General features: G+C 44.0%; 1 protein-coding gene across 1 annotated transcript; it reads right to left on the bottom strand.

The window, feature by feature from the left end:
* Nucleotides 1–14,077: 14,077 nt before the first annotated feature.
* On the bottom strand, nt 14,078–61,508 carry LOC124777138 (hexamerin-like). The gene is made up of 10 exons (XM_047252432.1): nt 61,403–61,508; nt 47,941–48,068; nt 40,299–40,457; nt 38,913–39,090; nt 34,511–34,815; nt 28,610–28,768; nt 28,358–28,522; nt 28,137–28,265; nt 20,270–20,585; nt 14,078–14,565 (listed from the first exon to the last, which is right to left on the bottom strand). Exons 1-10 carry the CDS (start codon nt 61,482–61,484, stop codon nt 14,135–14,137), a joined length of 2,052 nt encoding a protein of 683 aa, XP_047108388.1. The 5' UTR covers nt 61,485–61,508; the 3' UTR covers nt 14,078–14,134.
* Between the last annotated feature and the right edge of the window lie 10,581 nt (nt 61,509–72,089).

The raw sequence follows: 72,089 nt of genomic DNA, 5'->3' as shown, positions 1-72,089 counted from the left end.
GTTATCCTGTGGAAGAAGGGAAAACCTAGTAAGAGGCGATGTCGCTTTGTAAGCTGGACTGATGTTTGCATGAATTGTTTTATAACAGTCGTTCACTTTGTTCTTATGGCATGGCAGTCTCGTTGTGATGAGCTGAGGTGTTTCCATTTCTGTGACTCTCTTGACTTTCTTGATTACTGTTCACAAATTTTCACAAACGTACCAGTAACTTGGAAACACGATCACAAAAACAAACCTGTAGTGCAATGGACAAAATGGCGGTCAAAATACAGCTGGTTTCGATTTGCCTATCTATCTGTCGATCTATGTGGTGTCAAATGTTTACAATGTCTTCTGCGCTTCTTGTTATCGTATTACAGATGTAGGTTGACGAAATATATTGTAAATTGAGCACATGTTACAATATTATTGTACAAATGATGACATAAAAACTATTTATTTTACACGTTTCTAAGCTATTACTGGGGCTAGAGTCAAATGACTGTGATGTTATGTATCTTTTATTCTGAGAGCACTGTATTGAAAATGGAAAAGAAATATGAATTTTTGAAGTCTTTCACTTTATTCAGGATCTTGTTATTCCCCATGTGGCCATGGATGAATATTTCAATTTCTTCCAAGATGTCCATTTTCCAGCTCTTTTGTAAATTATGTAGTACTTTGAGATCGTTGTCTGTTGTAATATTGTGTCCTGTATAGCTGCTTTAATTGGTTTGCCTGAAGTAGTCAATGTGTTCTTTAAAGTGGGTTTTAAAATTTCCTCACGTTTGGCCAATAGAATATTTGTCGCAATGGGTGCATGTAATTTTATAAATTCCTGATTTGTTCAGTTTCTCTGTAGGATGTGAGATGTAATGTATCAGTTTCTTATTTAAGTCGTTGTTGGTGGCAAAAGTGATCCTGATGACTGCTTTTTTACACAGCTTGGCTATTTTGTCTGATATGACACCTAAATATGGTAACGTTATATACTTGGGTTTTTGGATGTTGTGTGAGGAATCTGTGTCACATTGTTTGTTGTCATTTTTAGTTGTGCATTGTGAAAGTGTACCTAATTCTTTGAATTGCTTGATAGCTTTGTTTCACGGAGAAAGAGGTTTGAAATTTGTATTGTTTTTTATATTTGAATACAGCTTATGCATAAATTTGTAGCCTGTTTGATTTATAGCGTTGATAATTGGTCTGAGAGGGATATTAGGTTTATGGATCTTTGGCTGGGTTCTTAACTTTGGAACTGTTGAGTTAATAATTGTTAGTCCTTGTGTTTCTTCCCCTGTTAATAAGAAATATGTTTTATTCAACTGTTTTTTTAGGTTACTGTTGAATTTCTGTGTGTAGGCATGAGAGATTCCTTGTATATGATTATTTTGAAGAACTCAAGTGTTTTATTTATATATTCAAGTTTGTCCATGATGACTACTGTATTACCTTTGTCAGATTTTACTGCTAGTGCATTACCCTCAATGAGATTCTTGTTGGTGTTTTTAAGTAACTGGTTCTCTTCTTTAGATTCTTTTACTGGATTATTGCTGCAGTGTTTCTCTATTAATTTGTTAGTTTTATGTCCATGGCCAAATGGGGAATAACGAGATCGTGAATGAAATGACAGACTTGAAAAATTCATATTTCTTTTCCAATTTCACTATGGTACTCTTAGAATGAAAGATACATAACACCAGTCATTTGACTCTAGCCCCCCGGCAATAACTTAGAAATGTGTAAAATAAATAGTTTTTATACCATCATTTGTACAATAACATTGTAACAGGTGCTCAGTTTGTAATGTATTTCGTGAACCTACATCTGTAGTACGTTAACAAGACGTGCGGAAGACGTTGTAAACATCTGACACCACATAGATCGACAGATCGATAGTCAAATCGAAAACAGCTGTATTTTGACCGCCAATTTGTTCATTGCACTACAGGTTTGTTTTTGTGATCGTGTTTCCAAGTTACTGGTACGTTTGTGAAAATTTGTGAACGGTAATCAAGAAAGCCAAGAGAGTCACAGAAATGGAAACACCTCAGCTCATCACAACGAGACTGCCATGCCATAAGAACAAACTGAGTGACTGTTATAAAACGTTTCATGCAAACATAAGTCCAGCTTACAAAGCGACATCGCCTCTTAGTAGGTTTCGTCTTCTTCCACAGGATAACCTCGGTATTTATGAAAAGACTGTTTAACATCTGCATGATCCTATTGTGAAATTGTTTTTGCTTATGCCGTATAGCCTGATTCATACACTCGAAACACGTTGCACAATAAATAAATAATACATTAGTTAGCAAATTTTGTGACTGGTAGCTGTAGCTAAAAACTTTTACATATTTTTGAGGCAGTCACGATCGAAAAACAGTCAAAATTGCTTCAAATTCTCATATGATATTAATAAACAACTAAGTTTCCGGATATGAGAACTTCTTTTTTAATCCTTTTCCATCATCTGTGTGTTTTAATTCATTCAAACCAAGGAAATAAGTTTATTATGGAAAGGATACGTTGGATATATATACAATCCTGAGCAATGAATAATGGCGTATCACACTGGAAGGTGTCATACAACCTATGAGGTAACGCATTAGCAAGGGAGGTTCAGGGTACTGGTATCATTTAATGTGATTTTGCTTCTACTGTGAAAGGCAGGCACACTAAGATAGTTAACGTGATATTTCTTTTTGTTCTTTTCATATTCTTATGTACTGTGAGAATTCGTTCCGTCTTGTTATGTAATGTGCTGACTCATTTTAGGTGCTACGGGCACTGTGATGAAGGAAGTGCAACAAATACTCGAGGATATAAAAGTGGTTTCGTATAATTATACAGGATATCTTTCCTAAGAGTCATCAAGAACAGTTTCTCTGGTGTTTTGGCAGATATTTCCAATTTTGTTTTTGAGATCTGTAGCTGGAGTCACCCCAAACAAATACTGTTGTTCATGCCTCTCGTTTGACACCTAGTGTCGACAGGAACCATCAGATTGTTTCCTGTTAAAAATAAAATGATTTTTAAAGCAGACTTATGTGTCCATTCGACAGAGCAGTTCCAAATTAGTATAGTCCAATAACTTTTATCGATATGTATCAAGATGGGGAGTAAAACATTGTAGTGGTTAATAAAAAAAATGAGAAGAGAAGAAAGGAAAAGGTTGAAAAAGTGGGAAGAAATGGTGAATAAAAAGGGGGTTTTAAAATCGTTAATGATCGTGAAAAAGGGAAAGAATGAAATGCAAATCGGGCTTCGTATTACAAAAAAGTTATCGGACTTCGCGATTCGGAAAAGCTATTGTTGGGGTGGTCCTTGTGGCGTTTCTGAGCAAAAGTCAAACCAATTTCCACTACAAAAATTATTTGAAAGAGAACAGAGAATAACAAAATGTGATTAACGGGGGGAAATGGCGTAGATAAGAGTTCATCCTTTACCATGTTAACATGTGTTCTCTCGTGCGGCGTCCAGGTCTTGTTCTCAAAAATCTCCTGCTTCATTTCTACGTGAAAACTCTTAGCTGCTCCGAAATTTTGCAATAAATTTCATTGTCCAGGAATTACTAATGTATACAAATCAAAATCGTCTTGACATTAAATGCAATGTATTTTATGTTGCTGCTTCCATCCTCTGAATTTCATACAAATATTTCCACAATACGTCTGCACATCAATAAGTTTTTTCGTCTTCATGCGACCAAGACTAGCTAAAAAGTAAGTTAAGCTTCCGCTCTCCAAGAGACAAAAAACGGATAGAAAACAAATAGAGTTTCAATTTTTGTACCTTCATTTTGTTATATATTTTCTCTGCCGTCGAGCGCTCATACCGCTGCGACGGTATAATTTATATCTGAGGGAACGAGTGTAGCGCGTCGAAATTCAAAGTCCCGCTACAACATGATGGGTAGCCAACTCTACAGCAGCAACAGCACCGCTCTTACTCACAATGACTGCGACTGCCATGCAGCAGTACTGCATAGTCACTGCTGAAGTATCGGCTATTCTGTTTTAATGTTAATAGTGTTTAGCTTTCAGAAGTATTCGTTGATAAGTTGTTTATTTGTTACGAATTGCGTCAGCTGTCTGTTCCAGTGAGTGAAGAAGCGAACATATATGGGTAATGTTTGGTCTTGACTGTGGTTACCAAAAGATGATCAGTAGATGTGAGTTGGGCCGAGTAGTGTTGAAATTAATGACGTAACCGTGTGTAGTTTGGAGTGCTGTGTATAAGTAAACTTTATTGTCATGAAATGTGAAAGTACTTTCTGGTACTAATCTGAGGTCTCTGCATGATGTGATTATTTCTATGTTGTCTTGTCATGTTGCGATGTAAATCCAGTCTTATTTGGGCAAGCCTATAGTGACTGTTATGAACCACCTTTTCTTCTCATTACATCACTGTAATATTTTACTGTCATCCATGAGTTTTGTATACTAATACTGTCTTAATTGTTGTCATTGGAAACGATTTTAGTAATTCCATAGCAATGATTTTGATTTCATTTGTCAATGTATGATATACAGGGTGGTCCATTGATCGTGACCGGGCCAAATATCTCACGAAATAAGAGTCAAACGAAAAAACTACAAAGAACGAAACTTGTCTAGCTTGAAAGGGGAAACCAGATGGCGCTATGGTTGGCCCGCTAGATGGCGATGCCATATGTCAAACGGATATCAACTGCGTTTTTTTTAAAATAGGAACCCCCACTTTTTATTACATATTCGTGTAGTACGTAAAGAAATAGAAAAGTTTTAGTTGGATCACTTTTTTCGTTTTGTGATAGATGGCGCGTTAGTAGTCACAAACATATGGCTCGCAATTTTAGACGAACAGTTGATAACAGATAGGTTTTTTAAATTAAAATACAGAACGTAGGTACGTTTGAACATTTTATTTCGGTGGTTCCAATGTGATACATGTACCTTTGTGAACTTATCATTTCTGAGAACGAATGCTGTTACAGCGTGATTACCTGTAAATACCACATTAAATTATGTCCGTCAACCTCAATGCATTTGGCAATAAGTGTAACGACATTCCTCTCAACAGCGAGTAGTTGCCTTCCGCAATGTTCGCACATCCATTGACAATGCGCTGACGCATGTTGTCAGGCGTTGTCGGTGGATCACGATAGCAAATATCCTTCAACTTTCCCCACAGAAAGCAATCCGGGGACGTCAGATCCGGTGAACGTGCGGGCCATGGTGTAGTGCTTCGACGACCAATCCACCTGTCATGAAATATACTATTCAATACCGCTTCAACCGCACGCGAGCTATGTGCCGGACATCCATCATGTTGGACGTACATCGGCATCCTGTCATGCAGTGAAACATTTTGTAGTAACATCGGTAGAACATTACGTAGGAAATCAGCATACATTGCACCATTCGACTGCCATCGATAAAATGGGGGCCAATTATACTTCCTTCCATAATGCCGCACCATACATTAACCAGCCAAGGTCGCTGATGTTCCAGTTGTCGCAGCCATCGTGGATTTTCCGTTGCCCAATAGTGCATACTATGCCGGTTTATGTTACCGCTGTTGGTGAATGACGCTTAGTCGCTAAATAGAACGCGTGCAAAAAATCTGTCATCGTCCCGTAATTTCTGTTGTGCCCAGTGGCAGAACTGTACACGACGTTAAAAGTCGTCGCCATGCACTTCCTGGTGCATAGAAATGTGGTACGGTGCAATCGATGTTGATGTAGCATTCTCAACACTGACGTTTTTGAGATTCCCGATTTTCGCGCAATTTGTCTGCTACTGATGTGCGGATTAGCCGCGACAGCAGCTAAAACACCTACTTGGGCATTATCATTTGTTGCAGGTCGTGGTTGACCTTTCACATGTGGCTGAATACTTCCTGTTTCCTTAAATAACGAACTTTCCGGCGAACGGTCCGGACACTTGGATGATGTCGTCCAGGATACCGAGCAGCATACATAGCACACGCCCATTGGGCATTTTGATCACAATAGCCATACATCAACACGATATCGACCTTTTCCGCAATTGGTAAACGGTCCATTTTAACACGGGTAATGTATCACGAAGCAAATACCGTCCACACTGGCGGAATGTTACGTGATACCACGTACTTATACGTTTGTGACTATTACAGCGCCATCTATCACAAAGCGAAAAAAGTGGTCCAACTAAAACATTCATATTTCTTTACGTAATTCAGGAATATGTCATAAAAATGGGGGTTCCTATTTTTAAAAAAACGCAGTTGATATCCGTTTGTCCTATGGTAGCGCCATCTAGCGGGCCAACCATAGCGCCATCTGGTTTCCCCCTTCAAGCTAGACAAGTTTCGTTCTTTCTAGTTTTTTCGTTTGACGCTCATTTCGTGAGATTTTTGGCCCAGTCACTATCACCACCATATATATATATATATAAAATGATGTCGTCCAGGATACCGAGCAGCATACATAGCATACGCCCGTTGGGCATTTTGATGACAATAGCCATACATCAACACGATATCGACCTTTCCCGCAATTGGTAAACGGTCCATTTTAACGCGGATAATGTATCACGAAGCAAATACCGTCCACACTGGCGGAATGCTGCTCGGTCTCCTGGACGACATCACCCAAGTGCCCGGACCGTTCGCCGGATATTTACGTTCTATATATAGAGTGAGTCACTACTGCCACCAAGAATAACTCCGAAAGTATGATAGGAGCTGAAAAGTTTGTGGGACAAATGTTGCGTGGGACAACGGGGGCAATAACATGACGTTGGTTTTTTGTTGCTAGGTGGGGTCGCTTCAGAGACATGCAGGTCAACTTTGTTTTTTAAAATGGGATGCTATAGTTTGGTACTTATTTTCTGATAGCGGCTATCGAGACGAATCCTACGATGTACAACAGTAAGGTCTTTGAAGGCCAACGAAGGTCACAAAGGTGGCGTGAACGTCCATTTACAGAAGGTGTTCGAAGTGGTGACTATTGGTATCAATACAGTGCTGCAATCTTCTTATCATGGATTGAGTAGTATTCCTTATCACATCGGCACTTAACGAGGCACGTGTTCTCTCCATTCTCTCTCTCATATCTTCAGGTGTAGTTGGTAGGTCTTTATAAACAATGTCTTTTACGAATCCCCACAGGAAAAAGTCCAGAGGCGTCAAGTCTGGCGAACGAGCCAGCCACGATACATCTCCTCTGCGTCCAATCCAACGACTTGGGAATTGTCTCTGCAACTCATTTCCAGCCATCAGCAAAAAAATGTACCCGACACCCATCTTGTTGATATCACATTCTGTTCCTTGTTCTTATAGGTATTTCTTCGAATAAAAGACCTAATGTTTCTTGCAGGAATGTGGTGTACTTCCTACCATTGAGATTTCCTTCGATGAAATACTGGCCTATAATTCTGTCCTCCAGAATCCCACACCATACATTGACCGACCACGCTTTTAGGTGTGCAACTTGCCGAAACCAAATGGATTTTCAGTTGCCCAATAATGCATGTTTTGCAAATTAATATTTCCATGGTTCGGGAATATAGCCTCGTTAGTAAATAAAATCAAATTAATAAATGCGTCATTCCTCAGAATTCAATGTGACGCATACAATCCGTACCAGCCAATTCTTGGTGGAGAGTGATATGGTAAGGATGATATTTATGGCGATGCAGAACACGAACAACACTACTCTGGCTTATGCCAGATTCCCTTGCGATTTGAAGCGAACTAACACAAGGATCTCTAACCACAGTGGCAAGAGTACCATTTTCCGTTTCCTTATTAGTAACTTCCCTCTGCCGGATATGTTTCCGATGCGTTAAAGATCCAGTTGTTCTCAATTTATCATACACGTATTTAAACGTACAACTTGTAAGGCGAGTAAGTTGAGGGTATCTTTCAGCGTATAAGTCTCTAGCTCTCACTGAATTTCCTTGGCATTCCCCGTAAATGAGAAGCATACCGACTTGTTCTTCGAAGGACTACATCATTCACATTGGCTTGATTCGACGATAATAGCCTTACCGTTCCTATTAGTGTTGTATTACGAAATGGCGTTTACATGTCAATGGTACGTTAGATGCATTCGCCGTATTCGGCGAATATTTACTATTTGTACGATATACGCGAGAGAATTGTCACAGCATGTGCTTCGTTAAGTGCCAAAGTGATGAGGAATACCACTCAATCCATGATTAGAAGATTACAGTACTGCATTGATACCAATGGTCATCACTTCGAACAGCTTCTGTAAATGGACGTTCATGCCACCTTTTTGACCGTTGACCTTCAGAGGCCTTACTGTTACACATCATTGGATTCGTCTCGAAAGCCGCTATCAGAAAATAAGTACCAAACTACAGCATCCCATTAAAAAAAAACCAACAAAGTTGAGCTTCATATCACTGACGCGACCCCACCTACCAACAAACGACCAATGTCATATTATGGTCCCATTGTTCCATGCAACATTTGTCCCACAAAATTTTCAACTACTATCATACTTTCGGAGCTATTCTTGGTGGCGATAGTTAGTGACTCACCCTGTATATATGTTTCATGGTTGACTATAATGTTTATATGTAAAGAAACCTATGTAAAATCATGATTATGATGTAAATTTTCTGCAGTTAGGATCAGAAAGATTAGAGGATAGAGAGGATTAGGTGCTGGAGTGGTAGATCTCATGGAGGTTCCCTCTGGAAGTGCAGTGCCATAACTGAATCAGGAGCCTGGCGTCATTAGCTGCTGTGTATTCACAGAGGTATCAGAAACTTCCTGATCTGCAGATCAGTGGATAAATGTGCGTATGGGAATTAGATTCCCCTAAGGAATCGGAAGTGTGGGTGGTTGTTGGTTAACACTAATTTAATGTATCTCTGGGACAATGTGGTATGTGTGCGTGTGTGTCAAGGCCACATTGCACTTTGTATCATGCTTTCATGATCAGAGAGATTTGGTATGCAAACCAGGTACTTGCGCTTAATCGCAGTGAAGAAGATAATGAAGTACTATTACTGCTGTGGCGGTCCAATTCTAGACATCGTAGCGCCTACTGCATCGGCATCCCCCTTCACGTCCAGCCAACACGGGATGCCTGCATTACAGGGCGTATATTCACCAGGAAAACCTAAGTCGTCTGTGTTGTCAACCCAAATACACTCCTGGAAATGGAAAAAAGAACACATTGACACCGGTGTGTCAGACCCACCATACTTGCTCCGGAAACTGCGAGAGGGCTGTACAAGCAATGATCACACGCACGGCACAGCGGACACACCAGGAACCACGGTGTTGGCCGTCGAATGGCGCTAGCTGCGCAGCCTTTGTGCACCGCCGCCGTCAGTGTCAGCCAGTTTGCCGTGGCATACGGAGCTCCATCGCAGTCTTTAACACTGGTAGCATGCCGCGACAGCGTGGACGTGAACCGTATGTGCAGCTGACGGACTTTGAGCGAGGGCGTATAGTGGGCATGCGGGAGGCCGGGTGGACGTACCGCCGAATTGCTCAACACGTGGGGCGTGAGGTCTCCACAGAACATCGATGTTGTCGCCAGTGGTTGGCGGAAGGTGCACGTGCCCGTCGACCTGGGACCGGACCGCAGCGAGGCACGGATGCACGCCAAGACCGTAGGATCCTACGCAGTGCCGTAGGGGACCGCACCGCCACTTCCCAGCAAATTAGGGACACTGTTGCTCCTGGGGTATCGGCGAGGACCATTCGCAACCGTCTCCATGAAGCTGGGCTACGGTCCCGCACACCGTTAGGCCGTCTTCCGCTCACGCCCCAACATCGTGCAGCCCGCCTCCAATGGTGTCGCGACAGGCGTGAATGGAGGGACGAATGGAGACGTGTCGTCTTCAGCGATGAGAGTCGCTTCTGCCTTGGTGCCAATGATGGTCGTATGCGTGTTTGGCACCGTGCAGGTGAGCGCCACAATCAGGACTGCATACGACCGAGGCACACAGGACCAACACCCGGCATCATGGTGTGGGGAGCGATCTCCTACACTGGCCGTACACCACTGGTGATCGTCGAGGGGACACTGAATAGTGCACGGTACATCCAAACCGTCATCGAACCCATCGTTCTACCATTCCTAGACCGGCAAGGGAACTTGCTGTTCCAACAGGACAATGCACGTCCGCATGTATGCCGTGCCACCCAACGTGCTCTAGAAGGTGTAAGTCAACTACCCTGGCCAGCACGATCTCCGAATCTGTCCCCCATTGAGCATGTTTGGGACTGGATGAAGCGTCGTCTCACGCGGTCTGCACGTCCAGCACGAACGCTGGTCCAACTGAGGCGCCAGGTGGAAATGGCATGGCAAGCCGTTCCACAGGACTACATCCAGCACCTCTACGATCGTCTCCATGGGCGAATGGCAGCCTGCATTGCTGCGAAAGGTGGATATACACTGTACTAGTGCCGACATTGTGCATGCTCTGTTGCCTGTGTCTATGTGCCTGTGGTTCTGTCAGTGTGATCATGTGATGTATCTGACCCCAGGAATGTGTCAATAAAGTTTCCCCTTCCTGGGACAATGAATTCACGGTGTTCTTATTTCAATTTCCAGGAGTGTATTTGCCGGCGGCCACAGCACAACACAACACCAGGTCTCCACCAACGGCCACCAGGGACCACTACCCATTTGCGGAGACTGCAGAATAGCTCAACCAGAGGTCTCAGCTAACCCAGGAACTACTTCGATACGCCAGGCACGTGATCGCAAATAGTTCCGGAAGATACATCCGCCAAATGGGCTTTATAGTGCGGCGTACTGCCGGGAAAGTGCCGTTCGACGCACTGCTTGGAAGTGTACCCAGCTGCCACCTCGGCAGCTACGGCCAGACGCCTCTTCTAGTTGGTCGATCTCTTATGGATGAACTTGGTATATTCGACGAACCTCCGGACATTGTAGAATTGTTTGATTGTGATCTCTCCCGGTGACGAGTCGGGGTCTTTTCTATTATTATTTGTTATTTTCTACACTCCTGGAAATTGAAATAAGAACACCGTGAATTCATTGTCCCAGGAAGGGGAAACTTTATTGACACGTTCCTGGGGTCAGATACATCACATGATCACACTGACAGAACCACAGGCACATAGACACAGGCAACAGAGCATGCACAATGTCGGCACTAGTACAGTGTACATCCACCTTTCGCAGCAATGCAGGCTGCTATTCTCCCATGGAGACGATCGTAGAGATGCTGGATGTAGTCCTGTGGAACGGCTTGCCATGCCATTTCCACCTGGCGCCTCAGTTGGACCAGCGTTCGTGCTGGACGTGCAGACCGCGTGAGACGACGCTTCATCCAGTCCCAAACATGCTCAATGGGGGACAGATCCGGAGATCTTGCTGGCCAGGGTAGTTGACTTACACCTTCTAGAGCACGTTGGGTGGCACGGGATACATGCGGACGTGCATTGTCCTGTTGGAACAGCAAGTTCCCTTGCCGGTCTAGGAATGGTAGAACGATGGGTTCGATGACGGTTTGGATGTACCGTGCACTATTCAGTGTCCCCTCGACGATCACCAGTGGTGTACGGCCAGTGTAGGAGATCGCTCCCCACACCATGATGCCGGGTGTTGGCCCTGTGTGCCTCGGTCGTATGCAGTCCTGATTGTGGCGCTCACCTGCATGGCGCCAAACACGCATACGACCATCATTGGCACCAAGGCAGAAGCGACTCTCATCGCTGAAGACGACACGTCTCCATTCGTCCCTCCATTCACGCCTGTCGCGACACCACTGGAGGCGGGCTGCACGATGTTGGGGCGTGAGCGGAAGACGGCCTAACGGTGTGCGGGACCGTAGCCCAGCTTCATGGAGACGGTTGCGAATGGTCCTCGCCGATACCCCAGGAGCAACAGTGTCCCTAATTTTCTGGGAAGTGGCGGTGCGGTCCCCTACGGCACTGCGTAGGATCCTACGGTCTTGGCGTGCATCCGTGCGTCGCTGCGGTCCGGTCCCAGGTCGACGGGCACGTGCACCTTCCGCCGACCACTGGCGACAACATCGATGTACTGTGGAGACCTCACGTCCCACGTGTTGAGCAATTCGGCGGTACGTCCGCCCGGCCTCCCGCATGCCCACTATACGCCCTCGCTCAAAGTCCGTCAACTGCACATACGGTTCACGTCCACGCTGTCGCGGCATGCTACCAGTGTTAAAGACTGCGATTGAGCTCCGTATGCCACGGCAAACTGGCTGACACTGACGGCGGCGGTGCACAAATGCTGCGCAGCTAGCGCCATTCGACGGCCAACACCGCGGTTCCTGGTGTGTCCGCTGTGCCGTGCGTGTGATCATTGCTTGTACAGCCCTCTCGCAGTGTCCGGAGCAAGTATGGTGGGTCTGACACACCGGTGTCAATGTGTTCTTTTTTCCATTTCCAGGAGTGTATTTGTGACGATCCGCAGTTGAGATCGAGTTTGTTGTTATTTTGGAGTTGTATTATTGTTTCGTTTTGGTGAGTCCAATAAATTGTTTCGGACTTGTTTTCCGCTTTTATATTCTGCTAGTGCAGATACGAGGGTGAGTCAAATGAAAACCTTAAATATTTTTTAAAATATTATTTATTGTGCAGAAGTGGTATAAAGCTGTATAACTTTTCAACAGCATGTCCCCCAAGCTCAATGCAAGTCCTCCAGCGTTTACAAAGTGCATAAATTCCTTTAGAAAAAAATTCTTTTGGTAGTCCACGCAACCACTCATGCACCGCGTGGCGTACCTCTTCATTAGAACGGAACTTCTTACCTCCCATTGCGTCTTTGAGTGCTCCAAACATATGGAAATCACTTGGGGCAAGGTCTGGTAAGTATGGTGGATGAGGAAGACACTCAAAATGCAGGTCTGTGATTGTTGCAACTGCTGTATGGGCAGTGTGGGGCCTTGCATTGTCATGTTGCAAAAGGACACCTGCTGGCAATCCACGTCGCTTTGATTTGATTGCAGGCCGCAGATGATTTTTTATGAGTTACGTGTATGATGCACTGGTGACAGTGCTCCAAAATGACGCCATTTACGTCCCAAAAGAGCCAGCATAACCTTCCCTGCTGTTGGTTTTGGTGATGAGGAATGGCGCCATTCCTTACTCGCTCTCTTCGTTTTCGGTTGGTGGAAGTGAACCCAGGTTTCGTCCCCAGTAACGATTCTTTCAAGGAAGCCGTCACCTTCTCGTTCAACGCGTCGAAGACGTTCTTCAGAAGTATCTTCACAAGCATCAGTACGTCGTTCTCTCATTTCAGCAGTCAGCTGCCGTGGCACCCATCTTGCAGACATTTTGTGAAACTGGAGCACATCATGCACAATGTGTGTGCTGACCCATGACTAATCTGTAAACATGCTGCAATGTCATTCCGTGTCACTCGGCGGTTTTCCTTCACTACGGCTTCAAATGCTGCAATGTTCTGGGGAGTCACAGCTCGTTGTGCCTGACCTGGACGAGGAGCATCTTCCACTGAAGTCACACCGTTTGCGAACTTCCTACTCCATTCGTAGACTTTCTGCTGTGACAAACATGCATCACCGTACTGAACCTTCATTCGTCGATGAATTTCAATAGGTTTCTCATCTTCACTACGCAAAAACCGAATGACAGAACGCTGTTCTTCCCTGATGCAAGTCGCAAGTGGGGCTGCCATCTTTATACTGATACTGCGACGGTATGTGTGCATCTGAATTATGCTGCACGCTGTCTGCAGCAGGCTTACCAACTTGCAGGATAACGGCGTGAAATTTCGATTTGTTATTACAAATTTAAGGTTTTCATTTGTCCCACCCTCGTATTTCAATTACAGGAAGTTTCTTCTGTTCAGAAGAGTTGAAATGATTATTCCTCTGTCAAGTGTGTGTAAGAATCTCAGCTGCACAGGGGAGTCTGTAACGAAAAGCATGAGTTCTGAGGTTTTTGAAGCTACTGCGCACAGTGTAACCGGTGTCGGCTCAGTCTGGTCCGCCAGTGCTGTGGATGCATTTGAATGCCGTGAACGGTGGTGTCAAAATTCTTGTTAGGGAGGAGCAATCCCCACATGAGGTCTTAGCTCACGTAATGCTTTATAAATGAACATGTCATCATGAAATAAAACACTGTGACGTAAAACAACGAATATTTATTTGGCACTAGGAATTGGCAGCGGCTGGTGAATACATGACTAGACAGCTGGTCGATTAATCTCGTCGATGGTCTTGTGGTAGACGACGACATCCCCGATGTGGGTGTTGGGCAAGTCGTAGTAGTGCGGGATGCGGCGGTCGAAGGGGAAAGCGACCGGACGGCCGTCTGCGAGCTCTGCGGTCCAGTAGCCGGCGACGAGCGACTGCGCGTCAGCAGAGGCGGCGGTGGCGTTCGAGGGCAGGTAGCTGGCGATGACGTAGAAGCGCAGCGGCAGGCCTTGGCGGGAACCGCGCGGCAGCACCAGCCGCTCGGGGAATCCCCGGCGGGCCGCGGCGGCCGGGCTGAAGGGCTGTTTGCCCTGCAGGGCCTCGTTCACGGCCGACTCCAGCTCGCTCGTCGACAGCGGCGAGGGCCGCACGCTCGGGAAGTCGCGAGAGCTGCGCGCGATCTCGTTCTCCCCGGCTTGCACTGCACAGCGGAACAAGCGAAACGTAATTACTGTTTGTCTTGAAACTAGGGCTTTTGATTGTGAAATTTTTCTAGATAAGCTTAAGTATTGTGATATGAGTGGGACGGTGCATAAATGGTGTAATTCATACTTAACTGGAAGAATGCAGAAGATTGAAATTAACAGTACAGATAGTCTACAAAAACCAGCAGAGTCCTCTAACTGGGGTGGTATCAAGAATGGTGTCCCACAGGGTTCAGTCTTGGGTCCCTTATTGTTCTTAATATATATTAACGACTTGCCACTATATTCATGGAGACGCAAAGTTAGTTCTTTTTGGTGATGATACAAGTAGTCACCACACCCAAGAAGCAAGAATCAGCTGAGGAAATTGCAAATGTCTTTCAGAAAATTATTAAGTGGTTCTCTGCAAATGGACTCTCACTAAATTTTGAGAAAACACGGTTTATACAATTCTGTACGGTAAATGGCATAATACCATTCATAAATATAGACTATGAACGGATGTCTGTTGCTAAGGTAGAATACTCAAGACTTCTGGGTGTGTGCATTGATGAAAAATTGAATTGGAAGAAACACATCGATGTTCTGCTGAAACAGTTAGGTTCAGCTATTTATGCTATTAGGGTTATTGCAAATTTTGGTGATAAACATATCAGTAAATTAGCCTACTATGCCTATTTTCATTCACTGCTTTCATATGGCATCATATTTTGGGGCAATTCGTCATTAAGAGAGAAAGTATTCATTGCACAAAAGCGTGTAACCAGAATAATAGCTGGAGCCCACCCAAGATCACATTGCAGACATTTATTTAAGGAACTCGGGATATGCACAGTACCTTGGCAATACATATATTCACTTAAGAAATTTGTCATTAGTAACCCATTCCAATTCAAAAATAACAGCGAAGTGCATAGCTACAACACTAGAAGAAAGGATGATATTCACTATTCTGGGTTAAATCTCACTTTGGCACAGAAAGGGGTGGATTATGCTGCCACACAAATCTTTGGTCATTTGCCAAATAGTATTAAAAGTCTCCCAGATAGCCAACCAACATTTAAAAGGAAATTAAAAGAATTTCCGAATGACAACTTCCACTCAACAGATGAATTCTTAGATATGACGTAGTAACTAAAAAAAATTAATTAATTAATTAATTATTTTGTGCAAAGAAAACTTATATTAACGTGACACGTTCTACATCATTACGGAATGTCGTATTCATGATCTACGGAACAAGTACTAATGTAGGTATGTATGTATGTATCCATAATTTCTGTCTGATAAACCGGGACGTTTGTCTTAAACTGACTGAAAATTGACTTAATTTGGGAAGCAGAAACCGGGACAAACCGGGACACTTCTCTAAACAGAGCGAATTGGTTAATGGAAGAAGAAACTGGCGTAGGCATACGTATTCAAATACAGAATACGTAAACAGGTAGAATACGGCGCTGCGGCCGACAACGCCTATATAAAACAACAGTTGTTGGATCGATTACTGCTGCTACCATAGCAGGTTATCAAAGATTTAAGAGAGTTTGAACGTGGTGTTATAGTCGGCGCACGAGGAATGGGGCACAGTACCTCCGACGTAGCGATGAAGTGGGGATTTTCCCTACGACCATTTCACGAATGTACCTTGAATATCAGGAATCCGGTAAAACGTCAGATCACCGACATCGCAGTGACCGGAAAAGGATTCTGCAAGAACGGGACCAACGACGACTGAAGAGAATCGTTCAACGCAACACAAGTCCAACCATTCCGCAAATTGGTGCAGATTTCAATGCTGAGCCATCAGCAAGTGTCAGCGTGCGCACCTTGAAGGAAACATCATCGATATGGGCTTTCGGAGCCGAAGGCCCACTCGGGTACCCTTGAAGACTGCAGCACACGCCTCGCGTGGGCCCGTCAGAACTGACATTGGACTGTTGATGACTGGAACATGTTGTCTGGTCGGACGAGTTTCCTTTTATATTGTACTGAGCGCAAGGATGTGTACGGGTATGGAGACAACCTCATGAATCCGTGGATCCTGCATGTCAGCAGGGGACTGTTCAGTATGGTGGAAGCATTTTAATGGTGTGGGGCGTGTGCAGGTGGAGTGATGTGGGACCCCCTGCTGTGTCTAGATACAAATGTAACAGGTGACACGTACGTAAGCATCCTGTCTGATTACCTGCGTCCATTCATGTCCATTGTGCATTCCGACGGACTTGCACAATTCCAGCAGGACAATGCGACACCCCACACGCCTAGAATTGCTACAGAATGCCTCCAGGATCACTGTCGTGAGTTTAAAGACTTTCACTGGCCACCAAACTCCCCAGACATGCAGCATATCTTGGATGCCTTGCAAAGCGCTATTCAGAAGGGATCTCCATCCCGTTTACTCCTACGGATTTATGGACAGTCCTGCAGGATTCATGGTGTCAGTTCCCTCCAGCACAGGTTCAGACATTGTTTTACTGCATGCCACGTCGTGTTGCTGCACGTCTGTGTGCCTGCGGGCCACTGCACAATATTAGGCAGGTGTTCCAGTTTCTTTGGCTCTTCAGCGCATTTTCTAGTCTTTGTGCTTATTACCATATGTAGTTATAACAAAATAATCGACCTTTGAAGGATAATTGCAAATCTGTTTGACAGCGTCGCACGCTGTCATTGATTTCACGGTTGCTGTTGCTTTTGTTCTGCCCAACACCACTTTTTTTTTTTTTTTTTGCGAGACCTTTCAGAAATATAGATTTAGTAATGGTGAAAATGTGTTTTTCCTCTTTTAAAATAAGTACCACATCAGGGATTCCCAAACAGTGGTACACGTTCCATTGGTGGTACGCAAGTACATTTCAGGTGGTCGCATACAAGCAGACAAAACACGCATTAATATAAGTAAAATTATTCTCTTCCATTACTTTATTTTTAAAGCAAAATGGTAGTGACAAAAACTAATTAATAATAGTAGCACCTCTATAATCATAAAGAAAATACATTCACGCAGAATGTTTTGGACTGTGTGCACGACACAGGAAGATCGGATTGTAACTTGCCTACCCCTCCCACTTCCTTAATTAGTCGTCGCTGTCTTGGCAGGGAATGATTCTTTTTGTTTTGATGTCAGCGAATTTCTTTCTAAGAGGGACTTGACGGTGGTTATTCGAAAGTTTTCATGCCGCTTTGCAACTGCTGCCAACTTATGCGGTGTGCCAGTGTGTGTTATCACTACGCAGTGCATCCTTTATTGCTGATATTATCGCTCTCTTGAGCGTTAGGGTAAATGGCATCGTGATACGAAGGAAGCTTTCTTCTGGAACCGAAATGAGCATACTACAACGAGTTGAATCTTGACTGTCATATGAAGCTTAAATTGACTGTGTGACTTATACGTGATTCTATTTTCAGTTAGCAACAGAGCAATTCTTAACCCAGGAAGCCACTTCTAAATTCAAGGGTGCAGTTAGAAAACATAAACCGACACTTAACCGCAAGTATGATGAAAACTCTTTTTAAGTTACAAGTACTGAAGAATAACTTTTTCGCATTCCCTACTCTTACATCATTGTTGGAAGGTACCCAACTATTACATCATTGTTGGAAGATGATGAACTAACTCCGATGGAAGATTTAGTTCGAGATATACGTTTAGAGGTACTTCAAGAAAGTTTTGAAAAGTGCTTTCCCATATATGCAAGTGCATAGGCTTCCTTGGCTAGTCAGTCGACATAAAAGTTTTCTAAGTATCATACGGCGGAATAATGTGGAAAAAGAACTATACTGGAGGCGCTGAAGAAGGCCACTGTAATCGTGACTGAAACGTTGGTTCCTCCAACATGGTTGTTTACACTATGACGTGATACGACACGAGAAAACTTTAATGTCTACTATCCCAAAGATTATGCAAAAGGCCTGTCTAAGTCGGTTGTCTCGTATGTCTAGAGACGCCCCGGACACCGGTAGTATACCAAACTGACTGTCGCTTGCCATACTGCCCGACAACCGGGTGTGATAGCCTGCGATGCCATTTCTTTTCTTTGGTTGTCATGTGCAGCACCCGTACAACATAGCGGTACGTAGATGATTTTCAACGCCTCATTTTGTTGCCCTTAATTACAAGCTATCCTGGACTTACATTTCAGCAAGATAATGGCCACCCACACACGGCGATGAGGAGGAGGAGGATATTGGTGTTTAACGTCCCGTCGACAACGAGGTCATTAGAGACGGAGCACAAGCTCGGATTAAGGAAGGATGGGAAAGGAAGTCGGCCGTCCCCTTTTCAAAGGAACCATCCCGGCATTTGCCTGGAATGATCTAGGGAAATCACGGAAAACCTAAATCAGGATGGCCGGACGCGGGATTGAACCGTCGTCCTCCCGAATGCGAGTCCAGTGTGCTAACCACTGCGCCACCTCGCTACACACGGCGAGAGTTTCTACTGCTTGTCTTCTTACGTGCCAAACACTACCGTTGCCAGAATGGTCGCCGGATCTTTCTCCATCTGAGAATGTTTGAAGCATTATGGGCAGGGCCCTTCAGACATCTGGACAGAATTTGGTACAGTATCCATCAGGAAGACACTCAACAACTCTAGCAGCCAATGCCAAGCCGAATAGCTGGATCAGAGGTGGACCAATGCGTTATTGGCTTGCTCAGTTTGTGTAGCTCTTTCTCTTGAATAAATCTTTACAATTTTTTTTGAAATTGTAATCGTTTGTTTGTTCGTACATGTACATCACATCAACCTATTTCCGTCCCGTTCCATTATTCCTTCGTTCTGTGTAGTTTTTTTCGTCTGTGGGGAAAATTAATATTTGGGTCAACACTTGTGAAACTCTAATTCCTCTCTCTCAGACCCCACCCTATGGGGAGAGAGGGAGAGTTTTAGTAAATCAAAATTTACGACGTAAATAAGTATATTTTATTCATCAGTAACCATTTTCCACGCAAAAATGAGAACATGGATTTTGTTGAATTACAGCGCCAACTACCAAGAATCCAAACAAATGTTTAAGGCAAAATATACGTAGTTTTTTAATGTAGAATCTGATTCGGGAATAAAAATGGGGGTTACCATTTGAAATTTTAAAGTTGCCTCCCGCCCCACCCCCTAGGGGCTTGGGAGCGGGCTAATTTTAGCACCACCAAATGTCCCCCTCGAAAATAAACAACTTTGGATTCTACACATTTTTTCGTGTGAAGCTTATTTTTCGAGTTATTCTGGTTTGTCAACTTAAAATTTACACCATGTATATGAAGAAACCTTAACCTGCAATTCTGATCCCGAAAGATAATACATATGCTGCCTTAGTTCTTGAATTTATATTTGTTTTCGGAAGGGCACAAGGTGTGAAAACCGGATGTGGAGATATGTAATGTATCCAATTTAAGACATCATGGGACTGGGCGAATGGTTAGTAAAATTATGACAAAAACTCTGGGGAAATGATGTCCACATTATTTAGAAAGAGTGTACGTACCGCCGAAGGTTTTACTGCAGTAAATTTAACATCTAATGCACGTGGGATAATGTATGTAAGATAAGCTGTTAGCTTAAAGCCAAATGAAAATTCTAATGCGTCCATAAGGTGTATATGACGCTTGATAAATGAGTTGTGCGGATAAACAATGTGTTCACTACCCTCTGTTCAGTTTTGCTGTATTTGTAATCCTATGCGGCAAAGTGTAATGTGCACTTACCTTCGTATACGAAGCGATCAAATTCAACGAAGTACTGCCTAGCCTCGTCCACCGTCATCTCGTTGCCGTACGAGTCGTAGCGTGGTCCATAGAAGGTACGGAAGATGGCGTTGGTCGGCTTCTCGCTGGACACCTTGATGCGGTACGTGAAGGGTTTGTGGTTGAGGCGTGGCTGGCGGGCGAAGATCTTCACCTTCTCGGCTTCTTCGGCGCTGGATACTTTGAGCGTGTTGTCCACCTCGATATCGAAGTTCTCGAAAAACGTCACCAGTCGGTCGACGTCCACAGACTCGATTTTGACTCCAGGGAATTCCAGCTGTAAAGAAGCAGAGTTGGTTTGTGACTCATAAACATACAGTGGAGAAACAGCACCTAATACATGTATGGAACAAGAGCAGTCGATTCTGTGTTATCTGTGCTTGAGATGAAAGCAGTGTAGTATGTCTTTCCGTTACTCTAGAAAGAAAACTGACGCTGTTCACCAGCTGCAATGGAGAAACTGGAAAAGACAAAGCTCTCTGAAGTTATTGAAATCGTAAATTACTTTAAACATACGAGGCACGTCCGGAAAGCAAGTTCCGTTTGTATTTCTTTCCGCAGCAGCGATACAGTCGCATGATAGATGCGCTGAGTAAAGGAGGAATGATGGCCGTTGAGCTCTGGGTGCTTTTTAATACTACATGGTGCTTGTTTAGAAAGGCAAAGTTGATTGAAAATACCGCTGCCTGTGAAATTAGATATGTAATTTGTTTACTGGATGTGAAGATTTCTAAACCAGTCGATAGTCACCGACATACTTGTATTTCCGAGGTTTACAGAGAAACTTGGACGTCTGATTCAGTGGTAAGGAGATGGGTCCGCCAGTTCAAAGAAGGACGTGTTGTACATGGTGACGCAGGAAGTGGTCGTCCGTATTTAGTTAACCCTTTGTAAAACCGCCACTTTGTAGTTCAGCAACATATCATTCAAGTCTCCATAAATAATTATTCTCGAATATTAGAGCACGAAATTTTCAGCGTTGCAGTGCTCCGACATTTCCTCTTCCTTTCTAAAGGTCCGTCCACACGCAACGATCTGTCTGCGCAAATGTCTGCGCACATCACATCTGCGCAGACAGATCGTTGCGTGTGGACAGAAGATTTGCACCAACCTGAGGTGTGTGCAAACCTGGAAGTTGGAGTTGGAGGTTTGAGCGAAACCTCTCAAATCTGTGGGTTCAAACCACATCTGCGCAGACAAGTTGGAGCGTGTGGACAGGAGATCGCCGCAAATCTGGCGCGAAACAGCTGTTTGCTCAGTCTAGTGTTTGTATTTGTGAGCACAGGGCTTTAAAATGGCTGATACTCGTCAGTGTTCTCGAGAGTTTGTAAGTGAATTCATTGAAATATACAGAAACCACCCATGTTTGTGGAAGATTAAAAGTAAAGAATATAGTGACCGAGGCAAAAAGACAGCAGCATACAATGCTATACTTGAAAAATTGCGGGCAGTTGACGCCTCGCAAACAGAGAAACTGTAATAAAAAAAATTGGTTGCGAACTGTTTACCGAAAAGAGTTATCCAAAGTTCAGAAATCTAGAAGATCTGGTGTAGGAGTAGATCAAGTATACCAGCCAACGTTATGGTATTTTGAACTGCTTGGCTTTCTTAGTGATCAAGAAACGCCAAGACCAAGCAGGAGTACAATTGAAGATGAAATTGGAGTGCCAATGTGCGAGGAAACGGAACACGAGGTAATGTAAAACAATATATTTCACATACGTTTATCAAAAGTTTATTCAAAAGAATATATTTGTATGAAAACATAATAGAAAATTAACTACTGTTATAAAAAGAACTCATCCTTCAAGACAGCGTAAATAGCTTCACATGTGTTGGGTATTATTTCACTCAACGCTTGTTTCGATATTGCAGTTGAAAATTCCAAATCCTTGTAGCTCCTTCCTGTTGCTAGGAATCTTAATGTTACCGCCAGCCGTTCATGAGGAGAAATTGCACTTCTCATACAAGTATTTTCTCTCATATGAGGGGTTACAAGCTTTAAGAGATAATTATAAGTTTCGACATCCATCCGCAAATAATTTCGCCAGTCGATAGGTTCGCTCTGCAACTCTCGCAGTAAATTTACGTGAGAAAACTACTTTCGCTTTAGCAGCCACTGTCTACACCAATTTGACCGCTTTCTCTGTTTCCTACGGTTGGTCTGAATGCATTTTTGCAACACAATTTGCGAACACAGACCACAACAGAACTTCGTCCATTTCTATATTTCAAAATAACTGAATTAAATTTTTGACGTTTACGGGGAGCGTAGTCGCTGATGTTTCTTTTCTACACCGACAGATGGCGGGCGAGTAGTAGATTGGGGTTTGTGTCGTGTGAACACATCACATTTGCAGCGATCTTTTGCATGTACAGACATCTGCGCCGATGTCTGCGCAGACAGATCGTTGCGTGTGGACCGGGCTTAAGTTCTCAACCTCCACCAAATATCTCTGCTGCGAGTATTCGTCAGTTGTTTTCCAAGGATACATGTACCTGAAGTCAGCTGTTTTTGATGAGGGAAAAATCGGAAAGAAGTGTTAAGTGAGACTGAACTGCCGGTGTATTTAATAGGTAATTTTACGTGTATAAGTAAAGTTATTTCTTTATTGCAGTAATGCAACACTACGTGAATACGGTCCTCAAAAACCCACTATTTCATGCAAGACGCTCAAGATGAGTGACAGATAATAGTAATTTGCTTCCTGTTACAGACCCTATCTGGAACAGATTGTTAAAAATATCTCTGACAAAGAAACTCAGTGAAAAATTTGGTAAAGGACCTCTTGAGCAATACTTGGCTGTTAGTGAATACATGTGCTCAGCAAACCCTCGTAACAGCATGAGCCGGCGCATGCCAGACAAACCATACTATTAGGGTTATAAAAAGGGGTTTGTACATAATGCTGTATCAGGTTTTGATTACAGGCTGAAAGAGGCAAACAGAGTTTGGTAAGAGATAGAGATTCCACATATGGGAGCTTCCTCAAATATAGATATATGCCTAGCAAGGGACATTCCAAGATATCAGAATTATCATCTTTTTTTGATAATTATTTCAATTCCTTTGTTAAGTTATGTGAACCAAGGGAGGTTCCTACCCTTTGTACTCTTAGAAGAAACTCTATTCCGAACTGTAATATACCAGTTGTGAATGAAATACGGAAAAAGGACGTCAGTGGAGGAGAAGTTTCTGTGATTATTTGGACGGATAGTAAGACAGAAAATCTGGCATTAACATTTGCGTGAGAAACGCCTAAATGACAAGTGCCGCGTTATGACAAATCTCAGGAAAAGTATATTTCCATTTACAGGCCACTGATTGTTGGTGAATGTAATCGACATACTGGTGGGGTGATCTGACCGACAGTATTATGGGGAGATAAAGAGGAGCAAGAAATGACCTGTATGCATTTTTTACCATTTTCTTGTTTGTTATATAAATGTGTGTAAAAAGAGAAAGCGCTTTCAAGGAAAACAATGACTTTAGCGGAATTTCGACATTATTTCGCAGAATTATTGCGCAGTCTAAACACAAGTGTTCAGTGGAAGAGGATATTCAAGAAAAGAAACACAAAGGCCCCACACAATATGTGCCACCAAAACCTCTACATCAGGTCCAAGTTGGTCATTAGACAATAGGGACAATAGGGACAAGAGGATTATATGAAAATTCCTGAAACGTTCAAGTTATGCACAGACCGCTTGTGAGAAGTGTTGCGTTGAATTCTGTTGCAACAACAATTGTTTCAAGAGATCTCATAGCGACTAACACCCCAGAAGTGCTATGTTTTTCACATGTAAAAATTATGGCTTGATATCGCAATGTTGCAGAATAACTGCAACACTCACATTTGTCAATAAAAATAGTGTTACTCGAAAGCAACGACCTTTTTAATTATTTTTCCCTCGTACCATGCCTGCTGAAGAACATAATTTTAGCTATGTTTCTTGAAATTGTTGAGATATAAAGGTTAATGAAGAACTCGTAAAGGGGAACCGATATTTCTACAGTACCCGACTTTTCTAAAAATTTTACACAAGTTTCAAGGTCGCTTCTTCATAACATTGTTTCTGAAAAAGTGAGTTATCGAAAACTGTGCGATCGCTGGGTGACTAAAGCCTTACAGAGCAACATTCATAAACACACACACACACACACACACACACACACACACACACACACACACACACACATGAAAAAAGTCTGGACAGTGCAGTTGGTTTTATTTGGCGCTTTACAATAAAGATGGGGATGAATTCTTAAGCAAGATAGTGACAGTGACCAGGGATGAGTCTCGGATCGGTTATGAAACCCCTCAGTCGTAACAACAACCAATGAAATGGAGGCTCACTGCATCACCAGTGAAGATTAAACCTAATCAATTCTTGACACCTCGGAAAGTCAAGTTTACAGTCTTTTGGCACAGACGCGGCGTCCTAATGATGCATTTTTTTTACTGTGAGCCGAACAATCATTGCAAATGCTTACTTTGAGACGAGAATGAGCGCCGCGGAAAGCTCACATACAGTACTGTTTTGATCAACGTCAGTATCCGACGTCACTCACCCTGCGAACAGCTCTCACTGTACTTCGTCTGGACCGAGCGAGGTGGCGCAGTGGTCAGCACACTGGATTCACATTCTGGAGGACGACGGTTCAAACCTGCGTTCGGCCATCCTGATTTGGGTTTTCCCTGATTTCACTAAAATCGCTTCAGGCAAATGCCGGGATGGTTCCTTTGAAAGGGCACGGCAGACTTCTCTCCCCAGTCCTTCCCTAATGCGATGGGGCCGATGACCTCGCTGTTTTGCCGCGCGGGATTAGCCGAGCGGTCTCAGGCGCTGCAGTCATAGACTGTGCGGCTGGTCCCGGCGGAGGTTCGAGTCCTCCCTCGGGCATCGGTGTGTGTGTGTTTGTCCTTAGGCTAACTTAGGTTAAGTAGTGTGTAAGCTTAGGGACTCGTGACCTTAGCAGTTAAGTCCCATAAGATTTCACACACCTCGCTGTTTGGTCCCGTTCCCAAAATCAACCAACCAACCAACCGACTTCGTCTGGAGCTGATTTGACCGCTATTCGTACAGCTCTGACGTCGCCCCTATAGACTTCCACTTTTCTGCACCTGAAAACGTTCTTTGGTGGTTAAAAATTCAACAACAACGTCGATCTCGAAGACCACATTACCACCTGGTTGTGAGACAACGAAGGCGGCAGCGTTCTATGAGGAAAGCATACAAATCCCCGTGCCAGGCTACGGCAAGTCGAAAGACGCCAAGCTCTCCTGGGTTGTCCCCTTCCATTTTTTGCCCTGATTCAGTTTTTTCTCACACTGATGACCACACAGTTGAGCGCCGCACAATCCAAACATCAATTTTTTCTCGCGAAGTTCCCGAGTGGCGACGGCGAATTAAGGCCACTGGAGTAGGGAAATCTGGAATGAGAGCTATGATTTTCTGAAGACAGAAAATGGATGACAAGGCTGGCGTACTTTGTTAGGCATGGGACGATGTGAGGTGGCAAGCTATCTGAGCGACAGGAGGAGTGTAACTTCTCACTCGCCGCAACACAGTGGATGCCTAGCTTTCTTTGTAGCGGTACGAGCAAGTTATCTGGGACATGGGTTCCACCTGCGATGTGGCCCTAGTGCACTGGGGTCCGCTGCACGCCTACCAGATGACGTCAAGATGGCTGCATTGCCTGCATCAGCTCGGTGAATTGTAATGTCTGCGTCCAAAGGGGTCGACAATACGGCGCCCACGGGAACAGTGCCGTCCATCGGCCAGATATAGTTTCGGGCCTATACTTCCCCACGTATAGACCGAAAAACGCCATCTGATTGACGCGTGCTGACGCAAAAGAGCGCACTCCGAATATGGAGAGACAATCCACAATAGGAGGAACATTGGTTGTAATGGCTTGGATGGGAAAGGAGCGGCAGAATCTGAGTGTGATTAGTAGCTGTGTCCTCCCACGATTGAAGGTCTTCCTGCGCAGTGGGGGACAAGGCACTAATATTATGGTGTGAGGGTGAAGTGAGGAGTTTTCTGGCATTTGCTAATGGACAGCTGGAGAGATCGGTCGTGTCTCGCTTCTGGACCGCCAAAGCGAACCGCAAAGTTCTTCACATCTGGTCAGCCAGAGTGAAGGTGATCATAGTCAGAAGAGCTACTGTTACGGTAATCCGGGAAGCGCCTATCTGTTACCATTTGGTGACAACAGTCGGGATTGTTTGTCCTTTCGCGCTTGCGCTGTTTCGGTCGGGTCATTAACCATGGGCGCGGACCCCACTGAGAGCAACTGCACGCAACATAATACCCGTGCTCCGAGCTGTCGGTAAGTGGTCAGTCTTGCAGATTGGTAACGTATTTGCAGCACTGGCGCAGCAGGTTGTCTAGTTAATTGGACCCCTCCCAGCTTACGCTTTCGTCTTGTCGCCAAACACAGACACTGCTTGCGTGTATGATCTGTTCCAAGGACTCTCATTCCCGATCAACATTGTTCATAATAGTCAGGGGTAACGTGTTAAGGCATACTCTTACTCACAAAGTTTGTAGGGCTCTATAACGTGATAGTTGATCTCACTCCTGTATGCAAATGCCGCTGTGGACGAGCGGTTCTACGCGCTTCAGTCCGGAAGCGCGCTGCTGCTATGGTCGCAGGTTCGAATCCTGCCTGACTAATGACCTCAGATGTTAAGTCCCATAGTGCTAAGAGCCATTTGAACCATTTTTTTTTTTGTAAATGCAGCCAACATCTCAATATCTAAGTTACATTGTTCTTGGAACTTCCTAGCAGATTAAAACTGAGTGCCAGACCGAGACTCGAACTCGGGACCTTTGCCTTTCGCGGGCGAGTGCTCTACCGACTGAGCTGCCCAAGCTCGACTCACGACCCGTCCTCACAGCTTTACATCCGCCAGTACCTCGTCTCTTCGTCGGTAGAGCACTTGCTCGCGAAAGGCAAAGGTCCCGAGTTCGAGTCTCGGTATGGCACACAGTTTTAATCTGCCAGGAAGCTTCATAACAGCGCACTCGTCGCTGCAGAGTAAATATTTAATTCTAGTTGCATTGTTCTTATTTACATTCTATTCAATATTTGTGTGTTGTAGTACTTTAGGAATTCTCGCAATAAATCACTTTGTGATACAAACATCTCTGTGTTACTTAAAAGTTGAATTTCACCTTTATCATCAGCTCCCGTTGCCCGATTCGAGTGATCAGCTATTAAATGATCACAAATAGATTCATGTCGAAGGCGCAACTCTTCAACTGACCACAAACAGGGCCATATCATGATTTTCCCCATAAATTGTCTGTTGTGTGATAGGAACTGTGGTAATTAAAGTGGGGTTGAGAGTATTAGCAGAAATAATACCGATTTATTTAATGAATTTGGGTTACATGTCCACCTCTCAACCCCGGCATTTTGCAAAGTGCCTACAAAATGTAGGCAGCAGCCTGTAGTCGCATTTTTTTTTATTATTTTGCCTATTGGCTACCAGTTTCGGCACATAGTACGATCCTCAGGCAATCCCGTAGTCACGCACAGTCGCCAGGCTCGCTTTCCAAGTAGGTCTGTCAAATATTTGACACATCTGCTTGGGAAGCGACAATGACGATTGCATGCCAGAGAACGGCCTGAGGATGATACTATGTGCCGAAGCTGGTGGCCACTAGGGAAAATAATAAAAAAATTGCTGCCATAGACTGAAACTTGTATTATTTTCAAAAAAATTGGTAAGGCTAACAATAGTTCTCCCGGTAGGGAATTTTCTGTCGGATGTGAACATGCGGTAAGACTGTTCTAGAACTACCTCTAACTTACCTCTCGTCTCGTGTACGGTTTAAGATAGTTCTGGTACTCCTGAAAAACTCTCAACACTCTCTTGACAATCTGGTAGTACAATGGGTCACGGAGCATGGTTTCATATTTCCCAAATACTGTGCCGGCGACCTGTGAACAGAAATGAACGACATTTTCTCCATGTCTAGTTTGAAGCTGGTAATTTCTGTGCGGTTCTGTTAGGACATGCCTCAGACACTTACTCCATATCGCTGTGCGGGTTCGAGGTATTTGCCAAAGAACGACAGGAGGTCGTTGTAGACGGAACCGTAGTACCTGGGGTGGATGGAGTCGGCGTTGTTCTGGATCATGTTCGCCAGCATGTTGACTGCTTCGCTTGGCTTGTACCTAAACCTGCCGTCTATTGCCTGCGGCAGAAAACGAATTTCGTCAGGAAGTCTGACTTGCGAATCTGTTACACAGAGACAAAAGAGGAAGGGAGTTCAGGTACTCACGTGTATGGCGAGGCCCATGTCGATAGCCTCCAGCACTCTGTACTCGCTAAACCAGATCCTTTGCAGGGCGGTGAGGTCACCCTCCGGAATGTTTAGTTTTGCAGGACGCGCGGGAATTTCGACGCCGTTCTGCAGCCTGAGCTCAGGGTAGTAGGCAGTCTGGAAAGGAAACGAAGTCGATCTTAATAGCACGCGCAAACTCCAACTCATAACAGCTCTCCACAGAAAGTGGCACCATCTTTCAACTCTTACATTTAAACTACATAATGGAATTTACAAAAATCAAACAATGGAAAATCCAGGATGGATTATAACAATACCAGAGAAGGAAAGTTGCTACTCACCATATAGCGGAGATGCTAAGTCGCGATAGGCACAACAAAAAGATTCAAACAATTATAGCTTTCGGCCATTAAGGCCTTTGTCAGTAGTAGACACACATACACACACGCACACACGCACACACACACACACACACACACACACACACACACACACGCTCACGCAAACGTAACTTGCACACACGTCTGCAGTCTCAGAGGTGTGGTTTCAGCTCTCTGAGACTGCAGACGTGTGTGCAAGTTGCGTTTGCGTGAGTGTGTGTGTGTACGTGTGTGTGTGTGTGTGTGTGTGTGTGTGTGTGTGTGTCTACTACTGACAAAGGCCTTAATGGCCGAAAGCTATAACTGTGTGAATCTTTTTGTTGTGCCTATCGCGACTCAATGGAAATTACAAATACATCTAGCAGTAACTGATGAACTACCAATTAGATTATTAATATCACTCAGCCGTATGTTGCCACAGGTTTACCTTTTAACGTTTCCATAGTTTCATAATTACCTTGTTCCCCTTCTTTACCTTGATATATCTCCACAATCTGACAGTAATACGTTAAGTACGACCGTATATGTAGAGTGTGTGAAGTACAGATTTCGATGCTTTATTTAGAGTGTGATAATACACTGAAGCGGCAACGAAACTGGTATAGGCATCCGTATTCAAATACAGAGATATCTAAACATGCAAAATACGGCACTGCGCTCGGCACCGCCAATACGAGTATAAGATAAAAAGTGTCTGGAGTGGTTGTTAGATCCGTTACTGCTGCTACAAAGGCACGCTGTCAAGATTTAAGTGAGTCTGAACGTGGTGTTATAGTCGGCGCTCGAGCGACGGGACACAGCATCTCGGAGGTAGCGATGAAGTGGGGATTATCCCGTACGACCATTTCACGAGTGTATCATGAATATCAGGAATCCGGTAAAACGTCAAATGACCAACATCGCTGCGGCCGGAAAATAATCCTTGTAGAACGGGACCAGCGACGACTGAAGAGAATTTTTTTAACGTGACGGAAGTGCAACCCTTCCGCAGACTATTGCAGATTTCAATGCTGGGCCATCAACAAGTGTCAGCGTGCGAACCATTCAACGAAACATCATCTATATGGGCTTTCGGAGCCGAAGGCCCACTCGTGTACCCTCGATGACTGCTTGACATAAACTTTTACCCCTCGCCTGGGCCAGTTAACACCGCCATTCGATTGTTCATGACTGGAAACATGCTGCCTGGTCGAACGAGTCGCGTTTCAAATTGTGTCGAGCGAATGGACGTGTACGGGTATGGAGACAACCTCATGAATCCATGGACCCTGCTCTTGGCTCTATAATGGTGTGGAACGTGTACATCGGGAGTAATGTAGGACACCTGATACGTCTAGATACGACTCTGACAGGTGACACGTACGTAAGCATCCTGTCTGACCACCTGCATCCATTCATGTCGATTGTGCATTCCGATGGACTTGGGCAGTTTCAGCAGGACAATGTGACACCCCACACGTTCAGAATTGCTACACAGTGACTCCAGAAACACTCTTCTGAGTTTAAACACTTCCGCTGGCCAGCAACCTCCCCAGGCATGAGTATTATTGAGCGTATCTGGGATGCCTTGCTACGTGCTGGCGGTACTTCTGCGTGCTCACGTGGGCGCTACACGATATGAGGCAGATGTTTCTTTGGCTCTTCAGTGTATTTAACTCGTTCAAGCTGGCGTGTACCACCGGTGGCTTACTGTCGATTCTACCAATTATGCTACTAGCAATACACTAACGCATGGTGTATTGCCTTTCACGTAGGCGCAACGAACAACTGTGAGTAAAATTTTGTGTGACCTTCAACGAGAGACCTTCCCCTGCAAATCATATATCTCATAATCTGTGATTCATTTAATGTACCATTATTTTATGTGATAGCTGTTGTTTGAAAAAATGAACTTACGCCACTTTCAAAATAAAAAGTCAGTATGTTAAAACAGTAGTAGCTTGTGGCGTTTGAATACGGCCACCGCATCACTGAGAAAACGTGAAAATCAGCGCTGCCAAAAGAAGGATAGCATGAATATGCGAGTCACCCCATTGCGAAAAACATAATTCTTGGCGCCAGCGTGAACGTGTTATGAAGAAAAGATAAAGCAGCATTCTTGAATGGGGCGAAGAAACTACCCTTAAATCAAGAATTTGCTAGTATCCAAGTTTAGAGTGTGGAACGCATTTGACTAACTATATGAAAAAAATAGTTGTAGCAACCTGTTAACTGCGAAGGCGGGACTGAGAAGAATATGACATGGAAAAGTTATCGAAAAACAAATGATATTAGTATAGAATCTTTAGCTTCATTGGTGGCACTCGCAAGAGCATTTAAGTACAAATGCATTACAAATGCAGTACAAGAGCATTTAAGTACAAAGGGCATGAAGGTAGTAAAACCTTCTAGAAGGAATTGAAGTGCAAGAAACCAGTTTTCTGATAAACCATTCAGCCCCATACACACATACATAAGGTAGGATGAGTAAAAGAGAATCTACATCTACATCTACATCCATACTCCGCAAGCCACCTGACGGTGTGTGGCGGAGGGTACCTTGAGTACCTCTATCGGTTCTCCCTTCTATTCCAGTCTCGTATTGTTCGTGGAAAGAAGGATTGTCGGTATGCCCCTGTGTGGGCTCTAATCTCTCTGATTTTATCCTCATGGTCTCTTCGCGAGATACACGTAGGAGGGAGCAATATACTGCTTGACTCTTCGGTGAAGGTATGTTCTCGAAACTTTGACAAATGCCCGTACCGAGCTACTGAGCGTCTCTCCTGCAGAATAGTGGGTTTATAATCAAATTTTGTATTCAGTTACTTGTATTACGAGTTATTGAATGGTTTTACTTTACAATTCGTGCGCTGTACTTATTCTCTTTGAAACATGAAAATAAAATGGCTCTGATGTAATTTTTGTACATAGGCCCTTTGCCCATATAAGAAAATTGGGATAAATAAAGGACTGGACTACACCGCGCAATTAGATGGCCAGTGTATGAGAAACCATTACCAAAGTTAAAGACAGGTTAATGATACATTTGCAAAGATTTCGTGGAACTGAAGACCCAACAGTGGACAAAAGCACAGGGTGTTTATAAATGAATATCGGGGTTTTAACGCTTTATAATATTTATTATATTAAACTTACAGTTATAAATGATATGTTAAATGAAAGAGCAACTCAAACAGTTTTACCAAGAACCTTATAAATGTTCAATGTGAGCACCATTTGTCACGCGGCACACATCAAGTCTATAGCCGAGTTGTTGCCAAATGTTGATAAGTATGTCTTCAGTGATGGTAGCAACAGCTACTTCAATCCGGTTTCTTAATTCAGGGAGATCTGCTGGTAGCGAAGGCTCGTACACACGATCCTTGATGAAGCCCCAAAGGAAAAAATCGCATGGCATTAGGTCAGGTGAACGTGGAGGCCATGCAAAGAAAGCCCTGTCATTGGGGCCCTTGCGGCCTATCCAGCGCTTGGGTACAGTGAAGTTCAACCAATCGTGTACTTCGCTATACCATTGAGGTGGTGCACCATCTTGCTGGAAAATGAAGTTCTCTGACTCATCTTCTTCCAACTGAGAGAAGAGCCATTGCTCTAGTGTGTCAAGGTAGGAAGTGCCAGTTACAGTAGGTTCACCAAAAAAGAAAGGCCCATAAACTTTCCGCTGGGATACGGCACAAAAAACAGTCACTTTAGGGGAATCTCGTTACATTTGTACCACCTCGTGAGGATTTTCTGAGCCCCAGATGCGCACATTGTGGGTGTTAACATGTCCACTACGGTAAAAGGACGATTCATCACTGAAGACAACATGATCCAGAAAATCTTCATCGTCATGAAACAACATTTCGTTTGTGAAGTTGGTACATAATCCATTGTCTGCCGGCTTTAGAGCCTGTAATAACTGTAAACAGTAAAGACGTAGTTGTACGCATTTTCTTAAAACTTTCCAAACAGTCGACACGGGGACTTGTAATTCATGACTAGCCTTCCGGACTGAGTTCTTTGGGTTATGAGTGAACGAGTCTCTCACGTGCTCAAACAGTCTCTTCACTATTTCTTGGTCGTCATGTGTTCTTCCCTTTACAAAGACAGCCGGTATTTTCAAATTGATGATACCATCTACGAATGCTATTATCACTTGGAGGATCACGACCGAACTTCAGCCGGAACGCGCGTTGCATAGTAACTACAGATTCTGTCTTTGCAAACTGCAAAACACAAAACGCTTTCTGTTCACTAGTCGCCATCTTCGCTACTACCGCTGTCTAGCGGATTGCGGCGGAAACATTGCACGCTGCGCATGCGCACTGGTGCCAAACACAACTGTTTGCGTTGCTCTTTCATTTGACATATCATTTATAACTGTAAGTTTAATGTAATAAATATTATAAAGCATTAAAACCCCAATATTCATTTATAAACACCCTGTAAATGTGAAGCTTGTAAGGGCAGAAAAATGATGTATTTAATTATCTAGATTTTATTCCTTTACAGGCTAGCTCTTACAGTTTAAATATATGTCCAGTGCGACCCAGTGATGGGAGACTTGTGAATATAAGAAATGAATTATGAAGCGAAAATATTGTGTGAAGTGTGTAGAGAACGAAGAATGTATTCCAAGAGAATGTTACATAAGACACAAAGAGCTATTTCAAGTAAATGAAAATTATAAAAGGGTGAAGAAATACAGAAGGTGGTGCAAAGTGTGTGCTTTTTTTGAATAATGTCTAGAGAGATAATGCCAAGATCTCATCAGGTAGGAGACCAGGGCAGAATCACAGCAGCGCCGGCCGAAGTGGCCGTGCGGTTAAAGGCGCTGCAGTCTGGAACCGCAAGACCGCTACGGTCGCAGGTTCGAATCCTGCCTCGGGCATGGATGTTTGTGATGTCCTTAGGTTAGTTAGGTTTAACTAGTTCTAAGTTCTAGGGGACTAATGACCTCAGCAGTTGAGTCCCATAGTGCTCAGAGCCATTTGAACCAATCACAGCAGCTGTACAGAGGAGGTGTGCAGGTGTCAGTAGGTAGGATTGCTATACACACAAACAGAAGAATTCATAGGCAATTGTTGTTGTCGGGGACTTCAGTACGAAGACTGGTTCAGTGCAGCTTTCCACTGGAGAGCTCCATGTCCTCGGGAAATATAATGGCTTGCTTCCAGCCATTCGCAGTACCAACATAGACAAGACCATGTCGGTCAACGTCAAAGACCAAATCAGTCAATCATCCAGACTGCCCCTGCAACTACAGAAAAAGCTGTTACCCCTCTTCAGGAACATCTCTGTAAGTATCCCCTCCCCATGTGGCTGCACGTGCATCGCTGAGGGATGCATGCCACCCCACCACGCTAAGATCCATGGTTTGTAGGGGTCTTACAAATAGATCGTAAGGACGATGGAAATAGTTGTGTTGGGGGAAGATGGGGAAAAGGGAGGAATGTTGCATGGAACACGAGACGAGAGGAGACAGTCGTAGCCATCTTGTGAATGCCCGTCAGAGGTGAGTTTGTAAAGAAATGCCTACCAGTGAGACTTTGTCGTCGTTGATAGGGGAGACATCTGGCAGGCCGAGCGACAACCTCTCGTGGAAGTAGCGGGCGAACAGTTGCCGCAGGACGTGGTAGAAGACCTCACCGCGGACTTTTCCGTAGCCCATGGTGCAGTTGGCAGCGCTGAGGAAGTACGGGAAGCGGTAGTTGAAGTCTGCGAAGAACTCGCTGAGTCCGACATCTTCCAGGTAGTACGAGAGCCTCTGGTCGGGTGTGTGGGCAGTCGGATAGCCAGTGTAGTTGGCCAGGATGTAGTAGGGCTTCCCGCCGGAGGCGTATCCTGTGAACAGACACCACACCTTTCAGTGACGCAGTCCAGGTACATAGAGTGAAATAGTGCTATCTGGTTCTGACAGATATTTCTTGTATTACGTACATTATCATGTTTTGTCACATTACTTGCTCTGTCAGTAAAGTCATAGCAGAACATTATAATGTTGTCAAGGATATAACAAAGAGTCATCTTTGGTGTTCAGAATGAGATTTCCACTCTGCAGCTTAGTGTGCGCTGTTAAGAAACTTCCTGGCAGATTAAAACTGTGTGTTTGACCGAGACTCGAACTCGGGGCCTTTGCCTTTCGCAGGCAAGTGCTCTACCCAAGCACGACTCACGACCCGTTCTCACAACTTTACTTCCGCCAGTACCTCGTCTCCTACTTTCCAAACTTCACAGAAGCTCTCCTGCAAACCTTACAGAACTAGCACTCCTGGAAGAAAGGATATTGCGGAGACATGGCTTAGCCACAGCCTGGGGGATGATTCCAGAATGAGATTTCCACTCTGCAGCTTAGTGTGCGCTGATACGAAACTTCCTGGCAGATTAATAATGTGTGCCGGACCAAGACTCGAACACGGGACCTCTGCCTTTCCCGGACAAGTGCTCTACTGTCTGAGCTACCCAACCACCACTCACGCCGTGACCTCACAGCTTTACTTCCGCCAGTACCTCGTCTCCTACCTTCCAAACTTCACAGAAGCTCCTTTCTTCCAGGAGTGCTAGTTCTGCAAGGTTCGCAGGAGAGCTTCTGTGAAGTTTGGAAGGTATGAGACGAGGTACTAGCAGAATTGAAACTGCGAGGACGGGTCGTGAGTCGTGCTTGGGTAGCTCAGATGGTAAATCACTTGCCCGCGAAAGGCAAAGGTCCCGAGTTCGAGTCTCGGTCGAGCACGTAGTTATAATCTGCCAGGAAGTTTAATCTTCGGTGTTGTTGTGACATCTATCGTTGCAAACACCTTGAATGCACTGAATGCTAGATGCAGGCAAGGCTTTTGCCCAACAGGGTTACACCACTTGCCGAAAACGGTTATAGTGTTTCGCCACTACGCCAACTCGTTGCGCTAAGCGACAACACTAGAACGAATCATCCTTGTGGTTGGACGGATTGTTTATGTAGGCAAAACTGGGAGTATTTCCTCTATGATTGTTTCCTGCTTCGGTTTTTGGAACACACCTAAGACGCTCTGACAAGAACCCCCAACAAGTGCTTCATCACAGGAAAGTTTTTGGTGTTCGCCGGCCGGAGTGGCCGTGCGGTTCTAGGCGCTGCAGTCTGGAACCCAACGACCGCTACGGTCGCAGGTTCGAATCCTGCCTCGGGCATGGGTGTGTGTGACGTCCTTACGTTAGTTAGGTTTAATTAGTTCTAAGTTCTAGGGGACTGATGACCTCAGAAGTTAAGTCGCATAGTGCTCAGAGCCATTTGAACCAACCTTTTTGGTGTTTTAATAACTCCAAGATCACTTCTCATGGATATCATGTTGTCGAACGACAGCTGTTTCTTCCTCTACCAACGGCTTAAGTGAAATGTGCTTAGTACACTGCTCTCCCAACTGAACACACTCCATATGAAAAGGGGTCACTCATATGTTGCATTAGTGAAGGGCGCCGAGCGGTTCTAGGCGCTTCAATCTGGAACCACGCTACCGATACCGTCGCATGTTCGAATCCTGCCTCAGGCATAGATGTGTGTGATGTCCTTAGGTTAGTTAGGTTTAAGTAGTTCTAAGTTCTAGGGGACTAATGACCTCAGATGTTAAAGTCCCATAGTGCTCAGAGCCGTGGCGTGGCAGTAGTGAAGGGCATGCTGTTTCTGGATGTGTAACGCTACACTCTAGAGTAATATGTATGACATCTATATGAATTTTGACTTTTGATTGGAGTGTGGATTGAAATTATAATCAGATTTGAGTATCGAAGTTCAAATGTTGTAGGAATGCGAAGCTTACTACAGCGTGAGAACATCGGAGCCCATTATTACAGAACTACACTCCTGGAAATGGAAAAAAGAACACATTGACACCGGTGTGTCAGACCTACCATACTTGCTCCGGACACTGCGAGAGGGCTGCACAAGCAATGATCACACGCACGGCACAGCGGACACACCAGGAACCGCGGTGTTGGCCGTCGAATGGCGCTAGCTGCGCAGCATTTGTGCACCGCCGCCGTCAGTGTCAGCCAGTTTGCCGTGGCATACGGAGCTCCATCGCAGTCTTTTTTAACACTGGTAGCATGCCGCGACAGCGTGGACGTGAACCGTATGTGCAGTTGACGGACTTTGAGTGAGGGCGTATAGTGGGCATGCGGGAGGCCGGGTGGACGTACCGCCGAATTGCTCAACACGTGGGGCGTGAGGTCTCCACAGTACGTCGATGTTGTCGCCAGTGGTCGGCGGAAGGTGCACGTGCCCGTCGACCTGGGACCGGACCGCAGCGACGCACGGATGCACGCCAAGACCGTAGGATCCTACGCAGTGCCGTAGGGGACCGCACCGCCATTTCCCAGGAAATTAGGGACACTGTTGCTCCTGGGGTATCGGCGAGGACCATTCGCAACCGTCTCCATGAAGCTGGGCTACGGTCCCGCACACCGTTAGGCCGTCTTCCGCTCACGCCCCAACATCGTGCAGCATGCCTCCAGTGGTGTCGCGACAGGCGTGAATGGAGGGACGAATGGAGACGTGTCGTCTTCAGCGATGAGAGTCGCTTCTGCCTTGGTGCCAATGATGGTCGTATGCGTGTTTGGCGCCATGCAGGTGAGCGCCACAATCAGGACTGCATACGACCGAGGCACACAGGGCCAACACCCGGCATCATGGTGTGGGGAGCGATCTCCTACACTGGCCGTACACCACTGGTGATCGTCGAGGGGACACTGAATAGTGCACGGTACATCCAAACCGTCATCGAACCCATCGTTCTACCATTCCTAGACCGGCAAAGGAACTTGCTGTTGCAACAGGACAATGCACGTCCGCATGTATCCCGTGCCACCCAGCGTGCTCTAGAAGGTGTAAGTCAACTACCCTGGCCAGCAAGATCTCCGGATCTGTCCCCCATTGAGCATGTTTGGGACTGGATGAAGCGTCGTCTCACGCGGTCTGCACGTCCAGCACGAACGCTGGTCCAACTGAGGCGCCAGGTGGAAATGGCATGGCAAGCCGTTCCACAGGACTACATCCAGCATCTCTACGATCGTCTCCATGGGAGAATAGCAGCCTGCATTGCTGCGAAAGGTGGATATACACTGTACTAGTGCCGACATTGTGCATGCTGTGTTGTCTGTGTCTATGTGCCTGTGGTTCTGTCAGTGTGACCATGTGATGTATCTGACCCCAGGAATGTGTCAATAAAGTTTCCCCTTCCTGGGACAATGAATTCACGGTGTTCTTATTTCAATTTCCAGGAGTGTAATTGATTTAGATTTCCAAATAGTTATTGCTACTATTGGGGGACAACATATTCTGTAAATAAATTATTTTAACAATTGAAATTACTATCACTAGTCTCTTCGTCCGTCACCGAAATGTTTGTCTGTGATGGACATCAATCAGGGCACAGTGTTCTGCCATCATTCAGGTGTTGAGTGACAGCCTTTCTGATGTATGGGAAGGTAGTGTGCCCATTGGTCCATTTAAGAGTTCATTGTAATTGAGCAGTTGGTTAAATGAATATCACTCTTTTTTCCTCAAAATAATGCCTGTTCAAAATGTTCAAATGTGTGTGAAGTCTTATGGGACTTAACTGCTAAGGTCATCAGTCCCTAAGCTTACACACTACTTAACCTAAATTATCCTAAGGTCAAACACACACACCCATGCCCGAGGGAGGACTCGAACCTCCGCCGGGACCAGCCGCACAGTCCACGACTGCAGTGCTTTAGACCGCTCGGCTAATCCCGCGCGGCAAAATAATGCCTGTCCGCGAACAACAGTAAAGCATGTGAATATCTGATTTCATGGATCAGGTTTAATTCCTTACTTACGCCACTTCAGTACTTATAGGAAGGAAAACATATACATGTACGAGTGCATGCAGTACATTTCGTCTTAAAGCCGCTTTTCGATCCGCCACTGGCCTTAAGCAGTGCCTCCTTACCTCCCAGTCTGGCGTCGTAGACCTGCTGGATGACGTCAGAGGTAATGAAGAGCTCCGGATATATTTCGTAGAGGGGAGGCAAGACGAAGTCCTTCGTGTCCTGGCGCATCCTTATGGACGTGAGGAATGCTACCATAAACTGATCTCTGTTCACTCGCTCGCGGAGGTACAGGGCCGTCTGCAAAACGTAAAGTAATGTTGGAGTAGTCGCTACTTCATGATCTTAGGCGCAGCTTCGGCTGTAATAATACGATATAAAGCAAAGAACATAGAACACTTGGAGGCAAGTGAAAGGTCATGAAAAGTATCAGAAAAGACAATGACGACAAGTGCAGTATATATTATTGTCACAAGGAAATTATCTGTTTCTGGAGCTATTGGAGGTAACGTACGTATTAGACAGTCACTTAAAAACCAGTAAATGATCGAAGACAAAGTGAGCGTACATGACACACGTGCGTAGAGAGACAAATATGCACACATCAGTATCAACAGCATCAATACAGCAAATGCACCACATAGTCGAAACACAGGCACACACAAACACAACACAACACACACACACACACACACACACACACACACACACACACACACACAAAGAAGGAGAGAGAGAGAGAGAGAGAGAGAGAGAGAGAGAGAGAGAGAGAGAGGGTATATTTATGTGATTCTAAAAATTGCCTGAAAATATTTATAACCGAAACGAAGACTAGGTGGTACAAAATGTGGATGCAGATGTGTATTTATTACTTTATGAGTAATTTTTCCCTAATATCGCTATTCTGAAACAAAAGCAACAGTTTTATACTATAGGAGCACCTAAATGATAGACAATATAATCATAATCTGTCGAGTTTTATACAGGAAACTGAACGAATATAACCGTGACGTTAATGCAGTTGCTGTCGGACTGAATTCCTGATAACGAACTCAGCACACTATAGTGGTCGAGGAATTCTTTGAGAGAAGACAGCACTGTCTTTCAAATTGATAACGGTGGAGCTGGTTGTCTGAATCTTAGACCACGGCGAATAGCAAAATATCAGTTATATTAAAAACGAATGTGGCACGTAGAAGGCAGCTTCAGAGGGAAGTATTTCACACGGTTGCGTTGCTCAACTGTTGCCGAAGGTTACGTCCTTGATGAAGAATGCCAGTAACATAAGGAACGGGGAAGGAAAGAAAATTTATAAATTATCGTTTTGTTATTTTCTTCAAACCTTGAATCTGTAAGGCCAATAAATCAGACGTTTCTAGCAGAAGTATTAATCTAGCTCTCTAATTAAGCAGTGCAAGTACATGAAATTGTTACTAGCCTCATGTACAAATAATCACTACATTAATTATTAATGCGGCACAACACACATGTTATGGTGCTCTACGTACCTTGTAGAAGGTGTCGTAGTCCTTGGCGTGGTACAGCAAGTCGAAGAAGAGCTTGATCTGATCCAAATGGTGGTCATCAAACACGGAACTGGGCTGCTGCATGGGCAGAAACTCACCGCTCTGCTCCATCCGCGTGAACTCTTCCACTAATTCTGGCACCTGTAAGCAGTGCGTAGATTGTATCAAATATACGATACCAATCGGCTGTGTTACTCGTTTACAAAACACAGGCTCTACTGGGGTAGATCTATTTCTTTGAGAGCGAGCAAAAGGACAAAGGGTTTCAACCGAAACAGAAACTTTGTAAATAAACGTCAGATATCCCTTGTCCTCAGCATCAGTGAATTTGAGATTGTACGAGATTGTTAACTCTTCAGAACGACCGTACCGAGATGAAATGGCACTATAGGCCAAGTATCATCTCCGAACAATGATTACACTATAGTTCAGGCAATTAGTGGATGTATGACGTGTTTTCTGGTGTACAGCTGGGTTGTTGATTAACTGCATGCATAATACTTCGGCGACCGACCATGTCGACTTCCCAGTCGTCTTCTTCAGGTGCTGTAAGCTGTGTTATGCATATTCGCTGACTGAAGCTTAATACACAGTGAATACACATAACACACCTTATAAGTAAATGTTTCCCTGAGACATTTAAGTCTCTTTTTGTTATCTACTATAATGATCGAAGCAAACGAAATGAATTAAAGTTTGTGCTTTGCCGGGACTCGAAGCAGAGTCTTCTTGCTTAGCAGGGAGAAATGCTAACCACTACACCATCACAGGACGATGGCCAGCATTCCTGAACAAAATACCTAAGCTGAGTACCCTCCCCAGCTTCAACTCATTTTCCCTTACATATTGTCATTACTGCCAGGGCTCTCCGACACTTGCAAGCACTCCAGCATTGGACGTAATTGGACGTCCTTGTACCATTTGGTTATCTAATAGATCTTATAATTAAATGCTTCCCTGAGGCATTTAAGTCTCTTTTATTATCTACGATAATGATCTCAGGGAAACATTTAATTATAAGATCTATTAGATCACCAACTGGTACAAGGACGTCCCATTACGTCCAATGCTGGGGTGCTTGCCAATATCGGAGAGCCCTGGCTGTAGTGACAATATGTAAGGGAAAAATGAATTGAAGTTTGTGTTAGGGAGGGTACTTAGCTTAGGTAGTTCGTGTAGTAATATTGACCACCGTCTTAAGCTGGTGTAATGGTTAGCGTTTTTGCCTCGCAAGCACAAAGACCCGGGTTCGAGTCCCAGCCGCAGCACAAATTTTAATTCATTTGGTTTGCTTCGACCATTATCGTACGCATAACACTGCTTACAGCACACTAAGAAGACGACTGATCAGTCGTCCAATTTCTTTTGCATAAAACGGAAACAACAATATGGATGTAGATGCCGAAAACACCTGAGAGATCACGTTAGTGGATGTTCTGATCTCAACCAGATCATTAGCAGACATAATCTATACGTATGTATAATTTAAAGTTCCCCCTCAGCGTTTCTCTGTCTGTGTGTGAAGGATAATCCCAGGAACTACTCTAGATATTTTGATGAAGTTTTCACTAACAGACAGACCGGCTCACGAGGAAAGTTTGTTTATACAGAGTGTCCCAGAAACGTTGAAACAGACTTCTAGGGGTTGTAGAGGGTGCCCTGAGGAACAAATTTAGTATAGGAACTAGTGTCTGGAAACATCATCCAATGACGCTATGGGTCCTTCAACATAAAAAGTGACTTTGTAAGCTGATAGAACGTAGGTGGATCGTCTTGCCAGTCGAAAAGATGGAGCTAGATGTTGAGTAGAAACACCCTGTCTCTTATGAATGCGATGCTCTGTTACATCGGTGGACAACGGTTTCAGACATGGGTTTCCAACCACAGTTTCTTTTCATCCTGGATAGCTTGAAAATCTCAAATGTTTTTCGGTATACAGTAGAAAAAAAGCTGCAGATGGAAACCTGTGTCGAAAACTGTCATCCACGAAGGCAACAGAGTACTGCATTCATAGGGGACAAAGTATTTCTACACAGCAACTAGCTCCATCCCCTCCACTGGTGATCGTGGCAATCAGTTGCGATCACTGAATAAAAAAAAATTTAAAAAAAATCACCACGAGACGTTCCGCCTATGGTACGTCAGCGTACAAAGTCACGTTTGCTGCTGAAGGGGTAGCCTAATGGCTGGCGCCGGAACGTATGACTTTGACACTCTGCAACGCCGTTGGATGATGTTTCTGGACATGGATTCCTATCCTGGATTTATTCCTCAAGGCGCCCTCTACAACTCCATGACGTCCTCGTTCGACAGAAAACCAATGGGCACCTCAGCCACAGTGTCTACAGGAAACCTACACACACAGATCGGTATCTGCACGCTCTCAGCCACCACAATCCTGCACAAAAACGTGGCGTTCTGAATACTCCATCGTGCTAAGGTCGTCTCAGACTCTGAAAGTCTGCCGCTAGAACTGAGCCACCTCCTAAAAGTCTTCCGGGAAAACGGGAACAGCCACGGACAGGCGTCACAGGCTATATCTGGTGTGACACGCAAGAAACACACCATCAGAGAAGAGAACACCGCCGAAGAAGAAAGCAAGAAACTTGTGGTACAGTGTCGAGGAAGATTAGCCAGCTCTTGAACAGATAAAGCATTTCATCGGTGTTCAGGTCCCTAGCAAAAATTCGACAGCTCATGAGGCTTGTGAAGGACGATCTAGGGCTCAGAACGCCTGGAGTGTACAAGATACCATGTCCGTGTGGCTGTTACTACGTCGGCCAAACAGTACGCACTGTGGAGCAACGCCGGATGGAACACGAGAGGTCCTTACGCTTCGCTGTCTAGAAAAATCAGCCGCGGCAGAACACGTCTTAGAAAATGGACAGCGAATTCTGTTCGACGAAACATCTGTCTCTATGAGGCCGAAGGGATTTTGGTATAGCGTCATAAGAGAAGCTACTGAAATAAAAACCTCTGAAAACACCATCAACAAGGACAGCGGTTTGCAGCTCAGCACAGCCTGGAACCAGGCCATCGCGAGGTTAAAAAGGGCGGATCGGACGCGGGATGAAAACATTACCATATATGGCGAGGAAGAGAGCACCAATGACGTCACTGCCAGCAGTGCGGTTATATAACGACGCGGTCACGGCGACACAGCAGTCATTCTTACCATTTGACAATGACTGAGGAGAGCTCGGTCGAATGCTCGTGGGATTTTAACCACCTGACCCGGCTGGAAGCCCGGGAAAACTTTCCTGACTCCTTCAAAATTCATCGCAACATTTCTGGGACAAAAAATGGTTCAAATGGCTCTGAGCACTATGGGACTCAACTGCTGTGGTCATAAGTCCCCTAGAACTTAGAACTACTTAAACCTAACTAACCTAAGGACATCACACACATCCATGCCCGAGGCAGGATTCGAACCTGCGACCGTAGCGGCCGTGCGGTTCCAGACTGTAGCGCCTTTAACCGCTCGGCCACTCCGGCCGGCTTTCTAGGACACCCTATATAATTAATAAATATTTCCTCTAAATTTTCTGAAATATGATGATGCTTGCCGAGTAAGTCATACCTCCTTTCCTGGTGTGCGCTGCTTAAATCGTTTAAGTTATATCATAATTCGTTGTTAAAATTCAGCTACTTAACGTTGTTCTCTGAATTTTAATCATAACTCTACGCTGTGACCTGTAAACAAATTTACCGCTACGTCGTCTAGCGCTGAATACTCAGTTCCACTCATGTAAGGCTGGGACAGGTTGCTCATTGAATAATATAGACGTGTGTAGTGCGTATGTCACAGTGTACCCGTGGAACTGCTGGAGCTATTGCTACTGAATTTCGTTCACATTTGAGTTTGTGTCTGGGAAACAGTGCTGTGTGGTTAAGATACATCTAGCATCTCAAGGGAGGAAGAGTTCAAACTTTAGACTGTATATAATTATTTCAACTAAACACTGTACTCCTACTTTAAAAAAAATCTGTGTGTGATGCACCGTTATCGCTCCTAAGAGGAGCAGCAGGGGTGATTGGAACACGTGCGACCTACGAACCGTAAAATATGTTAATGTACCTATAGCAACTCTAGGAATAGGATAGGGGTGCGCGATTGGAACTCTGGAGTGCGTGGAGCCACTTCAGCCAAACTTGGTACACGTTTGACATAATAACTAGAAAAAATTCAGAGGAGGTAAAGAACTCAAAACATCCGCAATGAGAGAGTGTGGGTGGTGAGAGGGTGAATTGTGAAGCTGATCACAACGTTGGAACGCTTGGAGCGATTTCGATCAAACTCGATAGCTATGTGACTTATCAAGTGAAACGAATTACGCTTTGGGTAAGAGATCCAAAGGGCATACTTAGATGACGACTGGGACAGAAAGGAGGTGAGGAGTTGAAATAACTGACAACAGTCGATATTATTACTGCATGCACAGCTCGTTATAGAGTAGAAATGTAACTATGATTAGTTCGGATTGTTACATCAATTACCATTTTTTTGTGAAATTAGCTTCACAACAGCGAAAAAGCCTATAATATGTTATCATCAAAACATGCAAGATACGGAGTAATGCAACATACTTCAGAAAGCCTCAAAAGCACTGTGATGTGGTTGTTGTCGCGACGCGAACAGCTTAGCATAGCGCCTATTTGCCGCTCTTGCACTGAATTTAATAACAAGATTACGTCCAGACGAGTCAGTCAGCACATGCACTGAACATTTGCACTGTTGTGCAGATATTTTCTGTGCAGTGCAGGAATAAGTATAAATGGGAGTGATAAATCAAACGAAATGCAATCACCGTGTAATGAGCCATCGGAGACCAAGGGTCTTTTATTCCAAAATACTCAGATAATATGCGTGGGTTTGTTCTATAAGAAGACCCCTTGCTGACAATTGTTATGAAAAAGAACGGTTCGAGCACTTTATAATCGCTTAAAAAAGAACTGAATGCATAGAAAGCCATTTTTCCATGCATATACGACGGCTATTTTTTTCAGGGTCCGATCTGTCGCGAAGTGGTAACCACAGAGAAAATGAAAAATATTTCATCTACAACCTTGCAGCTACGTTTCTACATAGTCTCCACTCCGCCTCAGACATTTGTGGTAGCGTCGTACTAACTTTCCAATACCCTCGTCGTAGAAGGTAGACACCTGCGCTTTTCGCCAGTTTCCACTCTGGCTTACAGCTCTGTAAGATGCTGTTCTCATAGCCAGCGGTTCATGTGAGCAAAGAGATGAAAATCGGAGGGAGTCACGTCTGTACTGACGAGCGGGTAGCCGTGCGGTCTGTGGCGCCTTGTCACGGTTCGCGCAGCTTCCCCCGTCGGAGGTTCGAGTCCTCCTTCGGGAATGGGTGTGTATGTGTTGTTCTTACCGTAAGTTAGATTAAGTAGTGCGTAAGCCTAGGGACTGATGACCTCAGCAGTTTGCTCCCTTAGTCCTTACCACAAATTTCCATGACTGATGACCATAAATGTTAAGTCCCATAGTGCTCAGAGCCATTTGAACAAATTTCCAATTTCACGTCTGTGCTGTATGGTAGATGATCATACACTTCTTATAGAAAACGCTCCAGGAATGTCCTTCTTGCAGCAGCACCTTGTCGCCGGCCATTTTCATGCAGAAGAACGATTCCTGATGACAACATTCCTCTTCCCTTGCTCTAAATTGTACTTAGTAGACGATTTTCTGGAATTGCCTGATACACTCGCAGAACAAGGTCATCGGTTGGCACTCGCTTCCTTTCGTGACTGCTTACATCATGAACGTCTGTCCGTTATCTGGGCTGCATGAAACCATGCGGTACCCCTCAGCATGAATAAATCTAATGTCAGGAGCGCAATTCACACTTGGCTGGAGACACTATTGTGCACTCTTAACTGTGGCGTGACGCTATCGACGGACACATTAGAGACACTGCACAACATACCGGCACAAAGCTTCATCGGATTTTCATTGTGGTAATTTCACAACCGATTGGAACTTGAAAAAAGAAAAAAAAATAGCCTTCGTATGTTCGCAGTAAATGGGACAAATAATTTACTGGACAACGCATTACAAAATATCCCGTTACACTCAAATTCTGGACCTATAGTCATGATTTCATGTTCCAATAATTTATTTTTAACTCTTGTATTTAATACATAGTCTTAGGAAACGAAATTCCGCTGTTTCTTGGAGCAGCTCCCTAGCTGGAGTCGTATTGTCCTTACAAAAGTGGGACGCGTGGAAATATTAGGTGCAAGCAAATTACTTCGAAATACTTCTAGCAATGGCTACTTTGTGTAAAAAAATGAAGTCACGTGAAAAATACATTGCGTCTGCTACAGTCGAACGCACTTTAGCGGACGCTTACGAAGTCTGTCAATCAGGTGCGCCGCACGGGAAGTTTCACTCTCTGGCCACGCGTAGCTGCATCGCAAGTGATGAGAGGTATGATGTAGGCAAGCGACCAGAAGGGACAACTCGCATGCGGGTTGTTGTCTTGCCGCCTCAAGCAGAGCAATAGTCTATTGCCAGGTGCACACCATCTGGATGGACAACCTCCGCGATCGTGTGGCCACAAACCACTCGAAAATGACCACAGGATCGGAAAATGATAAATGTTCAGTAATGGCGAATATGAAATCTTTTAAAAAGTCTAAGACTGTGAGCCTACACAAATAAAATTGCGTAAACTCTTGCACAGCTGCGGCGAATGCTCGAACACGTAACTAACTCACGATTTTCCGCAGCACCTTTAACAAGTCAGTTGGTTTTATCCGTAGAGATGGTATTCCGTGTAGTACTTCACTTTAAACCTCAGAACTAATATCTTGACGTTTTAATTACAAACGGAAAATTTTCGAAACAGTATTGAAAATGTACTGAAACAGTCATTATTTATAACTTACATATACGTAAATGTATTCACAGCCTGCGCTTCTACGCCACAAATATCGTTGACACGACCTCAAAATGCAGGAAAGTAAAAAAAAAAAAAAAATCAGTTTATAATCTACCGTTAAGTGAAAATAAGAACACCCTACTTCCGGTTTTCCTCATTCAGTACCGTAGTAGTATTATCGCAGGTAATACACGGTTAATTCTGTGGTTTGCAAGACAGAAAATTTTCAGTTTGTTAACAAAAGCTGAGAAAGGCGGGAAGTAAGAGTAACGTATAGCGACCAATTGATGGTGAGTTTGCTTGCGGAGGGAAGGTTTTCGTGAGATGATTCTACTCAAAGGGGCAAGTGTTATACGGCGTGGTTAAAAAATATTTTATTAACATGCTTAGTAAAGCAACAGTGGCTGTTTTGAAGTGGAGGGATGTACTTTTTTTAATGCGACTTTAAAAATTTTGTGTAGAGAACTACATAGGCAAAGTTATCATCAGTCCCTCCAGCAAAACATTTCACTATGTGAGAGAGGAAATGTGGTAATAATGGAAGCCCTTTCCGATTATTTTCTTTGCTTGACTTTTTTAATTTTCATATTGAATATTTAAGACACACTTATTTTAGGTTCGCGTTAGAGCTGCTGGTGAGTAGAGGAAACGCGCGGCAGTACAATCTCCTACCGCCACATTACTAATTCCTCCGCTGCGAGTACAGCCGGCCTTCCGTGTCATTACCTGGTAGTTTTCGGGCTGTAGCTTGTAGTCCCTGGCGATGGCAGCCATGTCTTCCCATAGCAGCGACTGGCGGTAATGCTTCAGCAGTCGTATGATGTCCTTGTGGCGCGTCAGCTGTACCTGGTCAGCTGCGAAACAAAGAAAGTAAAGCCAGTTATTAAAATCAGAGGAGGACTTCGTTTCCTGAAGGACGACACAGATAGGACTACATGTGCAAACGGGTTCTTTATATCTTTTCCGGTAACAAAATTGTAAATATTTGTCGCCACTGACTGGGATGTCCCAAAGGAGTAATTTTGATCGTTTTTGTGCAGAACAATGCAACGTTAATAATAATTATTTAAGTGAAATAAGTTTTTTTATGTAACACGTTTTCAACACTGTATAGAAACCATAAAAAATTTCTCCTAATAACGTAGAGAATCCTAACCCTATACAGATAGTCCTGAAAATTCAGGCTTGTGAATTTTTAATAGCTGTGAGAATATTTATAAAATTTAAAACGAAAGATGTGAAGCGCATGCAGTGACTATTGATGCATGGAACAGTTCACCAGCGTCACTAACAGTTTCATTGTACTGCAAACTGCACTGTTGTGTGATTTTTCACAACGACAGAAACTGTCTACACTCCTTACTATTATCTATTGCATGCACTGCACGTGTTTCGTTTTAAACATCACGAGTGTTGTTGTAGCTACTGAAAATTCTGAAGCAAAGTTTCGAGGACTGTCCGTAAAGGAATAGGAGTCTGCTTGGGGCTAGGGGAAATTATTTAATCCTTTTTCGTAATGTTATGTTAAAAATTTGTGTTATTTACATAACTATTTTCTGCTTCTTAGTCCTGGGTGTGTGAAATTTTCAAACATTTTGATGAGATTACAACCAACAGACATGGAAAATTTCAAATTTTTTTCAGTTTCTTTGGACCAACTACATACTGCTTTCTGCTACGTATATGTGGTGAAAATACCGTGATAGTTTACCAGCAATCGATCTTATCGCTAAACGTTAGTGAATGGAACAGATTAAGGGGGAAGTAGCAATAGTAAAAAATGTATCTTCCAACACAAACTAAACAAGAATGTCAGTTAATATTGCATCGCCAACGAATTCTGATCTATTTTGAAAGTTTCAAGCCTCTATCGCCTTCCCCATTCTACAGACGGACAGAATACTCACCGACACTACATGCACCGTATGTGTGTCTGACGCAGTCATTCCTTGCCAAGTGACACTGCTATCGCGTGGATGGTTTTAAGTCGATACTAGGATGGTGGCCGTAATGTTCTGGCCAATCAGCGTGTAGTGTAGTGACGTCTCAATCTGGCTGACGTACCCTCTGTTAACAATATTATACCATAACTCCATGGCATTCTGTGGTTTGGTATTTAATCCACGACGTCGGCGGGAAGTCAGGTGATCATGAGTAATACGCCATTGCCTCCTTTCTTTGCAGACCACATACCGGCAGTGAAACTTTCTTGCACCCTTAGGATACGAATTGCACGTCTGTATGTCGGGTGCCCATCTACACGCATGCATTAGAGAGTTTGAGCCCGGAGCATCTTCCTTGCTAGTAACTCGCTACAAGATCTGTAATACGCAATGTGGAGGCACAAGCACCATCATGAAGCTATTCAGAAAGCGAGATGCAATTATTTTTCTCTTTTGCGGACTGTACATTGAGTTGGCAGCATGTGGCAAGCTGAATCTGTATGGTTCCCGCATGTAATCCAGATATCTGCCTTTCGCGGACCGTGAATCACGTCTCGCTGAACGACTCAGTGTCAATACGCCATACGCCTTCCCTAGTTTCCTCTAAATTCCTCACAGGCTCTCCCTGTGTCTGCAAAATTTACAAGAAATGAGAATCCTGCCCGCATCTCGTGGTCGTGCAGTAGCGTTCTCGCTTCCCACGCCCGGGTTCCCGGGTTCGATTCCCGGGGGGGGGGGGTCAGAGATTTTCTCTGCCTCGTGATGACTGGGTGTTGTGTGATCTCCTTAGGTTAGTTAGGTTGAAGTAGTTCTAAGTTCTAGGGGACTGATGACCATAGCTGTTAAGTCCCATAGTGATCAGAGTCATTTGAACCATTTGAGAATCCTGCATCAAACTGAAGCGTTGAGACACTCCGTGAGAATTGCTCAGATAGCGCAATTGGTATTCTACAGCGCACTGTTCTATTTTTGCAGGGGTATTGCTTAATTATTTCAAAAGAAGTAAGTTTGAATTTCGCACGTTGTTACACATGATTTAATTCTCATTTTGCAACATGTTGTTGTTGTGGTCTTCAGTCCTCAGACTGGTTTGATGCAGCTCTCCACGCTACTCTATCCTCTGCAAGCTTCTTCGTCTCCCAGTACCTACTGCAGCCTACATCCTTCTGAATCTGCTTAGCGTATTCATCTCTTGGTCTCCTTCTACAATTTTTATCCTCCACGCTGCCCTCCAGTACTAAATTGGTGATCTCTCGATGTCTCAGAACATGTCCTACCAACCGATCCCTTCTTCTAGTCAAGTTGTGACACAAGCTCCTCTTCTCCCCAATTCTATTCAATACCTCCTCATTAGTTATGTGATCTATCCATCTAATCTTCAGGATTCTTCTGTAGCACCACATTTCGAAAGCTTCTATTCTCTTCTTGTCTAAACTATTTATCGCCCACGTTTCACTTCCATAAATAGCTACACTCCATACAAACACTTTCAGAAACGACTTCATGACATTTAAATCTATACTCGATGTTAACAAATTTCTCTTCTTCAGAAAGGCTTTCCTTGCCATTACCAGTCTACATTTTGTATCCTCCCTACTTCGACCATCATCAGTTATTTTGCTCCCCAAATAGCAGAACTCCTTTACTACTTTAATTGTCTTATTTCCTAATCGAATTCCCTCAGCATCTGCTTATTTCCATCGTTTAATGTCTCATGACTACGTTTTATGGACTAACACATCACTTATGAATGAAGCATTGATTGCGCAAAAGCGAATAGGAACAATAATGTGTGTTGTTTTTATAAATTCCTTTTGTACATCAGGTCGAAGCATTTTGAAACTAAAACCATTAAAACCGACATTTTAACTAATCTGTGGTGGTCCTCTTCTGGGCTGTCGGTGTAGTCACCGCTGCAAAGACGGTCGAAACGGCGGTTTTAAAAGTCGTTTCAGAATTAAAATTTCGCTGCCTAATGTGCAAAAGAATTTTATTTAAATTGGCATTGGCCGTTGCAGCCTTCGTGCTTATAGTAGTATTTGGTGTTCACCAACGGGAGGGAAGTTACGGTTTTCACTTTTATACTTTTTATATACTTTTATATACTTTCATTCTTTTTATACTTTGCTTGAGAACAGCAACTGTATTGTAGTTTAAAACAATTCTCATTTATTCGTCGCTCTTAGCTACACATTTACTACATGACATGTTTCGATCTCTCTGGATCATCTGCAGGTCAACGTAGTTGCCTCAGAAACCCGTCATACCTGAGTAACAACCTCATATCTGAGTGAAGTACTGTGATACGGGGTAAAGCACTGTGATATAAGGTTCTGGCACACTCTGCGGGTTGCTGACGCAACGACATAGAACTGAAGATGATCCAGAGAGATCGAAACATGTCATATATTTAAAAAATGTGCAGCTGAGGCTAAAGAATAAATGATAATTGTTTTAGATTACGGTTTTAATGTTCCGTGGACGACGAATTCACAGGGTAGGCAGCACAAGTTTTGATTGGGGAAGAATGGGGAAAGCAAATCGGCTCTGCGCCAATGCAATTATACCGGCATTTTCCTTGAGAGATTTAAGGATACCCCAGGAAATTTGAGTCTTGATTCCTGGAGAGGGATTGTAACCATCGTTTTCCCAACGTTGCCGAATGCGTGTACAGCGTGCCACCTCACATCGTTTGGTAGAGCTAGACATTTCATAAGCCCCTCGCCAAGCAGCAAAGCACTGATTCGTTCCACATCCTTCAAGGATCGTATTCATTACGGGACCAGCTAAGAAAATTCGTCATGAATAATCCACCGCCATTTCAGAATATTACTAATGTGCGCAACAGCAGAAGAAGAAATTGCCTTCTTCTCTGACTGCTAAAGCTGTGAGTGATTGAAAAAACGAGTTCTACAGAGAGCGGCAGCGTTCATAGTTGGATACTAAAAACACACCATCAGGCAGTAACTGTAATTTATTTATTACCTATTATGTCAAATAATAGTTAAAGGTATGCCATTTACTAATGTGTAAGTCACTGTGCATTGCGTGGATTACTTTATGAATATGACTCCTGTCAAATGATGCCCCCTCTGCCCAACACATTCTTGTAGGCGGCGTTGGAAGCTTTCGTTAACTCGGCATAACGTATTCCCTGGGATAATGCCGACGGCACTTCTGATGCGATCCTTCAACTCAAGAATGTTGGCCACAATTTGCACGGATTTCTTGCGTCAGACATTTCCCGGTAGAGTAATTTCCCGTTTTGGTGACATTTCCTGGCCGCCTCGCTGACCTGACCTCTCATATGCAGACTTTTTCCTTTGGGGCTACCTGAAGCAAGAAGTGTTCCGAAGACGTTGTGCCACCATTCCTGAGTTGAAGGATCGCATCAGAACCGCTGTCGGCAATGTCCCAGGGAATATGCTGCGACGAGTTATGGAAAGCTTCCAACGCCGCCTCGATGAATGTGTAGTGCAGAGGGGGCATCATTTGACAGGAGTCTTACTCAAAATGGACAATGACTTACACATTAGTAAGTGGCATACCTTTAACTATTAATTGACATAAGAGGTAATAAATAAATTACAGTTACTGCCTGATGGTGTGTTTTTAATATCCTACTATGAACGCTGCCGCACCCCGTATAAGCGACCACAAACATCTGTGATCATTTACCCAATAACATAAACTGTCTGATTGCTAACAAAGTAAAGTTTAAATATAATCTGAAGCAATTTTGTTGGACAGCTTCTCTTGTTTCATAAACTAATATTTAATTAAACACCGGCAGCACGTGCAGAATAGGAGAGAAACGTATACTTTGTTTTTAACTTGTAACATAACAAAGACTAATATGTACATTTTTATTAAATTTAAGCCAATGTTCTGTTTAGAAATCGGTAAATGCAGCCGCAATCACAGCAGACCAAAGCGTGTAAACTGATACTTTCCACATCATTTCGATAGAAATTGTGCAAATGTTCAGTGAAACACGTAATTAACTGATTTTATTATGTGGCTTGGGGCGTGACAGATGGGTACTGGTAATTTGAAGAAAAAATAAGATTTCACTTTCGAAGAATTTTGTTTCTTCACCTGGAGATGAACAAAATTTGTAACCTCAGTAACTGCAGTGTTTAAACTGATCTGTGTGGGAAGTTTCCAATGGTATAGTCGCTGTTTTGAATCTACCGCAGTAAATGGCGCCTGACACCCATACAGCGGTTCTCCATTAAGAGGCGCAGCAGGTACCTGTTGCTACCGAAAATGCCTGCACTGCTAATTATTTCTGACACCCCGCTAAGTTTCGCGCAGGAAAACGTACTACAGTTAAGTTGGGTTCGTTCTGGCAGCGTTTGTCACCGGATTACACGACGCCTATTACGAAATGGTTATTTCTATTATGAATGTCATTCATTTATAGCGAGGGTTGACTGGAACAGAAGGGAAGGTTAAAGGTTGAAGTTCCGTCAGCGACAGAGCCGGAGCACAATCTTATATTATGTTTGCTTTGAATAATTTAAAACAGTAATCGCTTAAAAACGAAAACAAAATAACACACTTTCATTGGTTTATAAAGGTGGACTGTTGCTCTGTAACATCAACTGACAGCGAATACGACATTTTTTCCGTAGTGTAACAAAAAAAGAATTAGCAAAATAACGAATTTGTGGCTGTACACAAAAATGAATAAGTTTTACTGATTGTGCTGGTCGCTGTTCCAATCATCAGTATGTCAGGAATATGTAACAGTGTAATCAGTATTTAGTTCAAAGAACTATTCAACTGTGAACCAATGGAGATGGCGGATTTGTTAAGAGACCGGACTCTTGCTGTGGAGGGCCGGGCTTCAAGCACCTGGTAATTCAGACTCACGTTTGCTGTGATCTTCCCAAGGTCACTTATGTTGAATGGCCGGTAGTTTATTTCAAGGCACATCCACCGTTTCCCCGCATCACCCTTGTAAAATCAGAGCTCCTGCCACGTTTCTTCTGATCTCATCGACGTGACAGTAAAGCTGTGTTTTTCTTCATTTAACAAATGTTAAGAGATTTGTAGAAATGTCCAAGTGTCGATATGGGGGCGATGTGACGAAATGTTGAGCTCTGACCGACACTATACGCAAAAGAAGACTCAAGAAAATCGATACTTCAACTGAGATTCAAACACTTTTCAAGGAACACGTGGGACGCAATCAGAATCTTCGCGAAGTACGATAGCAATAGTCGAAGTTAAACCGTTAGCAGGCAGGTTTATTGAAGAATGGTTTGCGCAAACCAGCAAATCAAGTAATCACTGCCTCCCAAAATATCTGGATTTACTGCTTACAGTGAGCGAAATCGAAGAACATTGAAGCTGCCTGTATTCCAGAAACAATATGACGGTGAAATTTTTGTAAAGAAATTGTGTTAAACGAGCATCATGTAATGAAACAATCAATCATTTATAAATTTCTGGTTTGGAGGATCTCTTACAGTTACTAAGTGTCTGAAAAAGAGCATGAAAAGCATTTAGGCCTCATGCAGTTGCATAATATTGATAAGAATTATTTACAGAAGAATTGAAAAATTAGTAGAAGGCGATCTCGATGAAGATCGCTTTGAGTTCCGGAGAAGTATTTAAACATGCGAGGCCACTACTTGGACTGAAAAAGTCAATCCTACTTTTATAGTATTTGTAGACTCACAGAAAACTTTTCATATCGTTGACAGGAAAACACATCTTGAAATTCTGAAGGTCGCAGGGGTAAAATGCGAGCAAAAAGTAATCTGCAACTTGTACAGAAACCACGCTGCAGTTAGAAGAGCCATGAAGGATAAGCAGTAGATGAGTAGAAAGTGAGACAAGTTTGTTGCCACTCATGTTATTCGATCTGCGCATTGAACAAGCAGTAAAGGAAGCGAAGGAGAAATTTGGAAATGGAATTAAAGTTCAAGGAGAAGGAATTAAAATCATGCGTCTGAGGTGGCAAAGGACATGGAAGACTAGTGGAAAGGAAAGAATAGTTCCTTGAAAAGAGGTTAGAAGCTGAGTATTAAAAAAATTAAATAATGGCAATTGAATGTAGTGGAACTAAATCAGATGATGCTGACAGAATTTGATTAGGGAATGATACACTAGAAGCAGTTGATGAGTCTTGGAATTTGGCACCAAAATAACTCACGGCAGTGAAAGTGGAGAGGACATAAGATGCGGACTGGCAATAGAAAAAAAAATTGTTTCTGAAAAGATAAGTTTGTTAATATTGAATGTAGGTTTAACTGTTAGGAAGTCTACGCTGAAGATATTTTTCTGGAATGTAGTCATGTACGGAAGTGCACTGTGGGCGATAAGAAGTTCAGACATGAAGTAAAAGAAGATTTTGAAATATCACGCTACAGAATAATGTTCAAAATTAGATAGGTAAATGGAATGACTAAAAAGGAAGCACTGAATCGAATTGGGAAAAAAGAAATGTGTGCCAGAATTTGAGCAAAAGGGTTGAGCGATTGGTAGGAGACAGCATGAGGTATCAAGGAACCGTCAATTTGGTAATGAAGTGTGAAAGTAGGAGAGGGGGACCAAGGCTTGAGTACGGTAAGCAGTTTGGAATGGATGTACTCTACGACAGTTATAGAGAGATAAAGAGACATCGGACTGAAGTCCACACGAACAACAACCAGACCAAATGAAAACTGCAGAATAAATGTTCCGCAAAAAAAATGTAGATGAATTCGAGTATCTAGCAGAGTAGAAACGAGAATGGTGAAGTCGGGCGGGTTTTTCCCTAGAAGTGGAAGGAGATGAGAAACGAAACATTTGCTGAGCAGGACAAGCCATAAGAAAAGAATCTAGAACTTCTGCGAAACAGGCTAAGACTGTGACTAAGGAAAAGTAGTAAAAAGTGGCTTATGTACCTTATGCTAGCGCAGTGTCGGGAAAGATAACACTTCTGTGGAAATATGGCATTCGGCGTATTCCGCTCCCTTCGACTAACATAAAAAGTATTCTTTATAATGTTAAAGACGGTGTAGACCTCTGAAAGTCGGGTGTGTGTCGCATTCCATGCGCATGTGGCGTGTCTTACAAGGGGCAATCAGAACAGTCGAGGAGAGATGCGATGAACATCACCAAAACACCTTACTAAAACAACCAAGCAAATCAGCTGCCGCCTAGCACTGCCTCGGATATAATCATGAAATGAAATACGACCAGACCAGTGTCGGGGTGTAAACGCCGAGTTTGGAGGCTGTGTAATAAAGATGTCAGAAAACCTAATAAACAGAGACGGAGGTTTCAATTTTACACGTTCACGCTGGCGCTGAGAATTGTGTTTCTCGCTGTAGGGCGACGCATATATGCATGGTTTCCTTCATCTGGAGGCGCTGCGTTTCCTTTTACTCGCCGTGGGGCAGCGAGCGCGTTCAAACGTCCTAGGATACTATTTTGAAAGTTGCATGAGTCTGTTCTTTTTAAAACAACGACATATCACATAAAATAATTGTTCATTAAATTAATCTGAGATACTTCATTTATTCAGAAAGCTCTCTCGCTGAAGTGTTACACAACATTGTATTCACAACGTTCTTTGCAACTGGCTGATAGATAACACACCATACTTTACTGCGTTGCTGGTAGCATAAGTTGTAGAGTTGAGGGTGAGCCACCGGCGGTACACGCCGCCCTATGGGATGATGTAGCGCGATCCACTCGTGGTACACGCCGGCGGCAACGTGTTTAGTAACGTTTGGGGTGCGGCACACAGTTTATTAAATTCTCGCTGGCCATTATATCCACCAGAGCAGCAAATCGCTGTCAGAATTTATTTTCTGCAAAATGTCAGCGCGAGCTCTGAAAAACAAAGGGTGAAGGGAGGTGGGATCGAACTCGTCTACAAATAGCATCGCCAGACGGAGACATCTGCATTATTAAAAGACACTGCAGCACACAGTCTCCAGGCCCGGATGGCATTCAGTCACTCCACTTAAAGCAACTTCCATCCAATAGGAGCAAACTATCTCAGCTGCATTTTCAATTCTTAAGTTAAACTGCTTTCCCCGACCTGCAGCGCGGAGTGGCCGCGTGGTTTTAGGAGCCATGTCACGGACTGCGAGGCCCCTCCCGCCCGAGGCTCGAGTCCTCCCTCGGACATCGGTGTGTGTGTGTTGTTCTTAGCATATGTTTGTTTCAGTAGTGTGTAAGTCTAGTAATCGATGACCTCAGCAGTTTGGTCCCTTAGGAATTCACACACATTTGAACATTTTTTTCACCGACAAAACTAACGAAGATACTGTATTTCCTCGGAATGATAGACCGATAGCTCTTTTAAATTTCCTAAGCAAAATTCTCGAAAAAACTATCCTGAGTTTTCTCCGATCCTTTCTTCAAGACACTAATATAAGCAGTCCTGAAAAATTTGTTTTCCGATCATTCCATAGCAATAACCGATAGAGAGAGTACAGGTCTAGAATTACTAGATATAGAAAAAGACATCGAATTGCATAGCGGATCGCTACACAAATGCTACAGTCATGGATATGTGCTGCAAGTAAGCCAAAACGTATCAATATTTCTATCAACCCCTAAATTTTACGTTCAGGTACATAAATTCAAAAGTATCCTAAAAAGAATAGAAGCCGCAGTTCCGCATGGCTTCCTGCTAGCCCCTATCCTGTATCATATTAACGATATTCCAACCAGACCAAACAATCAAGTAGCATTATTTGGACATGATAGCGCGATATTCAACTCACAAAACAATCTCAAATATATCGCGTCGAATCCGATTCGACAGCTAGAAAAGAACACACAGCGGTGCAACTTTTAAATAAAAAAAAGTCCTACTAAAACAAAGGCTTTCAAATTCATATATCATCAACGTCAACCAGTGCGGTAAATCTAATTGGACAATAACCCACTTCCCTGGAAAAGTACCGTCACATACTCGACACGCATCTTACGTGGAAACCGCAGCCGAGTGGTTCTATGCGCTTCAGTCCGGAACCGCGCTGCTGCTACGGTCGCAGGTTCGAATCCTGCCTCGGGCATGGATGTGTGTGACGTTCTTAGGTTAGTTCGGTTTAAGTAGTTCAAAGTCTAGGGGACTGATGATCTCAGATGTTAAGTCCCATTGTGCTTAGAGCCATTTGAACCATTTTTTTTTGGAAACCGCATGTCAGACGTCAGTCCACAATAGCATCCGATCGCCTCCTTCAACTCAAGCCAGTGCTGAAAGGACGTGGATTAGCAATACATACCAACTTTATGCTCTGGTAAAAAAACATGGTTTACGAGTCAACCAACGGGTCGGAATCCTGGGGCACTACCTCGGATAGAAACTTCCATCGAATTAAAATCACTCAAAGTGAAGCTGTACGAATCATAACCTGTTCTCCATGATATGTAATAAACCATAGTATTCACGAAAATAATATTCTGCCCATCTCCCCTATATACGTATTAAAGCCACTCTATTTTCGAGCAGATCAGCCTCCTCTCCCTACCAGCTAATATCCTGCCTAGGCAACAATATCAGCAAGCTAACCTACAACCAATTAGTCCAAGATTATAAGTCGCCAATTCTGGTTCTGAAATGATATTCATTCCACTTACACACACGACGGAAGGGATAATCCTAAATTGATCTTTCGACCTTATTATGGGCTTGAGTCGAACCATGGTATGCCCGCTCGCTGGGCAATGGGATCTAGGCAGCGAGTTCACGTAACGGCAGAACGGGCAGCGCCTGGGTCGGTCGTTGAATAATTTTGCAGTGAACACATAGTGTGTTGTGGGGCGATAACTCTGTTGTATAAATAATCCAAAAGCCAAGATCGCTTAAACACTGTTTACTAGATTACCGGTTTCAACACACTAAAGGTGCCATCATCGGATCTGTGAAGATATAACATGACAGGTCTGAGGGAGGGCTTAAATGAGTTACACTATATACGTTACTATTAGTACAGCACAACATACCTGAATGTAGCTTAGCATGCATAAATAATTTGGATATAACGATACATGACACAGACCAGCTGATATAAAATCATTGTCGCAGAAATAAAAATTAAAAAATTAAAAAACAACTGCTCTCACGGTCATACTATTCCATCAGATATATAAAACCGAAGTAACCAGATTTCTGCGACAATGCTTTTATATCTGCTGGCCTGCCTCGTGTATCGTTATGTCCAAATGATTTATGCATGTTAAGGTACATTCAGGTGTGTGGTGCTGTACTAGTAGTAACGTATATAGTGTAACTCATGTAAGCCCTCCCTGAAACCTGTCATGTTATATCTTCACAGATCCGATGATGGCATCTTTAGTGTGTTGAAACCGGTCATCTAGTAAACAGTGTTTAAGCGATCTTGGCTTTTGAGTTATTTATACGTTGAATAATTGTGCATAAAAAGGAAACAATAACTTGGCAGGTCACCTGGAAGCACTACTTTAATGGTTTACGATTATGAGACTCTAGTCCAGTAGAATAGGGGCTGTGAGGAACGCACAGTGTACAAAGAGTATTAGAAGGATGTATTTAGCATAAAACTTTGGAACTATCAATAGAAGTCCACTGGAACTTTGGTGACATCTGGTCTTTGTTCGCTCTTTACTCTAGAAGCATATGAAGTCCGTACGAAAACACATGTCAGTAGAAGGAAAAACCAGAGCTAGTTGCAAATTTCTACTTCTCATTCATTCGATAACTAGCTTCGGGCCGAGACCCTTTTCTAAGCATCAAACATTATGAATCACCTCGAAGGGAACGACATATTGATACGGAAACAGCATAGTTTCAGAAAACATCGTTCTTGTGCAACGCAGCTAACTCTTTATTCGCACGAAGTAATGGCCGCTATCGACAGGGGATCTCAAGTTGATTCCGTATTTCTAGATTTCCGGAAAGCTTTAGACACCGTTCCTCACAAGCGACTTCTAATCAAGCTGCGGGCCTATGGGGTATCGTCTCAGTTGTGCGACTGGATTCGTGATTTCCTGTCAGGAAGGTCGCAATTCGTAGTAATAGACGGCAAATCATCGAGTAAAACTGAAGTGATATCAGGTGTTCCCCAGGGAAACGTCCTCGGACCTCTACTGTTCCTGATCTGTATAAATGACCTGGGTGACAATCTGAGCAGTTCTCTTAGGTTGTTCGCAGATGATGCTGTAATTTACCGTATAGTAAGGTCATCCGAAGACCAGTATCAGTTGCAAAGCGATTTAGAAAAGATTGCTGTGGGGTGTAGCAGGTGGCAGTTGACGCTAAATAACGAAAAGTGTGAGGTGATCCACATGAGTTCCAAAAGAAATCCGTTGGAATCGATTACTCGATAAATAGTACAGTTCTCAAGGCTGTCAATTCAACTAAGTACCTGGGTGTTAAAATTACCAACAACTTCAGTTGGAAAGACCAGATGGATAATATTGTGGGGAAGGCGAGCCAAAGGTTGCGTTACATTGGCAGGACACTTAGAAGATGCAAAAAGTCCACCAAAGTGACAGCTTACACAACACTCGTTCGTCCTCTGTTAGAATATTGCTGCTCGATGTGGGATCCTTACCAGGTGGGATTGACGGAGGACATCGAAAGGGTGCAAAAAAGGGCAGCTCGTCTTGTATTATCACGTAATAGGGGAGAGGGTGTGGCAGATATGATACGCGAGTTGGGATAGAAGTCATTAAAGCAAAGACGTTTTCCTTCGCGGCGAGATCTATTTACGAAATATCAGTCACCAACTTTCTCTTCCGAATGCGAAAATATTTTTTTGAGCCCAACCTACATAGGTAGGAATGATCATCAAAATAAAATAAGAGAAATCAGAGCTCGAACAGAAAGGTTTAGGTGTTCGTTTTTCCCGCGCGCTGTTCGGGAGTGGAGTGGTAGAGAGGTAGTATGACTGTGGTTCGATGAACCCTCTGCCAAGCACTTAAATGTGAATTGCAGAGTAGTCATGTAGATGTAGATAATAAAGTCGAAAATGGCCTTTCCGAAGATGTCGAAATGTGCAATGGGCATTTACAGTGCATACAGGTAAATGTACGTTATGTTCATAGTGCATTTCTGAAATCTTCGGAAGTTTTCCATTTTGTTATGATGATTTGAAAATGGTTCTCGGGCCGAAACTAATCATGAATAAAAAGTAAAAATTTACAACTTGGATTAAAGTTTTGTTCTACTGGTTAACAGAAGTTGCTGACCGAAGCTACTCCAGTGTGCCGAAGTTCGAAAACAGTTGTGTTACTAGCGACAGACTCACCCTCTTTGGCGACCAGCCGAGCGGGCACGGCTGCGACGGCGGCCGCTAGAGCGAGCAGAGCCAAGGCGGCGGCGGTCCTCATGTCTCCCGGAGGGCTTGTGTGCGAGTCCTGGCGCGGAGGCGGCGCGGCCCGCTCTTATAGCCGCCCGTGTCGCTATCTGCGGGAGCGGGGTCGCGCGTGTCACCTGGGGGCCTTCCCCCCACTCGCCCAGCACCCGCGCTGCCCGGACCGGCTCAAGGCGTCGGCCATACCGCCGCACGGCGTGCGGTCGCTGACCCGGCCAGCAGCCGGCACAGCTGGGCTGTCGCCGAGGGACCACCCTCCGTCTCCTGCCCACTGCATCTGCCGCCCTTCTCGGCTTCATTCGCCTTCCACGCTGTGCTACGGCACGAGGACGCTACCAATGTTTCACGAACGCTGTTCGTTTGGTTATACACTACTGCCCATTAAAATTGCTACACCACGAAGATGACGTGCTACCTATGCGAAATTTAACCTACAGGAAGAAGATGCTGTGATATGCAAATGATTAGCATTTCAGAGCATCCACACAAGGTGGGTGCCGGTGGCGACACCTACAACGTGCTGACAAGAGGATCGTTTCCAACCGATTTCTCATACACAAACAGAAGTTGACCGACGTTGCCTGGTCAGACGTTGTTGTGACGCCTCGTTTAAGGAGGAGAAATGCGTACCATCACGTTTCCGACTTTGATAAGTGTCGGATTGTAGCCTATCGCTATTGCGGTTTATCGTATCGCGACATTGCTGCTCGCTTTGGTCGACATCCAATGACTGTTAGCAGAATATGGAATCGGTGGGTTCACGAGGGTAATACGGAACGCCGTGCTGGATCCCAACGGCCTCGTATCACTAGCAGTCGAGATGACAGGCATCTTATCTGCATGGCTGTAACGGATCGTGCAGCCACGTCTCGATCCCTGAGTCAACAGATGGGGACGTTTGCAAGACAACAACCATCTGCACGAACAGTTCGACGACGTTTGCAGCAGCATGGACTATCAGCTCGCAGACCGTGGCTGCGGTTACCCCTGAAGCGGCATCACAGACAGGAGCGCCTGCGATGATGTACTCAACGACGAACCTGGGTGCACGAATGGCCAAACGTCATTTCTTCGCATGAATTCATGTTCTGTTTACAGCATCATGATGGTCGCATCTGTGTTTGGCGACATCGCAGTGAACGCACATTGGAAGCGTGTATTCGTCATCGCCATACCGGCGTATCACCCGGCGTGATGGTATGGGGTACCATTGGTTACACGTCTCGGTCACCTCTTATTCGCATTGACGACACTTTGAACAGTGGGCGTTGCATTTCAGATGTGTTACGATCCGTGGCTCTACCCTTCATTCGATCCCCGCGAAACCCTACATTTCAGCAGGATAATGCACGACCATAAGTTGCAGGTCCTGTACAGGCCTTTCTGGGTACAGAAAATGTCCGACTGCTGCCCTGGCCAGCAGATTCTCCAAATCTCTCACCAATTGAAAACGCATGGTCAATGGTGGCCGAGCAACTGGCTCGTCACAGTACGCCAGTCACTACTACTGATGAACTGTGGTATCGTGTTGAAGCTGCATGGGCAGCTGTACCTATACACGCCATCCAAGCTCTGTTTCACTCAATGCCCAGGCGTATCAAGGCCGTTATTACGGCGAGAGGTGGTTGTTCTCGGTTCTGATTTCTCAGGATCTATGCACCGAAATTGGGTGAAAATGTAATCACATGTCAGTTGTAGTATAATATATTTGTCCAATGAATACCCGTTTATGATCTGCATTTCTTCTTGGTGTAGCAATTTTAATGGCCAGTAGTGTATTTATCCTGGCTGGGAGCTCCGTTACACAGAACCGGACACAATATGATTCACACCGGTAGTCCTTACAGTACCTGTTTCGGTCACCCATGAGGACCATGTCCAGATACACAGCAAAACACCGACAAACCAAATACGAGTAATCAACAATCTACATCTTAACACATTTCTTTTTCTCTTCAGCAGTCTCCTGATGGTCTGTTGTGGCCCGCCACGAATTTCTCTTCTGTGCAAATCTCTTCATCTCCGAATAGCATTTGCAACCTACGTCTCAATTATTTGCTGGATGTATTCCAATCTGTGTCTTCCTCTAGAGTTTTTTCCCTCCACAACTTCCTCTAGTACGATGTAAGTCATTCCCTGATGTCTTAAACAAGTCCTATCATCCTGTCCTTTCTGCTTGTCAGTGTTTCCCACATATTCCTTTCCTCTCCGATTCTTCATTCCTTACAAGTCCACCCAATTGTGAACATTCTTCTATAGCACCACATTTCAGATGTTTCTATTCTCTTCTGTTCCGGTTTTCCCACAGTCCATGTCTCAGTGCCATACAATTCTGTGCTCCAGACCCATATTCTCAACCATTTCTTCCCCAAATTAAGGACTATGTTTGATGCTAGTAGACTTCTCCTGGCCTGATATACCCTTTTCGGCAGTGCTGGTCTGCTTTTGATTTCCTCGTTGCTCCGTCCCCATGGCCCATTTTGCTACCTAGGTCGCAAATTCCTTAACTTCATGTACTTTGTGATCACCAATCCTGATGTTAATAGCTGTTATCACTTCTGCTACCTCTCATTATTTTCGTCGTTCTTCTATTTACTCTCAATCTGTATTCTGTGTTCATTAGACCATCCCATTCCGTAGATTGTGTAATTCTTCTTCATTTTCACTCAACAGCAGTGCTATCAGTGAATCATGTCATTGATATCCTTTCGCCTTGAGATTAACCCCACTCTTGAACCTTTCTTTTAATTCCGTCATGGATTGAACGGTCGGGGCGAAAGTCTACACACTTACATTCCACCCTTTTTAATCCGAGCATTTCGTTCTTGGTCTTCTACTCCTATTGTTCCTTCTTGGCTCTTGTATATATTGTATATTATCCGTCTTTCCCTACAGATAACTCCTATTTTTCTCAGAATGTCGAACATCTCGGACCATTTTACATTATCGAACGCTGTTTATAGGTCGGTAAAGCCAATGAACATGTCTTGCTATCTGCAACTTCAAGTTCATTTTCTACATAGTCGCCACTCCGACTAAGACATTTGTCGTAGCGTTGTACCAGCTTTCCAATACCCTCTTTATAGAAGGCAGCCGCCTGTGTTTTCCGCATATTCTCTACGCTAATCTGTCCGCAGCTCGTGGTCTTGCGGTCGGATTCTCGTTTCCCGAGCACGGGGTCCCGGGCTCGATTCCCGACGGGGTCAGGGATTTTCACCTGCCTCGAGATGACTGGGTGTTTGTGTTGTCCTCATCACATCATTATCATTCATAAACATGGCGAGTTTGGACTGAGCAAAGGCTGGGAATTTGTACGGGGGCTGATAACCGCGCAGTTGAGCGCCTCACAAACCAAACATCATCATCATCATCAGCAGCATCTAATCTGCAGCTTGTTGTCTGTACCAGACTGTTGTCTTCATAGTTCTTGTGAGCAGAGGTGAAAATCAGGGGGGCCTAGTCCTAGTTGAGGATCAAACACTTCACTTCGAAATCGCTGTAGCGGCATCGTCATTGCCCCTGCAGTGTGCGGCCGAGAATTGTGATGAAGAAGAAAATGCCTGTAGTTACATTGTGTGAGCTGCATGGAATCAGGGGAAATGTCTCACAGGCACTCATATTTGGCGGAGACAGTATTTCCTAAGCATCTTTACGTGCTCAGAACTGAGAAGAGAGGCGTGGCGCGATTGACAGGTATACTAGAGACACTGTCCAACACATCTATGCAAAGCTTCTCCGGATTTTTCAGTTTGGTTTCCATTTCATGATCGGTCGAACTTTACTTTCCGAATAGCCCTCGTACGACTGGTGGACAGTCTATATCTTAAATTAATTAAATCTGCGAATGTGAAAAATATTACTTTTATATGAGGACGTGCTGAAAAGTAATGTCTCCGATTTTTTGTGTGAAAACTTTTAAAGGTTTTTAAATGAAACGAACGGTATATCATTCTACATATTTATTCTTCTTGTCTAGACATTTATGAGTTTCCTCATTTTCAGCGTATTGAAGGGCGATCTGTTTTAATTGTTAAAAACCATTCAAAAGCCAAGACCGCATAATTTTTTTTATTTTAGACCACCGGTATCAACAGTCATTGCTGTCATCTTCAGGTCTTTTACATCTTTTTGTTGTAAAACATGTTCATTCTACTGAACCTCAAGCACAAGATGTCAAGCGGATAAAACTCAGTACATTGCAAGCGTTTACAACAGAATTTCCAAACTGTTTATTTATTGATAGCACAGTAAAAAAAGTTTGCAAATTAGACGCATAAAAGGTATTTGGTTTGACATTCTGTTCTGAACAGCCGAGATCCCGCAACCATCTCTGAAAAGAAGGACATAGAGAGATTTATGATCGTTTGTCATCGCAGTGCAAATACACTTTAAATGTCGCGTAAGGTGCCTTATATGCCATTTAAAGTGGATGAGAAACGTTTAAAATGTGTGAGTATTATCCATTGGAAATCTTCTGCGTAGGATAAGCGTACAATGGACGTGTTTTACAACAAATAAATGTTAAAGGCCTGAAGTTGACATCAATGACTGTTGAAATCGGTCTTCTAAAATAAATTTTTTTATGCAATCTTGGCTTTTAACGGTGTTTGACTACATCTCGTAACATAGTCACCCTGGCGACGAACACATTTCTCCCAACTACAAGCCAATTTGTTGATACCGTCACTGTAGAATGTTTGACTTTCGACCAAGCCACCTCCTCACTTCTGCTTGCCCCGCTTCATCACTATCAATGTGAAATCCTCGAAGGCGTTCTTTAATTTTGGGACAGATGAAAATCGGATGTTGCCGGGCCGGGGCAGTATGGAGGATGATCGATGACAGTGTCGGGTTGTTGCTGTGAGTGGTCTGGCATTGTCGTGCTGAAGGAGCGTGTGTAGACGAACTCTTCGAATTCGAAACTCGATTACATTGGGCTGCTTCGCAGACGCAGCATCATAGTTACGTTACACACCGCTACATACAGTATGAGGCTGCCGCGCGGAGTGGCCACGCGGTTAGAGGCGCCATATCATGGATTGCGTGGTCTCTTCCGCCGGAGGTTCGAGTCCTCCCTCGGGCGTGTGTGTGTGTGTGTGTGTGTGTGTGTGTGTGTGTGTGTGTGTGTGTGTGTCTGTGTGTGGTGTTTTTAGCATAAGTTAGGTTTAGTTTAAATAGTGTGTAAGTCTAGGGACCGTTGACTTCAGCAGTTTGACCCCTTAGGAATTTACACGCATTTGAACATAAGACATCTAAATCTACATGGATACTCTGAAAATCACATTTAAGTGCCTGGCAGAGGGTTCATCGAACCACCTTCAGAATTCCCTATTATTCCAATCTCGTATATCGCTTGGAAAGAATGAACACCTATATCTTCCCGTACGATCTCTGATTTCCTTTATTTTATCGTGGTGATAGTTCCTCCCTATGCAAATCGGTGTCAACAAAATATTTTCGCATTCGGAGGAAAAAGTTGGTGATTGGAATTTCATGAGAAGATTCCGTCGCAACGAAAAACGCCTTTCTTTTAATGATGTCCAGCCCAAATCCAGGATCATTTCTGTAACACTCTCTCCCACATTTCGCGATAATACAAAACGTGCTGCCTTTCTTTGAGCTTTTTCGATGTCCTCCGTCAGTGACGTCCGGTAGGGATCCCACACCGCGCAGCAGTATTCTAAAAGAGGACGGACAAGCGTAGTGTAGGCATAGTAGGTCTGTTACATTTTCTAAGTGTCCTGCCAATAAAACGCAGTCTTTGGTTAGCCTTCCCCACAACATTTTCTATGTGTTCCTTCCAATCCAAGTTTTTCGTAATTGTAATTACTAGGTATTTAGTTGAATTTACGGCTTTTAGATTAGCCTGATTTATCGTGTGGATGACCTCACACTTTTCGTTGTTTAGGGTCAACTGCCACTTTTCGCGCCATTCAGATATCTTTTCTAAATCGTTTTGCAGTTGGTTTTGATCTTCTGATGACTTTATTAGTCGATAAACGACAGTGTCATCTGCAAACAACTTAAGACGGCTGCTCAGATTGTCTCCCAAATCGTTTATATAGATCAGGAACGGCAAAGGGCCTATAACACTACCTTGGGGAACGCCAGAAATCACTTCTGTTTTACTCGATGACTTTCTGTCAATTACTACGAACTGTGTCCTCTCTGAGAGGAAATCACAAATCCAGTCACATGACTGAGGCGATATTCCATGATCACATAACTGAGACGATTTTCCATTAGCACGCAATTTCACTACGTGCCGCTTGTGTGATACAGTGTCAAAAGATTTCCGGAAGTCCAGAAATACGGATTTGATCTGAAATTTCTTGTCAATAGCACTCAACACTTCATGCGAATAAAGAGCTAGTTGTGTTTCACAGCAACGATGTTTTCTAAACCTATGTTGACTGTGTGTCAATACAGCGTTGTCTTCCAGGTAATTCATAACGCTACAATTCTGAAACCTCTAGCGGCAGAGGGCTGCAAATATGTCGACATGATGGACAGAAATGCAGAATGTTAATAACATTTTTTTTAAAAAACGCTTTAGGCATCTCCATATAAATAATTCGGAACTATTACTTTTCATCACGCCCCAGTACATGTGGAAAAGACACGCTTAAAATACGATGGCGCATGAAACTTTCTGGCAGAGTAAAACTCTCTGCCTGACCGAGACTCGAACTCGGGATCTTTGCCTTTCACGGGCAAGTGCTCTAGCATCTGAGCTACCCAAGCACGACTCACGCCCCATCCTGACAGCTTTATTTCTGCCAGTACCTAGTCTCCTACCTTCCAAACGATGATGCATACTTTAAAAAAAAATGTTCTAATAAAATGAAAGCTGTTGGCAAAAAATGCACACAAAGTCAGCTTAACATCGTCGCACATATTCGAAATATGGCGTACACAAGGCCACAGTACCGGCAGAGTCGTCGTGTTAACAGCGCTACTGTTCATAACAAACTCAGGTACAGCAGCCACAAAATATGTTTGTGTAGCAAACTCGTTAGGTGTCGCTACTATAGGTCTACACAACTATACAACTTGTACGAAATGCAATAAAATGAAAATATACAAGAGAGAATTTTTTTATCTTAGTGTGGTGTACTTGTGCATAGAAAAATCGTTCACTACATACGTAACATTGACTGCTTGCTTGCTTTAGTCTCCTTAGCTGAATGGGTTCTCATCTCGCAGATAACATTGGTCTTGTGACTTACGGGATAATGACCCCAAAATCGGTGTAGAGCGAGTTCTATCTTTACTCTTCCGCACCACGTCATTCGTCTTTCACCTACGAGGGAGCCGGCCGGAGTGGCCGAGCGGTTCTAGGCGCTACAGTCTGGAGCCGCGCGAGCGCTTCGGTCGCAGGTTCGAATCCTGCCTCGAGCATGGATGTGTGTGATGTCCTTAGGTTAGTTAGGTTTAAGTAGTTCTTAGTTCTAGGGGACTGATGACCTCAGACGTTAAGTCCCATAGTGCTCAGAGCCATTTGAACCATTTTTTGACCCTATGAGGGAAGACACCAACTGTGGCAAGTACAATCAATGACTTCATCTTCCGTTCGTTTCATTTGTTAGCTCGGGTGTTAGACACACGAAATAACTGGAAGCAGAATGCGATCTGTCAGACAAATGTTAATGATTTCCTTGCCCCAGTTTACACGAGTACAATCTAATTATGAGTTAAAGTGCAACACTAACTGTCATTTATTATGAAAAAGCACGCTCCCACAAGTGGAACTGAGTTATTACACACTAAAAGTAGAAGCTTTGTATCAGTGATGGAGACAGCTACAATTGCTCGTCGGAGACTCATAAGCGAAAAGGAACAGAATTTGTTTTGAAAATTGGAGACATAATAATGGTAATGTTGCGAGTAGCGTTAATATGGAATATGATCGATAATTACACTGAAAGTGATAAATCATTTACAAAAAAGTGAAACAGAAGCAGTATCTGCTTCAGTTTGTATTTGAGTATAGCCACAAGTTCCCAGAGAGTAAAAGGAGACTTAATCAAGTAATCAATATTTATAAAAGATAATGGCGTTTACGCGCTACCTTTGCTCACGAGAAATTTTACATGGTAGCTTAAGCAATAAACATTATAAAAATATATGTATATATGTGTGTATCCCACATCTCCTCCTAAATCACAGGACCGATTTAAACCAAATGTAGCACACATATCCCTTATTGCCTGGAAAGAATCTCTATGGGTGTAAGAACCGCGTACCGTACTATGAAAGGGGTTAGAGGGGGATGATAAAGCAGCGTACGCCACCACGTGCGAATTCATCCATTATTTGAGAATGAGACCACTTAATGACTTCCAACAAACTTTACACATACTTTCAAACCTTCACGAAACTTTTCTTCCTGACAACCAACAACCACTCCCCCCCTACCCCCCGCCCCTCCCCCCCAAAAAAGAATGTGAAAGGAAAAAGTTTATCGCTTATTGCCTCCTGAGGCATTACGTTCAAATCTACTACTTCTTTATTACTATACATTTTGCAGACATCATTCACACATACCACGAAATGCACCACAAAAGTTATATCATTATACGACGCTTAGCTTACCATATATGGCGTCATAAACATGGAGATGCGTGAAAAACTGCCCGATCATAAATGACATTTAAATTTATGACTTCTTTACTACTAACACCTTTCGTAACACATTTCGCACACATATCCACATATACCGATGAATCAACCTACGAAAATATATCATTGTACAGCACAGAGTACAGGAGATACGATGTCACAAACGTCGAGCAGCATGATAATGAACCTGCAGGGTGAAATTCGCTAGAGATGCAGGGGAAATACGTGAAAAAATACGTGTGAAAATTGTTAAACATATGTGAAATATACACTGAAGCGCCAAAGCACTGGTACAGGCATGTGTATTCAAATACAGAGATATGTAAACGGGCAGAATACAGCGCTGCGGTCGGCAACGTCTATATAAGACAACAAGTGTCTGGCGCAGTTGTTGGATCGATTACTGCTGCTACAGTGGGTGGTTATAAGGATTTAAGTGACTTTGAACGTGGTGTTATAGTCGGCACACGAGCAATGGGACACAGCATCTCCGGGATAGCGAAGTGGGCATTTTGCCGTACGACCATTTCACGAGTGTACCATGAATTTCAGGAATCCGGTAAAACATCAAATCTTCGACATTACTACGTCTGGAAAAAGATCCTGCAAGAACGGAACGAACGACGACTGAGGAGATTCGTTTAACGTGACTCAAGTGTAACGCTTCCGCAAATTTCTGGGCCATCACAATTGTCAACGTGCGAACCATTCAACTAAACACCAGGATAACGGCTTTTGGAGCAGAAAGTCCACTCGTGTACCGTTAATGACTGCACAACACACAGCCTTACGCATCGCCTGTGCCCGTCGACACCGACATTGCACTGTTGGGGACTGGAAACATGTTGCCTGGTCAGACAAGTCTCGTTTCAAAAAGTATCTAGCGGATGGACGAGTCCGGATACAACCTCATGAATCCATGGACCCTGCACGTCAGCAGGGGACTGTTCATGCTGGGCTCTGTAATGGTGTGTGAGTTGTGCAGTTGGAGTGATATGAGACCCCTGATGCGTCTAGATACGACTCTGACAGATGACACGTATGTAAGCATCCTGTCTGATCACCTGCAACCATTGTGCATTCCGACGGACTAGGGAAAATCGAGCAGGACAATGCGACACCCTACACATTCAAAGTTGCTACAGAGTGGCTCAAGGAACACTCTTCTGAGTTTAAACAACTCCTCTGGCCATCAAACTCCCCAGACTTGGACATTATTGACCCTAGCTGGGATACCTTGGAACGTGCTGTTCAGAAGAGACCTCTTACGGATTTATGGACAGTCCTGCAGGATTCATGGTGTCAGTTCCCTCCAGCACTACTTCAGACATTGGTCGAGTCCATGCCATGTCGTTTAGCGCCACTTCTGCGTGCTCGTGGGGGCTCTACACGATATTAGGAGATGTACCAGTTTCTTTGCCTCTTCTGTGTATATTTAACGTGTATGTACGCTGGCAAAGCCACGAGTAAAAAGCTCATTCTTCAGCTCTGGAACGAATCATTCGAATTTGGTGCACATATTATTTATGAAGAAATGATATGGAGGTAAAAATCGCCAGCCTCTTATTGGGGTGGGTTGATAACGTGCAGAGTGAAGTGGGTGAGGATATGCACAGACAAAAAATAAGGAGGAGATGAACACAGATGGGGGAGGAGCAAAAGGACAGACAGAGGGGAGAGAAGGAGATGAAGAGAGAAAGGAAGGAGGCGGAGTTAGACAGAGAAATTGGGGAGGAACATATGGGCAGCGAGGGGGAGGAGGAGATGGAGAGAGAGAGGGGAATGAGGAAATGGAAAGAGAAAATGCTGGGAGGAGATGGACAGAGGGAGGAACAGGAGGTGATGGACAGAGGGACATGAGGAGATGGACAGAGAGAGTTGTAGAGCAGATGAACATAGAGAGGGGAGGGAGGAGAGGATGGACAAAGAAAGGGAAGTGGAGGAGAGCAGGAGCTTAGCACTGAGAGGGGGAGGACAAGATGGATAGAGAGAAGGGTAG

Source organism: Schistocerca piceifrons, chromosome 2 (genome assembly GCF_021461385.2).
Source record: "Schistocerca piceifrons isolate TAMUIC-IGC-003096 chromosome 2, iqSchPice1.1, whole genome shotgun sequence".
NCBI classification, from domain to species: domain Eukaryota; kingdom Metazoa; phylum Arthropoda; class Insecta; order Orthoptera; family Acrididae; genus Schistocerca; species Schistocerca piceifrons.
This window is presented reverse-complemented; position numbering and strand designations above follow the sequence as displayed.

Excerpts from the sequence above, each read along its gene's own strand:
- LOC124777138 (XM_047252432.1), bottom strand. The coding sequence starts at position 61,484 with ATGAGGACCGCCGCCGCCTTGGCTCTGCTCGCTCTAGCGGCCGCCGTC. Across the intron at positions 40,458-47,940 it reads TACAGCCCGAAAACTACCAG|GTGCCAGAATTAGTGGAAGA; the intron begins GTAATGACACGG and ends CACTGCTTACAG. Across the intron at positions 39,091-40,298 it reads ACTACGACACCTTCTACAAG|ACGGCCCTGTACCTCCGCGA; the intron begins GTACGTAGAGCA and ends TACGTTTTGCAG.